This window comes from Rattus norvegicus, assembly GCF_036323735.1.
Source record: "Rattus norvegicus strain BN/NHsdMcwi chromosome 3 unlocalized genomic scaffold, GRCr8 chr3_unlocalized_1, whole genome shotgun sequence".
Classification (NCBI taxonomy): Eukaryota; Metazoa; Chordata; class Mammalia; order Rodentia; family Muridae; genus Rattus; species Rattus norvegicus.
In genome coordinates this window covers 2,138,835-2,210,923 of record NW_026947362.1, presented here as the reverse complement: position 1 = coordinate 2,210,923, position 72,089 = coordinate 2,138,835, and the positions used below count along the sequence as shown (strand labels likewise).

The 72,089-nt window shown below is 43.1% G+C and overlaps 1 pseudogene; it reads right to left on the bottom strand.

The window, feature by feature from the left end:
• Nucleotides 1-25,932: 25,932 nt before the first annotated feature.
• Nucleotides 25,933-35,764, bottom strand: LOC134484529 (Y-linked testis-specific protein 1-like; annotated as a pseudogene).
• Between the last annotated feature and the right edge of the window lie 36,325 nt (nt 35,765-72,089).

Sequence of the window (72,089 nt, the reverse complement as noted above, 5' to 3'; positions counted from 1 at the left end):
TTTAGACTATTATGTGAAGGGAGAACTTTCTTTTTCGTCCAATCTCTTTGGAGTAACATATGATTCTTTTATTATTATATTCATTTCTCCCTTTAGGTAGGGAAGTTTTCTCCTATAATTTTTGATGATATTTACTGGCCCTTTTATAAGGGAATCTTCGTTCTCTTTTATACCCATTATCCTTTGGTTTGATCTTCTCATTGTGTCCTGGATTTCCTGGTTGTTTTCCATTAGGAGCTCTTTGAGCTTTACATTTTCTTTGATGGTTGTGTAAATGTTTTCTACGGTATCTTCTGCCCCTGAGATTTTTATCTTTTATCTCTTGTATTCTCTTTCTGATGCTTCTGTCTATGACTTCTGATTTCTTCCCTAGGTTTTCCACCTCCAGGGTTGTCTCTCTTTGTGCTTTCTTTATTGCTGCTATTTCCACGTATTGATCCTAGAATTTTTAAATTCCTTCATCTGCTTGACTGCGTTTTCCTGTAATTCTTGAAGGAATTTTGTGTTCCCCTTTAAGGGCTTCTACTTATTTACCTGTGTTGTCCTGTATTTCTTGAAGAGTTTTATTTGTTTCCTACTCAATGTCCTCTATCATCATCATGAAAAATGATTTTGAATCTACATCTTGCTTTTTCAGGTTGTTGGGATATCCAATATTTGCTTTCTTGGCATAAGGGAGCTCTGATGATGCCAAGTAGTTTTGGTTTCTGTTGCTTAGGTTTCTGTGCTTGACTCTTGTCATCAGGTTTTCTCTGGTGTTTCATGGTCTTGCTGTCTCTGATGGTGGCTTCACCATCCTGTAAAACTCTTTGTCACTGTTCCTATAGACTTCTTTTCTCCCACCAAGATGTGGGTACAGAGATATGTAGGACCAGATCAACAATGGGTGCAGTCAGAAACAGGACATGTCCTGTCCCAGACTGCTCTTGTTTTCTGTGTCCTGAGGCCTCCAGCCTGGTTGCTTGGAGCAGAAGGGTTGGGCTCGCCTGTGTTCTCAGTTGTGTTACTTTTCCTGGACACTGGCTTCCATCTCCGGACACAGGTAGATACTGGAAGGATCCCCTCCCTTACTCTCCCAAGGTTCCTGTATCCATAGGGCTCTAAGCAGCTTCCTCTCAGCACATGAATGTGAGCAGAGGTAATGGTTTCCCCTACGTTCTCAGAATTGTCCGTGATTCTGGGAGTCCAGATTTCTCCCCCACCGAATTTGGGTACAGTGAGCTATTGTACTATGTCATCTCTGGGCACAGCCAGAAAAATGAAGCTTGTATCTTCTTGATAGTATCACCCTAATAAATGGAAATATCAGGATAGGCATTTCAAATATATGAAATATATATTGAGGGGGTTCTCATGGGGAGGTGGGAACAAATAGATACAAAATACACTTGAATAAGTGTGGTGTATTAAGATACATCCTGAATGGAATCTGTGGAGAAGAATGAGAGAGTCTGTATTATATAAAATGGATTATGAAATTGAGTGGAAAAATTCCTCTAATAAACATAATATAATTTTAAATTGAATCTTCTTCATCATTTATTTATATAACACATCTTCACTAGGCATCTAGAATTTCATCGATTATGATACATTAAGGATGCAAATAAGAAAAAAAATGAATCTTCCATAAACAGGCATTTTAGATTTTTTGTTGCAACTTAAGCAGAACCATGGATAATTCAGAGATCATAGGGGAAATCATTACCTCTGCTCCCTTAATGTAAAGGGAGAGAAAGAACTTACAGTGTTGTCAAGCATGTGCTCACAGGTACTTACTTATATAATGGATCTATGGTCTTTATTTTCAGTGAGCTTGGTTTTGGTGGGGGTAATCTGAGTTTAAATTTTGTAATTTCTTTCTGTGTTTTATAACTTCTTTTACTATATCATTTATCTTTCATAAAGATTTATATTTTATTCAGTTTGTTTATTTTATTTATATTTCTTTTCAGCATTTCTGCTGAGATTAGATCTCTCCAAAGTAAATGAACTAAAGAAACCAATTTTGATATTTTACTAACATACCAGATTACCGCAGACGATGTGGCTATTTGATTATAGGAGAGCACTAACTATGCTTCCTTTGGTATAGAATATGAAGATGAAACCAAAACACAAGTTAAATAATTCAAATAAGGTATTAGCTATAATGGTGAATTTTGTAATTGGATGGATTCACTATCATTATAATTAGACCTGATATGATGTAGAGAATTACAAAGAGCTAATATGTGACTATTTCAATAAAACACCTAATATACAGTGACTAATTTCAGTTTCATTGACATTTTGGTTGGGTCACAAGCCTTTAACAGCTGAGGTATTTTGTAGCCTCTCATGTGGAGTTCTCATGCACAATAAATGTATTTACTCTATAGTATGCAGCAGAGTTCGGAAAGCATATATAATATAATAAACACAAGAAAAATAAAATTTCATAGCCATAATCATAGAAAGATTATTTGTCCTCAACATTTATGCTTGCATGTCAGAACACGATTCAATGTGCAATTGTCTTAACACTCGTCCAGGCAAGCCACACATCCAGGGAGGGGCTGATGTGAGCTGATCCACACTGAGTTGTAGTGACCTAAATCTGAGCTGTTCTCGCCATACTGAATGTGTTACCTTTCATCCTCTGTGGGTGAGACGTTGTATGAACAACCCTAAGAAACCTATGCTCTCCTGTTCTGTCTGCAACTCATTAAGTCTCTCAGAAACCATGTTAGGAATCCCAGTGTGTTTCGTTAACATAACCTTTCTCTGCCTGAGGCATCTCATCTGTAAAATAAGAATAAAAAGCCTCTTTGTTTAACAAACACTTAATATTGCTGAGACCTCTGAGCTGTCCCAGGTGCTGAACACAGAGTACAGCCAGACACAGGTTCAGTGCTCATGAGATTTAAAAGCTGAGCTGGGAGAGATGCATAATTAATACGATCATATATTAATATAATAAAGAACTTGGTAGTGGAAAAGCTTGAAAGAAAGAAAAATAAAAGAAGTAAAGAACAGAGAATCAAAACAGAAGGTACAGATGTGCTTAGACTGGAATTCATGCCCACTGCAAAACAGGCAGGATGGCACAAGTTCACTTCCGAAATAAATAACTCTAAAGTTCCAATTCTGTGCTCAGAAGAAAACAAGTGCCTATTAAAGATAAAACTTTTAAAAAGTTTTGTTTTTTTCCCAGACAACATCTGGTGGACTTGCTAACCAACTGAACTAATTGAAGGAATGATAAATTGGTGCCACAAAGACAACATAGTAATTAAGAATGCAAACTGCTTTTACTGAAGATCTGAGTTTGGATTCAGGCTCCCGTGTCCTGTGACCCACAACCACTTGTTATTTCAGCTCCAGGGGATCTAACGCCCCCTGCTGGCTTTCTTGGACATCGTGTTCATATGTGTATACACACACACACACACACACACACACTCACACACACACACACACATACACGGACACACACAGAGATAATTAAAATTTAAAAAGAAGACTTTGAAAAAGAATGTTACAGAAGATTCATTTAAGGAGACGAAATAAAGTGTCAGAAATTGATATTCACACACAGAAATCAGTGCATGAGGGACAGGGTAATTAAAACAGGACTAAAATTAACATTTTCAGTCATGATTGCTCTGTAACATGAAATAATAGCAATATATGTTCACATCTGAAGTAAATATAAAATAGACAGCAAGCTAGAGCAGATGGGAAGGAGTAATTGGAAATATAAGATTCCATGGGCTACATATTAATACATATAAATTAATACAAATAAAGAAGTATTTAAGTAGAAGTGAATCTGGATTCTTTGACACATATTGTAAATACCAGGTGTGGTGGGAACACATACAACAAGTGCTTTAATTTTTTTAATACATCTCGATGCTGAGGACCAGGGATACCAGCACATCTGCTGACATCCTGCTACTAGAAAAAGAGTGCCCTCATCTTTAGTGCCCGTTCATGGGAAGGTGAAAAAAAAAAGCCGGGTTATGTCTACTGGGTTTGAAGAACATGTGGACTGTGACGAGTTGGTAGCCAGAGTGCCTGCAACATCTAAAAAACACAGTGCTGGAGAGAACAGTGAAAGATTCAAAGAAGATCACACTGTGCATGGGCCTCCTTCTGCTGACTCTTCTACTGACAAACTTGGACAGGTAATTCCCCACACATTCCAGGTTCACATAAACCTTCCTCTCTTGCCATAGAGATCTCAGATCTTCCACTTTTCCAGGAGTTTCTGGAACTATCCAAATGTTTCCAAGGATCTATGGGTCATTCCACATTTGCCCAGGTGTCCAAAGTCTTCCCACAGATCCTGAAAAGAAATCACACATTCTCCTCTTCCAGAAGGAGTGTCTTTTTTTATTCCATATTTATTAAATTGGGTATTTCTTATTCACATTTCAAATGTTATTCCCTTTCCTGGTGTCCAGGCTAACATCTCCCTAGCACCTCCCACTCCCCTTCTATAGGGGTGTTCCTCTCCTGATCCACCCCCACATTCTGCCCTTCCCATCAATCCCATTCACTGGGGAGTTCAGTCTCGGCAGGACCAGTGACTTCCCCTTCCACTGGTGCAGGACTCCCAGCTGCCGAGATGGTTCTTTTCTGCACATGTGCACACACGTGTGCTGATAAGCCCACAAATCCACAATTCCTCTGGGAGAACGTTGCCCTAGAGATATAACAGCCAGAATATAGGCATCGAGGCCCTGGCAGCCTGAGAGTCCTGCAGAGGCTGACAGTCTCCACTGCCCCTTCTGTGACAATCAGTGTTGAATGTCTGGGAATTCTGAAGTGGCTTTTGTTGTATCGACTGACTTATTAGCAGAAATGTGAGAGCATCAGTAAACCACACAGAGGTGGCTCATATCTCACAGGTGACAGGCGGGGCACTTGTGCTTGCCCAGATGCCCTTTTATGGTGTGGATGTGTTTCTCTCCCTCTCCAAGCAGGCTTCGGTGCAGGGAAATATCCCGTCATCTCTCTCTCCATAAAAGGATATTCAGCTCTGGTTTGAAAGTCAAACCAGCAGCCATGTGTGCTGTGGGACAGCAATGAGGACAGATTCTTTTTTTTTTTTTTTTGGTTCTTTTTTTCGGAGCTGGGGACCGAACCCAGGGCCTTGCGCTTCCTAGGCAAGCGCTCTACCACTGAGCTAAATCCCCAGCCCCACAGATTCTTTTACGTATGCAAATGTATTCCGTGTGATACTTTGGATTTATAATTTTAAGATTATTACCAGCAGGTAATGAAATTAAGATTTAAATATCGTGCTCCATTTAAATGGTTGTTAATCTTTTGGCTGGATCAGGAATCAGCACATTATTGCGTAAATACTAACCGGGCTGTGATGACATCCCGTAATTAGTTAGGGCTTGGGGGGCAAATAATATTTCCTTTGCTACCTGCCATTTTAGGTCAAGGCAACTTTGAGGCTTCAGGGAGGACGCTCTCAGTCTCAGAAGGGTTTCCATTAGAAGGAGGAGATGGTGGAAGCAGTACTCCCAGCTCCGGGTAAGAGTCTAATTCTAGACCTGGGTAATTAGATCAACAGTTAGATCTAACTGCAGACACACAATAGGATGCAGTTCAGGCTGATTAGCCACACAAAGCCATTAGGTGGATCAATGGAAAGTCAGCATTTCTCTTCCTGAGCAGAACAATCCACACTGGAGCTGTGCGTGGGTGGCTGCAGGCTCGAGTCTCTACAGGTGCTCTCTGAGCCACCTGCAGGTATAGGATGGTGTACAGTCTTTGTCCCAATCTTACAGTAAAGAGGTGCTCATCCTGTCTCCGGGCTAGAAGGAACTGAAGTTCAGAGATGTCTTTGTTCAGGTCCACACAGCAAAGGGCAGGGCAGAGAGAGATTCACTCTCGGTATGTCTGACGCTTTAAGACATCCTCAGAGACACTGCTGCAAATCTCCACCCCCAACCATTGATCCCAAAGCAAGAGTGACCATCAAGATATCTAAGACTTGACTTCCACTGTGCACGGAGAAAAACTTCTGAACGAGTTGAGGTCTCTTCTAGGGTGCACAAGGAAAACCTTCCTCCAGTCACTCCCACCAGCTCTGGGGTGGCCGGAGAGGGAGCAGGCAGGGTCCCCCCATGTTGACAGCTGCAAGGCTGTTTCAGGCTCTGTCCCCACCTTCCAGGTTTAGGGTGGGTTGGGGGTGGGGTTTTCAGAGCCCTGCCTGGACTATCTGAGTTTGAAGAACACATAGACGGGCTCCGGGCCACGTGAGCCCTCTAGCGCCAGTCAGAGGGAAGACATCTCCGTGAGATCTCACCTGGGAGACCTGCATCCACCTCTGACCTGGGCAGAGCCGTATCCCTCAATTTTTTTTTTTTACATTTTATTTTTTTTTATTAACTTGAGTATTTCTTATATACATTTCGAGTGTTATTCCCTTTCCCGGTATCCGGGCAAACATCCCCCTCCCCCCTCCCCTTCCTTATGGGTGTTCCCCTCCCAACCCTCCCCCCATTGCCGCCCTCCCCCCACCCGTCTAGTTCACTGGGGGTTCAGTCTTAGCAGGACCAAGGGCTTCCCCTTCCACTGGTGCTCTTACTAGGATATTCATTGCTACCTATGAGGTCAGAGTCCAGGGTCAGTATCCCTCCAATTTGAGAGGGCCACCTGCCCTTTGTAGGTCCGTGAGCGCCTAATAGGTCTATAGGAAGAGCATTTAGCTGCACAAGGTCTTGGATTGGGTCTTCAGCGCTACTTAAAGAACTAAACAGGGCATTTCGACCAACCCCTTTCTTTTTACATCAAAAACAGATAAATGGAGCCAAATTTCAGTTTCTACTTATGTATTTTATCTATCCATTTCCTCCTTTCTTTCTCTTTCTCTCTTTCTTTCTTTCTCTCTCTCTCTCTTTCTTTCTTTCTTTGTGTGTGTGAGAGTTATGTATGTGTATGTATGTGTTTGAATGTGTATTGTGCAGATATGTGTGTATGTGTGATATGATGTCATAGATTTTCATTGCTTTCTTATCAGATTCTCCGCAGCAAGGTCTTTCAGTCAAAATCAGACTCATTGATATGACGAGTTCTGCTTGACACTTTCCTCTCTGGATTCCCTAACTCTGCCTTCCCAGGCTTTAATTATAGGCAAACTCCACACCCACCCCCTCCGACCTCTCCCCCCATTCATGTGGGTTTCCAGTGGAGGGGAGCTGTACTAGGTCTCTGTGCTTCGATGGAAAGTGCTTTAGTTGTGGATCCATCTCCCTGGCTTCTGCAGTGTATGTCGGATGTTCATATTTGACTGAGCACGTGTTTTGAAATTTCAAAGGAAAGATACCTAAGCCATCTCAGGCCGGGGGGCCAAGGCTCTTGGTGCATTTGTAATGTAGGTGGCGATCCTCAGCCTCATCAGTGTCTCTGACGCTGAAATTGTAACCTTTTCTTTTTCTTTTTCTTTTTCCTTCTTCATTTTTTTATATCCGTGTCTATTCATTATACACACTGCTGGGTTGCATCAAGACAACTTCCTTTAATCATATCATGTGCTTTACCCTATCTGACCTTCCTGCTCACCCCATCCCCCACCCCCCTGCCTAGTCTCTTTCCTTCTCCAGGCCTTTGTCTGCCTTCGTGACATATGGACATATTTGTTTGTTTGTTTGTTTGTTTGTTTGTTTGTTTTTGGATCTGGTAAGAACCCATAAAGATTCTGTAAAGAATTTCAGGACTCACAAACGAGACAAAAATTACAGTATTTACTTCTTGGTGTCTGGTTGATTTTGCTTAATGCGGTGGTCTCCAGTTTTCCTACCAAAGACTTAATTCCATCCCTTTTGTGGCTGGATAAAATTCCATTGTGTATGTGTAGCAGGACTTATTCAATGGTCTACTGATGGATGCACAGGCAGATTCCACATCTTGGCTACTGAGAATAGTGCCACAGTAAGCATGGTGTGCAGGTGTCCTCTGATGTGTTGCCTCTGAGTCCTGTGGGCTCGGTGTCTAAATGCTCAGGCTGACTGCCATTCACCGAGAGGCTCTGAGTCTAAGCTGTGTGCTCTCCTTGGATGGTGGCTTTGCATGACATGACTGTGTGTGTGTGTGTGTGTGTGTGTGTGTGTGTGTGTGTGTGTGTGTGTGTTCGGTGAATGGCTGTGCACCCTTACGTTGGGACTCTTCATGGAGTTTATGAAGCTAGAGCTGTGTTGGTGAGCATTGGAGGTAGATGTTAACAGCACCCCATCCCTTTATCCCTCCTTACTCCTCTGCTTCCTTCTGCTCCTTTTCCCTTCCCCTTCTTCCTCCACTACCCCTTTCAAGACAGTGTCTCACTATATAGCCTAGGCTGGCCTCATGCTTGCAATGATTCCCCTGCCTCAGCCTTCCAAATACGAAGAAGTCCTTTCCTTGGAGGAAGAGAAAGACTTTCAGAGGTGCAGTTGTTGGTATGAGTTGCCAGGAGAGGAGTAGACACCAGACTGTCTGTCTTTGTAGAAGGAAACTAGGACCAAAGCAGGTAGAATTGGGGACAGTGAGGTTGGCCACTGTGCCCACTCCCTGTCCCCTGCACCTAGAACCAGAGCTCTGGCAAGTCATGTTTTCTAAGGCATCAAGTCATGTCAGTGATCAGATATAACATGACACAGGGATCCTTGGGAACATGTAAAGCAGAAATTATTACCTACAATTTCTAGTCTAGGAGAAGAAAGGGCACCCAGATTGCGTGTGTGTGTGTGTGTGTGTGTGTGTGTGTGTGTGTGTGTGTGTGTGAGTTCATGTGTTGGGTCATAGTAGGAAACAGGGTGGAAAGCTGGATTTCAAGATTCTCTGAAATATGAGTATTTTCCTGAGCTTCTGGATAGAGATATGGTTGTGTGGGTCTGTTTGGTATCTGACCATTTAAATAGAGAAGGGCTTACATTGGGAGGGCCCATCCGAAGCAAAATGGACAAATACCACATGGTTTCACTCATTTTGGGGGCCCTAAAATTCTAAAAAGACTCATTTCGCTCATAGGGAATGGGAGAAGAAGGTCTGGGTGAGGTAGGGGGTTGAATAGACCTTGCTGGATGCAGAGGAAGAGGTGCTGTTACTCTGTTAGCCAGCAGACTGGCCACGACAGCATCAAGTGAACAGGCAAACCATGTTGTCATCACTTGGGGGAACCATGGTGAATTAGGATGAAAAGCATCTCTCCAGTCCCAAGCCAGATTCCCCAGGGCCTCTGGGCCATCTCAGACACTGACTAACAAAGGCATCAATATCAGAGCTGAGAGATCCACATCTGAAACTAGTCACATTCCTCAGTTTCTTCTCTGGAAGAAAGAGATCAATTACAGTCAGGACCAGCTTAGGCACAGCCTAAGTTCCAGTTGCCTTTTCCAGCGCCACCACCACCCTTGTTAGTGAAGGTGATCTGGCACTGATGAGTGGGCTGCATTCTTGGGTTATGGATATTCTAATACAATCACTATAGGAGACATCTGTTGCCGGACATAGCATCGTAGGCATGGCCATGCCTGGTTGGTTTCTATCAATATCTTTCATGAATCACAGGCTTAAGTGGATGGAGGGGTGAAAGGGTTTGTGGCTGTGGGACCACTTCCCTACTGGGGACTTGGCAGGACTTGGTCTACCCTAGACTTTCTCCAGTATCCTCCCGTTATGTGCTTTCCAATTAAGGTGTTGACTCAGAGAGAGAATGGGTCCAGGTGGTGTCCTGGATACCGTGGCTCTGACATCACAGAAACATCATGTGATCAGGCTGAATTAACACACACTCGATGTTCTCATGCTCTTCTTCAAGCCAGTGGCCTCTGCACTGAGCCCCATGATTATTGATTAGTTTGTGAATGTAAGACTGAAAGGGGGTGGGGCTGCAGTATTGCCCTGTACATGGCAGCTGGATGTCTTCCTGTTGGCAGAGCCCACATCGGAATGACTGTGGCTCCAGACAGAGTACCCAGGGCTGAGAATTTAAATTATGATCCTTGAATCCCTAACGTAATGAGCCATCTCCCAGGCCCTGGTGTTTTATCTGATGAGTCTGCAAGTTGCATGTTTAATATGTAAGGAATGGGAACCATGAAGAATGGGAAAAAGAGAGTGTTTGCCTCCTCTGCCCACCCTCTCTGTTCCCAGGGAGGTTGTGGCAATGGCAGGCTGTCCTCATCTTCTCACTGAACTAGAATTCGTGGATGTTCTCAGGACCTTGGAGAGGGCCAGAGACGCTGTTTTGTTCTGCAGGATGTTTCTGACTCTTGAAGGTTCTGGATGAATTCCAGGTGAATGGATACCTTTACCTCACAGAGAGGGAAATCAAGAGGCTCGATTATTGCACCAGCATCTGTGGTCTATGGGACCCGTGGGGAGGGCTCTGTCCTTTGTCAGCATTGGTGGGGACACTGGATGCTGCAGTCAGAGCCTGAGCAGTTCCTGTCCCACTCAGAGACCTCCATTCAGGTAAACCTGGATCCCCTATTACACCACAGGGGGAAATCAGTGAGTTTATTACAGAGAGAAGGTGACTGTCACTGTTTCTGATTTGAACATGGGCATTTAGAGAGAGCTTTATACACAATTCTGTGGCTTTTCAGGCCCCATTGTTCAAAAGATATAATTTACAGCAAGGTTGAAGGACAAAGTGAAGTTTAAAAATTAGGCAAAATATAGTGATTGAATGTACTTGTTTTTATTTAAATATTTTTTTAGATTTATTTTGTTATTTTATATGTACTTGCACCTATGTGCGTGTGCTATATGCATACGGTAATCTTAGAGATCAGAAGAGGGTGTCTGATCCATTCGAACTGGACTTATGGATGGTTGTGAGCTGCCACGTGGGTGCTGGGAATGGAACTCGGGTCCTCTGCAAGAGCAGCCATTGCTCTTTAGGACAGACCCATCTCTCTAGCCTGTCACTTGTTTCTCTTCGGTGATTTTTGTTTGTAAATAAAGTTCCAAGATGGTTTTATAGTTACATCGTTTGGGTGTAGGGATGAGAGTGGATTAGTAACAGCGTGAAACCAGAGGCCATATACTTCCTGACCCTCAGTAAGGACAGTTTCAATTGTGTGTGCACGCGCGCACACACACACACACACACACACACACACACACACACACACACACACACATGCGTGCGCATGCATATTGTTGCAGATTCCCTTGGAGGCCAGAAGAGGACCTCAGGTTCCAAGAGCTGATTTACAGGCAGCTGTGAGCTGCTTAAGTGGATCCTAAGAACAGAATTTGGGTTCCCTGCGAGTTTGGAACATGCTCTTAACTGATGGGCTCTCTCTTCAGGCCCATGTGTTTCTCAGCCTCGACTGAGATATCTTTAGGAAAACGTGCACTATCTCTGCAGGTGGCCTTGGCTGGGTCAGTTGCGTTGATGTTTCTGATGCTCAGCCATCAGGAGAAAAAGGCTAAACCCCAGAATATAGCTTCTCTCCATTTTAGCGTCACCCTTAACTCTCCAGTTCCTCTATCCTGTCTTGTTCGAACCACAAGCACAATGCTGCTTCCTCCAGGACTCTGGAGGTGTGTTCTCGTCAGTTGAGCAAGGACGTGAGGCTATGAATAAAGGTCAGTGTGACTCAGTGCCTTTCGCTGTACTACGTATGAAATGTTTTGGCTGGAATTAGGGCTGGGGCTGGTTCATGTGTGTAAATTAGAGACAGCCTAAAAGTCTATTGATTTGAGCCTCTTTTATAACCTTAGAGGCTCTCTGGGGAGCACGTCACCCCACACCACCTTTACCCCTGAACGGATGGCTGAACCCAGGCTTTGGGGCCAAGATACTTCTGCAAGGTGTGAGACTGTGGAGTCAAACTGCTGTCGGGTCCTCAGCTTCCCAGCTTCTGTCACATGCAGCTCTTCAGCTTGACATCACAAACTGGGATGCTGGGAGCTCATTACCATGGGTGTCTTGGAAAGTTTGGGGGCAAGTTCTGCATTAATTAAGCCTCATTTGGATAATGACCACATGCTATTTATTTTCTTGGAGAGCTGCTCTGAGGGAAGCAGAGAGGCTTCTCCTACAGGAAGCCTGGTGGCCCGTGTGCAGGCCGCCCATCACTTGTGGGTGGGAGGGGGAGGCAAGGGTGCTATTTTAAACTCTCTGTTATTGAAGGAAACACCCAAAACTGGAACATTGTGGGGCGGGTTGTCAGCTGTTTCTGTGAGAAAAGGCCTGGGGTCAGCCAACATCTTCTCCAGTCCTTTCAATGCTGCTCTCTGCCGTGCATAGGAGATTGTCTAAAATCTGCCCATCACATCTACCCAAATCATGTGTCTTCTTCATCTGTTATGGGGCTGAGCAGAATGGTGGTGAACTTGGGATCATGTGGTCACCATAGTGGTCATGAGGGGAACTCCACAAAAAGAGAGGTGTTCTCACACCAAACACCCAGATCTGCCTGATCCTGACCTGGGTGCTTAAATAGGACGGGCATCTCTGCACCAAAAAGCAATGGTTCCTCTGTACATATGGATATTTAAACCTGATCAGGGCTCATGATCTAGTCTAGGTAAAACAAGCATCCTACGTGCCTTTTCTCTGTGATTTTTTTTTTTTTTGGTATTGGCTGCACAGAGTGACTTCATCTCTCATGTGGTACAGGAAAAAACGAGCCAGATTCCTCCATCTCTGTAATTACATCACATACCTTCATGCCTTTGGCTGCACCCAGCAATCTTCCTTCCCAGAACTACTTGCCCATCAGTCTAGGCCAGAGTTCAGAGCCATAAAAAAAGTACAGAAGGCTCATGCCTGATTCTGTTGAGTGTGGGGCTCAAGAACTCACACATGTGGGCACTTACGAGGTTGCACACTGGAGCTGCAAACACTTAACATTATGATATTGTAGAGGATGGGAGGGGCTGTGCACACATGCCAATTTCATACTTCAGGGAGATACAGGACTTCATGTTCTTGGGGTTTTGGAGCAACCCAGACCCAACGAATGTTTTTCACGCAAACATCATGAGTCTTTAAGCAAGACTTTATAACAAGGGTGCAGTTATCATATATATGAAGAGACCCTGTGGTGGTTTGAATATGCACTGACCAGGAAATGGCACTATTAGGATGTTGGCCTTCTTGGAGGAGGGGTCTCCCTGTGGGGGTGAGTTCTTGAAATCCTTCTCCCAGCCATGTGGGAGACAGTCTGCTCCTGGCTTCTTTTAGATGAAGAAGTAGAACTCTCAGCTCCTTCTCCAGCACCATGTCTGTCTGCACACTGCCATGCGCTCTGCCTTGTTGATCATGGACTGACCCTCGAAACCTGTAAGCCAGCTCCGATTACATGTTGTCCTTGGTCATGGTTTCTCTTCTCCACAGTGGAAACCTAACTAAGACCCCAGACTGGATAGTTCATGGGATTGCTCAAATGTCCTTGGCACCATCACTCTTTTATCTTCTGCAATGGCCCAACACAATCTCTCTCCAGTCCAGGGTGCTCCTGCAGTCTTGGTTCTCACAGGACTCCCCTATACAAGGCACTTTCCCTCAGAGTCTCCTAGTGTCTACAATACCACCAGCCATGGCATCCTCTTTATTGATAGGGTGAAGTCTATTCTCGAGGATGGGCACCAAGTCTCCCATGTGGTTTTGTAGAGTAGCAAAGCATCTCCAGGGACAGGGCACAGATTCTGGGGCTTAGAGAGACGACTCAGCCACGAAGAACACTTGTTACTCTTGCAGAGGAACCAGGTTCTATTCCCAGCATCCATATGAGGGCTCACAGTTGAACTGTTAGCCAGTTTCAGGAGATCTAATGCCCTCTCTTGGCCTCTTCAGACATCAGGCAGGCACGTGGTGCACACAGTTCCGTGTAGCCAGAACATTCACACATTCGATATTATAAACACATCTGATTTTTAAAAGGTATGAGATTTGGGTTATGGGCATGGGTGATGCTGAGCGTGGATCCCAACAGCTCTCTTTTAAGGGGAGGAGGGACACCAGGAGTTTGGAACCCGCTGTCTGTAGGTGAGGGAGCACCGTATGGTCATGTCAGTATAATGCCTCCTGGTTTGGAAGTGCTCATCTCAGGGCTCTGATGGTGCCCATGAGGCAGAGGTCTCAGCACTGAGCTTGGGAACAGTCAGCACTGGGGGAAGGCGGCAGGGGAATGACTATGTCTTTCTTCAATACAATGAAAGAGGGTCTTTTCCCCGTGTTTTCTGTCATCATAGAGTTCTAAAAACCCCCGTGGTCCAGATGAACTTAATTTGAAAGTCATTACAATGAAGATGGGGGGTGTGTGAGCTCACAGTTTATTAAGGAAAGATTTGAGAAGCCAAGAAAAAAGTGGCAGAGTTAATATTATAAACACGATTAATGAGCAGGGTGGCTGCAAAAATTCATAAAAGAAAATAACAACAAAACACGCAGGCCCTCCTCTCTGTTGGCCCGACAGGCTTCTGACAGTGTGTCCTGATTTGTTTGTGTTAAATGGTTGAGGCTCTAGGCTTGCCCACATGGCCGATGTTGTCTCTCATCTGAACTTGACAGGATAACTTTATGTTTTTGTGTAAACACATTCCTAATGAAATAATCGCTTTAGCTGATGTGGGCTCGGGTGTTTGCCAGCCAGTTAGGGATGAAGAGGCTTAATGTGTTTCTTCCTTAAAAACAAATAAAACAACAACGACAACAAAAGCAGCAGCAACAACACAACCCCAAAACATACAAACAAAAAACCAACAAGTTTGTATTTTTATTAAAACCACAACAACTTCATATTCACCAGGAAAGTAAACTGGAATTTCTGTTCTCTGGTGGGTACTTGTTCCTCTCTCTAGAGCACTATTGTATTAGGGTTTACAGAGAAACAGAAATGGCAGAATGAATACACATTGTCTTAGTGGGATTTCCATAGCTGTGCACAGACACCATAGGCAAGGTAACTCTATTTTATTTTAAGGCTTGTTTTATTTTAATGACTGATCATGTGAGGCCACAGTGAGGTCACTATGCACAGACGTGAAGGAAGCTTTATTTCTTGGTCTCTTCCTCCTTGGACAGAGTCTTGATGGTCTCCTCCTTCTTGGCCTGGAGGTGCTCCTCCCACGCGTTTTTGTGCTTCCTTGGTCTTAGACCTGCGAGCCTCAGCCTGGTCAGCCTGTAGCTTCTTGCGGGCCTCGTCTGCCTTCAGTTTGAGGATCTGCTCCATAAGAATCCACTGGTTTTTGGATACATTCCTTTTGACCTTCAGGTACAGGTTGTGATACATATGGCGGTCCATCTTCTTAGATTCCCAGTATCTGCTGAGAAGCTGGTGCAGGATCCTCATCCTTCTTATCCAGGTCACCCTCTCAGGCACCCAAGTGTTGGCAGTGCCCTTTCCCTTCCCTATGACCATATGCCTGCCCTTCAAGGTGTGTTTCTGGCAGCGAGTCTGAGGATGGACAGTTACAGGCTTCCAGATGATCAGGCCATCTTCAAACAGCTTCCTGATCAGCTGACGGGCGTTGGCATTGGCGAATTTATTGTTCTCATTGGGGTCCAACTGGACCTTCTTTTTAGCTCAGTGGAGGACACTAGAAGCAAGACTCTTCTGTAGCCTGAGCATGCTCATGGCTGCAGATGCAGCAGCCAAGGTAACTCTTATAAAGGATAAGATTCCATTGCAGCTGGCTTACAGTTTCATACTTTCAGTCCTTTGTCATCATGGCAGGAATCATGGGAGAATCCAGGCAGTTGGTGCTGGAGGAGCCCAAAGTTCTTGATGCACAGACAGCAGAAAGAGACTGTCTGTACCACTGAGCATAGTTTGAGTATATACAAATCTCAATGCAAAGCCACCACAGTGGCACACTTCCTCCAACAAAGTCACACCTACTCCAACAAGGCCACACCCACTCCAACAAGGCCACAACCACTCCAACAAGGCCACACCCACTCCAACAAGGCCACACCCACTCCAACAAGGCCACACCCAATCCAACAGGCCACACCCACTCCAAAAAGGCCACACCTACTCCAACAAGGCCACACCCACTCCAACAAGGCCACACCTACTCCAACAAGGCCACACTCATTCCAAAATTGCCACACCCACTCCAACAAGGCCACACCCACTCCAACAAGGCCACACCCACTCCAACAAAGCCACACCCACTCCAACAAGGCCACACCTACTCCAACAAGGCCACACCTACTCCAACAATGCAACAGCCACTCCAACAAGGTCACACCCTCTCCAATAAGGCCATACCTACTCCAACAAGGCCACAACTCCTAATAGTATCACTCCTCATGGGTCAAGCATTCAAACACATGAGTCTATGGCGGCCCACTCCTATTCACACCACCAAACACATCAAAAGGTAATTTGGCTTACAGGACACTGGATAATCTAAAAATGGCTGTCCCATACAAGGGTCCTGAGAACCCCATTGCCTGCTCAGTCTATGATGATTGATGGCTCAGCTATCTTAACCTGGTTCTGAATGCACGTGAGTTTCCTGGAGGCTTTGGTCTTCAGTCTACAATGAGATATCAGAGAAGGTGGTTCGAATATTAGCAAAGGAATGCAGCAGCCACAGGAGAGATGAACTTGCCAGTGAGAGTGGAGGCAGACAGACAAAATCAAAGCCTCCTTCTTTCACATTCTTAAATCTGGGTTGCCACCAGAAGGTCCCACCTACACATAGGGCAAATCCTCCTGATCAAATAACCCGATCAAGAAAATCCCTCACAAGAGTGCCCAGATGCGTGCATTTTAATTGAATTCAGAGCCACTCGAGTCAGCAACGAAGATTAGTGATCATGTCTGCCAACTCTCTCATACAATTTATTTTTCTTGTTTGCTTTATATTTTGGGCCCGAGATTAACCAAGCCGTGCCACTCATATTGCTTAGCCTTGAAGCATTCATCAGCATTCTGTTCTCACTAGAAATCAAGAAGCACATTGTATGTTCACCCCTCTCCTGGCTGATCCCTGCCTCACCCAGGAACCAGCCAGCTTGCTGTCACTCCAGTCTCAGAGACTGGATGGCTGATAATGAGGCTTCAAGTCCAAGATCAGAGTCCTGGCAAATTTACTGAAGCCTGCTACCTGGCTTGTAGATGGTGCGTTCTGCCTATATTTTCCTGGGCTGAGAAGGTCCAGCAACCTCTCTGGGGGTTCTTTTTAAACATAAGTGCACCAATAACACAGAGGAGGAGTCCATCTTTATGACTGAAGTCACACCCTCCAAAGTGCTGCTTCCCAATGATGTCATCTTTGGTGACATCTTCCTGGGGTGGGGTAGGGGAGACATTTAGATCACAGCAACCTCTTCCGATGGAGATGGCTCTCCTCCAGCTTGCACCGGCATCTTCAGGCTTCTGTGTGAAGGCAGCACAGGCAATGTAAGTCCCAATAATATCCCTGTTATGTCACCTTGGTCCTAATGTCCCCTGTACCATGACCCTCACCCAGTAACAGCTGCCCTTGTGTGCACCAGAGCGCCGCTTCCCTGATGTCAGGCACCTGGGATCTACCTCTATCTCCTTTTAAACTCATTTGTTAGCTAAAGGATATGGGTCAGCAGGTAAACTGCTTGCTGTACATGCATGGAGACCTGAGCTTGGATCCCCAGACCCAACTTACAAGTCTAAGGTGGTAGCATGCACTCTGACCCCAGAATCAGGGAGACAGAGACCTGGGGACCTCTGAAGTTCACTGGTCACCCCAAAGTCAATGTTTTACTTAGGGTTATACTGCTATGAATGGACACCAAAACCAAGGTAACTCTTATAAAGACAACATTTAATTGGGGTTGGCTTACAGGTTCAGAGGTTCAGTCCATTACCGTCAAGGTGGGAACATGGCAGCATCCAGGCAGGCATAATGCAGGAGGAGCTGAGAGTTCTACATCTTCATCTGAAGGCAGCTAGGAGAATACTGGCTTTCAGGTAGCTAGGATGAGGGTCTTAAAGCCCACACCCACAGTAAAACATTCACTCCAACAAGGCCACATCCACTCCAACAGGGCCATACCCTCTAAAGTTGCCTCTCCCTTGGCTGAACATACACGCACACACACACAGACACGCAGGGACACACACACACACACACACACACACACACACACACACACACGCAGGCACACAGGCATGCACGCACCCAAACCATCACAGGCATCAGTTCCCAGATCCCAGTGAGAAAATCCTACCTCAAAAACCAAGACAGGCACTGGGAAGATAGCTCAGCATGCAAGGGCACTTGCCACCAAGCCTGAGGATCTGAGTTCAATCCCCAAGACTCACCAGGTGGAAGATGGGACTGAATCCTACAACATGTCCCTTGGTTTCTACATATGTGTTGTAGCATGTATGTGTCTCCCTAGACTAAGAGAAACTATTTCAAAGAGGAATGACGCCCAAAATTGTCCTCTGACCTCTACATGCATGCACATACACAAGTCACGAGTGCACACACACACACACACACACACACACACACACACACACACACACCACTTTTCTTGGAGAATAGTCACATGTAGATGTTTTTCAAGATAATATTGGTCTTAGTGCAATTCTTGTTCTATTGTCCAAAGAGAGACACATCTCTATTAGGTCCAGGTATGCACAACGTTTCCCTTCTAACAAAATAGGAAACGGGAATGTTATGTTTCCCAATTTCAGGATGAAGATCAATGCATTCTGCTCTGTGACCTTGCACGTTCCTGCTTAACTTCAGAAGTGATAGCCAGATATTGCTGTCACCTGGTCAATTGGAAGTGCCAATATGACATTGGGGTGGGACAGGGATGAGAGACAATCTGGTCCTGGTCTACACACAAACCCACAGCTGTAGGGAGCCGTTCCCCACTTCATTTCACATAGTAGGGACAGCATCAGAGAGAAAAGGGCTTATGCCTCTTAAATAAGAAACAAGCTTATGCAGTTTCATAGGAAATAAACTGACACAACTTGGGTTTCTGTTGATTCTTGTCTTGAGTGATTGAAGACACAGTTTTCAGCTTTTCCTAATAGGCTCTGGGTTTCCTTTTAACATTCTCATCTCAATGCTCCAAATTCCCACTCTTTGTGTGTAAGGCCCTTATGGTGCTTGAATCACTCTGGTCAGGCCGTTGGTCCTAATAGTTCCTTAAGGTTTCTTTTTCAAACACATGGCTTGGGGTGAGGGAGACAGCTTGGGGTGGAGCCTGAGGAACTGGACACAAGGTAAAAACTAAGCATGGGTATAAGTTCTTGTAGCAAGATTTGGAGAATTCCTGGGATTTACTGCCAGCTCTTCTGACCTATACTGATGAGATTCAGGCCACAGAGAGACACTGGGTCAAAAACAAGGTAAATTGGTCCTCTGGCCTGCATGTCACACACATGAGCACATACACACATACCACATATGCATATATGCATACACACAAATGATAAAATATGTTATTAAACATCCATGCATGTAACGAATTTTCCTCAGAAAACCCCCAGAGCACTTTCTTTAAAGAGGAGATAGTTGGAAAAACAGATGCAAGGGAAAAGAATTTGTAATGGAAACGAGTCTGACACCCCTTCATTATATGGGGATTCATGTAGACTTAGATTTTTTTCAAACCTACTTTAATAAGGGTTCTCAAATGCTTAGAGCCCCCTTCTAGCCCACTGTCCAATGGTAGGGGAGAAAAGATGATAAATAGGGCAAATGGATGTGGACCTGTTTAGAAGTAGTTCTTTGGGGCAAATCCCATCTGAGCTGTCAGGACACCTGCAGTCCAGTCCCGTAGTGTCAGGATTCCAATAGTCCAGTTGGAAAAAAATGTCACCAAACACAAGTCAGCACTGGTAGCACAATCTACCGAAACAGTCAGGCCTCCACCTAACTGGCACTAGTCAGCAGGAGTGACCAGAACCAGCTGGAACACCAGCAGCTCTTTCCACACCTCAATAAATTGAAGGTCAGTGAGAATCGAGACCAAGGAGGGATTGCAGGTAGACAATGCAAGCACCTCATCAGTGTCTACTGAGTCATACTCGTAATCTCTCCCTGAAAAGACCTCCGGAGAGGACCTTTCCCTCAGGATGAGACCCCCAAGCGCCCAATGACTGAGCCGAGGCCACTCGGATTCAATCAGCAAGAGGGTTTATTGGAAAACACAGGTACCTGCGGGCACACAGTCTCTTCGGAGGACTTGTGCGCCCAGCAGCTCCAGCATGGGGCTTTTATAGGGTTTGGGGAAGCAGAAGCGGGCATACAGAAGCAGATGCATAGTTACGGGGATTGGTGGATTTAAACGAGGCATATAGACATGTTCACATATGATTGGTTATTTCACAAGATGAGGTAATAAGGTATAGCTACACACATTGGCAGGTTTGAATCATATTCGAATGAGGTTGTAACATGGTAAGAGTACGTGCGGGCTGGGACGTCCTGAATGTCGGGGGGGGGGGGCTAGGGACTTATCCCTTCCTGCCAGATCCGGTACTCCTAGTCTGTTCTGTATTCCTTTCCTTTTATGGTCTGTTAGTTTTAACGGTGACTCGGCCCTAGGTATCTGGGCGTGCCTGGGCTCGTTCAAGCCTGTTGCAACTCTGAGTTAAGACTCATGGGGTGGGTCTTTCACTCCCAATATCACGTGACTCGCCTTAACGAAACCCCACATGAGTCTGCATCACAGGACACCCAGAAATTTCCACTTCAGACACCAGAGTGTGAGGAACGAGAGAGAGACTGAGACATATGGAACAAACAAGGATATCCCCTTGAATTGTAACATGTTCCCAAATGACTGGTAAGGGAAGGTACCTCTTTGCTGAGCTGCTAAATTCCATTTAAATCACAGTGGCCTCCAACTGGCCTGTTTCCTAAAATTGTCTCTGTTGTTACCTGATACACACACCATATACTTTGTGGCTGATGATGGACCTTCATTCAATAGCTCTAGCTGTCCTTTTGCTACTTTGTAGGTTCTCCTTTCTTTCACATTCAACCCCCTAACACTAGACAGGAGAGAAAAGAGGAGAGAGGGAAAGGGGTTCTATCACCATTAGACGACCTCCTGTTGATTAGGGGCATCGAGTTCCTTGGGGGGAAGTTTGATCTTCATTGACAGGATGTTTAGTTTCTTCTTTGGGCAAGACTGTTTAACAAATTGAAATCAACAGCAGCCCACCTCTGGGGCTCTAGCATTTATATGTTCTCTGAAAAGTCTCCAGTATCCCAAATGTTACACACGTGCAAAATCTATCTGCTGCTGGCAAAATCAAGCCACTGCTAGAGCACGAGGCAAATCATAGTCAGCCACTGTTGACAATCGGAAGCAACACCATGCCCCACAGCTTGGATTAAAACAAAAACATACTCATAATATTTCTATGTTTTTAAATACACCAAAATTCTCACTGCAAATAGCCAGTTTCATTTGGATATTAGTATAACTGACTTACTATCCTTTAATCCACGGAGGGCATCCTGATTACTTTGAATCAGTCATGCTAGCTTTGTTCTGTGCATGTCACTGGTGTTGAGGTGCATCAGAAGACTCACTGAGACACACCAAAAATCTTCTGACCAACGATTTTTTTCTGCCTGTCAAAAGTAGGGAGCTATCCAAGACAGTTTCATCTCTCTTCCTCTTCCTCCCATCCAGGGTTGGAGTTCTGCTGTGGAGGAGTGTGATGTGGTCTCTGGGGATGCAGCCGCCATCTTGTGACTACATTACAGCCAATCACTGAGGGCAGTAAGATGAGAAAGATGGATGAGCCAAGAGTCCTGTGGGATGGCTGGGCTGGTGAACTGATGCTGTGTGTGCTTTGGTGTATCTTCCCAAGTCAATCACACCCTTGGGATTAAGGGATACTGATTGGTTTTATATTACTGTGACCAGACACATTCCCAGCAGATATATTTATTGTGTTTGCCTTCTCAGGCCAGAATTACTGCCAGCCTCATTTGAACTCATCTTCTGTCCTACTGGAACCCCACTTTGCCAGCCCCTCCCCAGGCCCTCCTTAGCAATTAGCAACCACACACTCAAATAAGGGCCAATGTCCCAGGAGGTGGATGTGATACAACAATTAAAACACACTCACCAGGAAGGACAATGGAATATTATTTATAATGTTTCTGCCCAAAAAATAGTGAAGTCAATATAATTTTAAAGTTACATTCTTTTATCTCTCTCTCTCCCCATTAAATGTTTGATAATTTTCTGCCAAATATCTGACCTTTCTCAGGACCACACAACACAGATGATATCCACCCCTGCCTTCTTCATGATTACTGTGGGTGTTAAGTTATACTTCATGGACTAAAGGTATTTCCTTTTTGTGTGGAGTATAAGGCAGATGAGGTTTCTTCCAGAAACTTCACATTTTACAAATGCAAAATGCCGCCCTATTAAGAAACAATGCAAAATCCTTCATAGCTCAAGTGGCTTCCTGTCTTCTGATTAGAAATTTAAACCACATCGCATTGTCATGGAAGGAACGTGTGCCTTACAGAGAGACTGTGGTCTGACAGAGGAATGGCTTTCAAAGATTCTGAGGTGGGGTTCTCGGGCTAAGGAGCTGGCTTAGCCAGTAAAGTGTTTGCCATGAAAGTATGAGGGTCTGAGTTCGACCCTAGAACCCACGTTAAAAAATAAAAGTCAGACATGGTGGCCTGGAATCCTGGTACCAGAGAGGTGGACAGATGAATCCCCGATGTTCTCTGGTCCACCAGCTCGACTGGTATGTTTGGGGTGTAAGTGTGAGACTTTATTGCAAGAAAACAAAGCAAGGCAGGGTGGACCTGTCTCAGTTACTTCTCTTTGCTCTGAGGAAATACTGTGTGAACTATTTCAGGGATTGACTTCAGCTTGATCAGTGCCCATCAGGAAGAAAGTGAGCGCAGGAACTCAAGGCAGAGACTTGAAGGCAGCAGCTGAAGCAGAGGCCGTGGAGGAACAACCGCTTACTGGCTTGTTGCTCATTGCTTGGTCAACATGCTTTCTTCTGTAACCAGGACCGCCCACCCAGAGGTGGCGCCATCCACAGTGGGCCTCCACAGACCAATCATTATTCCAAAAGTTGCCTCACAGATCTGTCCACAGGCAAATGCAATGAAGGCAAATCCTCAGCTGAGGTCCCCTGTAGTAGTAGTAGTAGTAGTAGTAGTAGTAGTAGTAGTAGTAATAATAATAATAATAATAATAATAATAATAATAATAATAATAATAAATCCCAAACCGGGGTTACTCACCTCAATGGTTTCTGTTCCCGAATGAAAGAAACATGCCCCAGCATCTATGTCTAAAGCAGCCCATAGCTGGGCAGCTGACTACCCTCCATGCTGTTAGAATCCACCTCCCAGCAATAACTCCAAGTTACTATTTACTAATTGCTATGCTTCATCTTGGCTCTTCTTGAATCCAAGGTGCAGCCCTCTGGGCCATGATCTATTAGCCCTTTTATACAGCAGCTCTGCCCTTCTGCATGTTATTTCCCTTCCATGGCAGCCTATGTCTCCCCTCCTCCACACTCCCCTAAAGCATGGGGACCTCTCTGTCCTGCTTGCTCGAGGACCCAAGTCCGGGAATCCCATCTCTCTCTCTCTCTCTCTCTCTCTCTCTCTCTCTCTCTCTCTCTCTCTCTCTCTCTCTCTCTCTCCTTCCCAGCTATCAGGCAGCTAGCATCTTTATTCACCAATCAGAATTAACTGCGGGCAGGTTCCCAGAAGCTACACGCAGACTTTCTCCTGCAAACTAATCTGGGGAACCCAATTAGTATTAGAAAAGAAGGAGCTACAATCTCCTCTTCCCAGGTGTGTCAACTCGGCCACTGAAGGGAGTTGAGCCAGAGACTGAGGAAGACAGCTAAGGTTGTCCTCTGACCTCCCGTGCTTATGCTTATGCAACCACACACACACGTATGTGTTCATTTATTTAATTCCAGAGCAGGATATTGGCATGGACGGCAGGGAGAGTGGATCTGGGGACAAGTAGATAAAAGAGAAACAGGTATTTGTAATCACCACAGAGATCTCCCTTCTTTCCTCTCAGAACAAAGGAGACAACAGCCAGAGTGTCCTCTGCCTGACTCTGTAGGGGCTTCTCAAGGGCAAACCCCAAACCTGCAGCGTTTCTCCCCAAGTCTTTGTTCCATGATGCCACAGTGTGCATTAAGTGGAAAACAAAAACAAAAACAAAACAACAAAACTCCCCCAAATAGGGATAAAGTACCAAGAAAGATTAAAACCATCTTGTTTAACAAGAGACACCTGCTTATTCCTGTTTGAGAAATGGTGTTTCTCCAAATGATAGGATTTTCTAGAATTATTATTAAACAAAATAGAAATAGAGCAGAAAGGACGAGAAAGAGACAAGAAGCGGTTGCTGGTCCTCAGTGGAAACACTAGGTAAAATCAGGCAAATTTTAATTCTGGGAAAGCTCAGGATTGACCATGCGGGCTGTGTGATATTTCATGGTTTCTCGTGAACTCATCTGAATTTTGGTTTTGCATACGTTCACTGAGGCACCCTTCTGTCTTGGAACTGTGTGGTGTTTTGCATGCCCAGGGTGCCCTTCATTCCTCAGACAGATACACTCAGGATTCTGTCAGGTGCTAAGCACAGGTTGGTGATAATCCCACATGGTCCTCTCTTTGGTGACCCTGAGAGAGAATGGGTCAGGGGTCAGCTAATAATGCAGACCCTTTCATGCAAGCGACAGCTTTATAATGTTTTATTTATTAAGAAATGGTAATTTACTTCAATTGATTAGTTAGTTAATTAATTAATTAATTAGTCTGTGTGTGTGTGTGAGTGTGCCACTGCACGTATGTGGACCTCAGGTCCTCAGACCTGGCAGCAAGTGCCTTGACCTGCTGAGCATCTCACCAGCCTGGAGCAAAATGCTGACCAAAGGAGGCAGTGAGCCTTGAATGAAATGTTTTCTTTTTCTTTTCTTTTTTTTTTTTCGGAGCTGGGGAGCGAACCCAGGACCTTGCGCTTGCTAGGCAAGCGCTCTAACACTGAGCCAAATCCCCAACCCCAGGTGTTTTCTTTTTAATCTCTTTTATTATTGTCTGAAAATTTATATAGATGCATGTAAGCCATGTTTGTTCAAATCCAGCCCTCCATTCCCTCCCTTCCAATTCCCTTGTTGCAATATCTGTGTTACAGGAAATGTCTAGAGAAGTGTGGGTTTTTGGAAGCCCTGGGTCAGTTCTGAGCTGCTCACATCGGCCCTTCATGGAGACCTGGTGATTAGCAGGACCATTAGACACTTAGTGGGTGGGAAATGCCCCACTATTTCCATTTTAAATGTCTAACTAGTCCCGGTGGGAGGCAGATTCTTATCACTTCAGAAAAGCCTTCAGTCCCCTTGACCCCTGTCCCCAGCCCAGTGCCAAACCTAGAGGGCTCTTGTGTTTGGTAAGGATTGTCCTGGTGTGCTCTGGGATTTCTGCATTTGCTCGAGGACTCTGGGTGTTGGTGTGACTCAGACAGCACAGGGCTCCTGGCTTCTCTGGATTTCCATGAGAGAACTCCAGTCCTTCTGCAGACTTGATTGACAGGGTTCGGTACTGCTATTGGCGTTCCCATTAGGGGCTACTCTGGCTCTTTACCCTCTCACTGGAGTCTGGCCTCCAAGGTTTGCCCTTCAGACTCTTTGTCTTTACTTCAGGGAGGGAGCAGAGAGCAGGTCTTAGCACAAAGATGCTGTGCTTCTGAGTCGAGGGAGACTGTGAATGTGGGACAACTGCAGCTTTGTCTGATGTTTGATGTCTGGATTTGCCTTCCCTGAGATTTTTGCCCACCCACCCATCCCTGCTACTTCCTTTCTTAGCACTTCCTTCCTGTCCTCCATCCTTCCCCACTTCTTTTCCATGGGGAAGACCATTGCTTCATAACATCTTATTATTAGACATCACAGAGGCAAAGACATTGGACCTTGTAGTCACATGACTTCACACAGGAGACAAAGATACTCAACATAACAGGCGGAAGAGGTGGGTCCCTGCTTCCCTCAGGTGCAACCCTCCCTTTCTCGGATAGTTTGAATGTGGAATGCTCCTCAGAGACTGTAAACGCAGAAACACAGCTCTCACCTTAAGGGACTAAGGGTGATTTATCCCGGAGCCATGTAGAGTGTTCATTGTCCAGGGTCACAAATTTAGGTCACCCCTTATCCCAGTGTGGATGCAGTTTCACGAAGTTTCATAGTTTTACAGAACAAAGAAAGTTATAATGCAAGGCAAATGCAAAATACGTTGGTGGGCACACACGCAAGGCAGTTAAAGCAAATTGTGGGGATCTTTTCTATGTCCCCACGATGCTATCTGATGACATTCTTAGCTTTTGGATTGGTGGTTTCTAGGGGTTTACTAAGTTAATAGATTACGAATTTTTTTTAAATCTATGATATATATTAGTTTTGACATAGAGGTAGGCAAAGAATTCTGGGAGCTAAAACTATCAGGTAAGTAGTCTCTGGATCAGCGACATCCCAACATCTCACCACTGCAGCTCTAACCAGCCAGTCAGCTTTTGCAGACAGCTTCTTCCTAGAAATTCTCATTTAAAGGGCACACATGTTTAAACAGTCGGACCTCAGGTGCTGGCACCTTTTGTGAAGGGATTGAGGAACATCTTGGACACGGGGACAAGCTGGCAGCCGTAGAGATACACACCATGGCAGCAGGATGGCAGGCAGGCAGGCCTGGCTGGAGTAGTTCCTGAAAGCTCACATCCTGCTCCCCAGATGAGAGAGAGAGAGAGAGAGAGAGAGAGAGAGAGAGAGGGAGAGGGAGAGGGACAGGGACAGGGAGAGGGGAAGGGAGAGGGAGGGAGAGAGAGAGAGGGAGGGAGAGGGAGAGGGGAGAGGGAGAGGGAGGGAGGGAGGGAGGGAGGGAGGGAGGGAGGGAGAGGGAGAGAAGCCTCCTTGGCTTTTGAAATCTCAAGGCCCCCACCTCCCATTGACACATCTCTTTTAACAAAAACACAACTCCCAATCCTTTCTAAACAATCCACAAACAGGAATCCAAACACATTCAAATATTTGAACCTCTGAGGGTCACACTTATTCAAAATCCTAAAGTATGTTTTTTTTTTCTTTTAAAAGAAATCAAGTAATGAGTGTCCATCCCATTTGGTAGTATATTTTATCATTACATTCATTTCTCAGAGGTTAGGGTTATTTGCATAACAAGTTTCCAATCAAGCCATCACTCTCCCATAAGCCAAAGGCGTCATACCTCCCCCCTTTCTACTTGATTATCCACATAGGGGTTACGGAAACATATCCCTTCATCCTGATTTAGTTCAAAGCATGGGGAGCTATTGATGTGCAATTAATTGCTATTCATAATGGGATAAAACAGAAGCCAACATGATTGAGTCTATTGTTGCTGGGAGCTGAAGATTTCCCTTCCATTTAATAAAACGTGATAAATATGATTTTAACACAAGCCTAGAAACCCCAACAAAGCCTTTAGTTTATATTTGTTTCAGTATTTCCAGATCATTCTCTGTGATACACACAAACCTAGAGGAGGAGAACTGTGTGGAGTCACTGACACACACTCAACAAAGGATTCATTTGCACAATAAGGAGATATATCATGTCCTCTGAGAGTTGGCCCCAGGACTCCCAATGATCTAAAAGTCCTCAGGTTCCTTGGATAAAACGACACTGCATTTGCATATAACCTCTGCAAGCCTCTCGTATACTCTAGTCATATTTATATGTGTGTGTGTGTGCGCGTGTGTTCATAGAGACATGTAAGTGCAGAGGCTGGGGGAGGGTAGAGCGTGTTCTCCTCCTTCACTCCCTACTGTATTCCCTTGTGACAGTGTCCCCTGCTGAACCTGAGGTGAGGCTCACTGTCAGGAAGCCCCGGTCATCCTCCTGTTCCCATACCAAGCCCTGGTGTTTGCATGTGTGACCACACACTTGGCTTTACACCTCTGCCTCTCCCCAGACCCTCCTACATTTTAAATAATCTCTGAATTACTTTTGTACTTAATGAAATGAAATCATGAGGGGCTGTTATTCAGGAGATGACAAGAAAAATGGTTTGTATGTGTTCAGTACAGATATGGTATTTTAAAAACCACTTTTATTAGTTCCTTGAGAACTTTGTAAATTATATATTGATAGAATTTACTTCTCACGTCTCTTCCTAACTCCTCCCAGATCCATCCCCACCTAATCCCTTCTCCCAACTTCAAGCTCTCTTTCTCCCCTCTGTAATAACCCACTCAAGTCATTTATGCTGCCCATAAATTCATGGGCATTGGGCAAGCCCCTGGAGCCTGGCCAGCTTATCACCAGCTATATCTGTGTAGAAAACTGACTCTCCCTTTCCTGTCAGCTAGGGCTGAGGGATAGTGGTCCTGTCGTGTATAGAAGACACTGCTTTCTTCTGGTTCTCGCTGACATCTGTATCTTATATTTCCACTACCTCTTCTTTGAGGGTTCCTAAGACTCAACTCCTTCCCTTTTTGCCTCTCTCTGTGAGTCTGTGTATATGCGTGTTTGTCTATATATGTCCCATTTTACATTCAAGCACACACATGGTGGGGTGTCTTTACAATTGACTGCTGATGGTATCTCACCCCAGACAAAATGCTGCAATGCAGACATGGTGTAGCTCAGTCCCAGAAAGAAATAGGTGATGTTGAGAAACCTACCCAGCTGTTTCTAGTGTGAGGTGAAGGTTAGACCTTTGACACAACCTTCTGGCCCTACCCTATTGGTTTAAGATACACATTGTCCCAGTACAATGTTCAAAGGTGGGACTGTGAAAGGCGATTGGACCCTGTGGGCTCTACTCAATGAGTTCATCTGTTGATGGATGTGTATGAAGGTGGCGGGAAACTAGGATATTGGAAATTAAGGGACTTGGTCATTTGGAACATATCTTGGAGGGTGTTTTTTTGTCCTTGGTCTCTTCCTGTGTTGATGCTTCTTGGATGACAGTGAGGTTAGCAGTTGAGCTCTACCGTGCCCCTTTCATGGTCATGTGACCATGGACCGAAACCTATGAAACCATGAACCAAAATAAGTTTGTTTACTATGTGAGTTGCTAGGCAATGTGCAAGAGTGATGAATGGGATTAACATGAAAGTGGCCAAAAGTGATGCTGACCACACAAGGTCAGGTCCGGATTTGATGTAGGAGGACACATGACTTAACCCTTTAAACTCTTTGTCTGGAGGCTGCACGCTAAGAGAAGACCCAATGTTTCCCAAGTGGTTTTATCCAGACGATTCTGCCAATGTATCTGTCTTCTTAGCAAATCAAGAACCTCCTGCTTCCCGCTCTGGTCCTTCTCCTGACTTCACTTCTGTGTTTTTAATAGACTGTGATATCGTATGAACTAGTGGGAAATGAGTATTAAAAAAGCGAAGGAAGCCATAAATTTTGCTGTAAAATCATTAAATTACACACTTAAAATAAATGGATTTTTAAGTATGTAAATTATACTTCAATAAGGCTGCAGAAAAGGCTTGGCCAACTGTGATGCTTGTCATGTGATTTGCTATTTGTCATAGTTCCTGTGACTTTGATCTTAATAGTAGTGTGTTTTATTACAGATGACTCAGACACCAGGGTAACCATGCAGGGAGAACACTCCGTTCCGTCAGGGAAAAAAAAATCAAGTCAAATTCATTGACTTTCTTGATGAGGGTTTTTCTGGTCACAGCTGATTTGGCTGGAAGTTGGACAGCTTTTGGCTGAGAGCAAAGATGGAGAGAGCACAATGTTTACGGGGATAACTGAAGGTTGTGCTCACAAAAGGGGCTGAGTTACACGGAGTGCAATTGCAGAAACTCCAGCGGATGATGGAGCTGAGGCCTAGGACCCTTGCAAGACGGCCATTATACGTTTTGTGCTGTCACTGCCGAGTGTGAGATAAGACTAGATGAAGTGGAAAAATTTTGGTTTCTTTGGAAACTCACTTGTGTCACAGGATGTTTTTCCGGAAGCTATGTTAGGAGAGGATGTTTTGCTGAAGCAGACACATGAGAAGGCATGTGATATTTAGCTGGAGCACAGGCTTGAAGGTGGACAGGATGTTTATGGAGAACATAAATGTAATCCCACAGAGACGGAGAGGACATCTTTACATTGCTACACCTTGCAATATTTCGATGGTCTTTGCTGGTCTTCGTTCCGTAATCAGAAGTGCACAAAAGAACCTGTGCTATTCGGGCTGCTTCTGGCTGCTTCTGCTGCTTCTTGTTGGTTTGTTAGAGCCTTGTGGTCTCTGCAAGATCAAGGCACTGCTACTGATTCGTGTTTTGCATTTGCTATTGGATCGTACTGCACCATGAAGATTGAAGTTACCCCAAAGAATTACTTCTAAATAGGTCCACAACTCTCTCCCTTTTCCTATCAACTTTCTCTCTCTGCTACCTCTGGTTGGTGGGCTAGAAGATTTAAGAACCCTAAATAAAGCAGGTTTTGAAAAAAATCTAAGCCTACAGATAGATTCATGTGGTTTGAGAAATGGCTATGTCTCCCGCTGAGAGGAGATGATATGTAGGTTGTGACTTTTTGGTTCTGTGGTCTACTGTGACCCATGAAATGGCTAGTGACTGACAGTCTCCCAGTAAGTGCAGCACACAGTAAAATGCTTTTGTTTGGTGCTGGGAGCTGTAGAATGTATTCATTTCTTGTCCTATATCCTCGAGTATTCATGTTGGTGACAGTAGTTACTCTTCAGTTCTGCCATACAGGGAAGTGGGTCTGTACACTGAGAGAAGAGAGTGGTTGGTGGTGAGGATGTAACATGGAGTAAGAGAAACATTATGGTTCTGGGTCTCTCCCTCTTTTTTTCCCCCAATTTGACAATCTGGAGTCAACTGAGAAGAGAGAACAATTCAAGAACTGCCTCCATTAGATTAGTCTTTGGGCAAGTCTATGGAACATTTTCTTGATTAATGATTGTTGTGGGAGGGCCCACCATTGTGGGCAAGTTCATCAGTAGTCATGTGTAAAAAGAATAGCCTTCTAGGCTGTAAGAAATAGTAATGGAGCAGCCATGGGGGAGTGTGGCGGTTTGAATAAGAAAGGTTGCCCCAGTCATATATTTGAATATTTAATTAACAGGGAATGACAGTATTTTCCAGGATTAGAAGGATTAAGAGGTGGGCCTCATTGGAGGTAGTGGGGGTGTCGACAATGGTGGCGTTTGAGTTTTCTAGAGCCCCATGCTTTGCCAGAGTTTCTCTCTCTCTCTCTCTTTCTCTCTCTCTCTTTCCCTCACACCTTCCCTCCCTCCCTCCCTCTCCCTCCCTCCCTCCCTCTCTCTCTCTTTCTCTCTCTCTGTCCCTCTTTCTCTCTCTGTCTCTCTTTCTCTCTGTCTCTCTCTCCTTCCCTCCCTCCCTCCCTTCCTCTCTCTCCCCCTCCCTCTCTCTCTTTCTCTCTCTCTTTCTCTCTCTCTGTCTCTGTCTCTCTTTCTCTCTCTCTGTCTCTCTCTGTCTCTGTCTCTTTATCTCTCTCTGTCTCTCTCTCTGTCTCTGTCTGTCTCTCTCTCTGTCTCTCTCTCTGTCTCTCTCTCTGTCTCTCTTTCTGTCTCTCTCTGTCTCTCCTTCTCTCTCTGTCTCTCCTTCTCTCTCTCTCTCTGTCTGTCTCTCTGTCTCTCTGTCTCTGTCTCTCTCTGTCTCTCTGTCTCTCTGTCTCTCTCTCTGTCTCTCTCTGTCTCTCTCTCTCTCTCTCTCTCTCTCTCTCTCTCTCTCTGCTTACAGAGCAGTAGCTCTCTATTGCTCCCGTGTTACGCTCCCTGCCATGATGATGGACCAGACGTCTGAAACTGTAAGTTATCCTCCAATTACATGCTTTCATTATAGTAGTTCCTTGACCATGGTGTCTCTTCACAGCAACAGAACAATGACTGAGATAGGGAGCAGGACAACAAGCAGAGCTCCTTGTTACCGCTTCAAGCTCCCGTTCTGGTTTCCCTCACTGATGGTCTGTAACCTGTAAGGTAATAACCCTTTCCTCCCCAAGTTAGTTTTGATCATGACATTCATCAGGACGAGAAGGAAGCAAACTAGAAAGTCACAGGTCAGTACATGAGCAAGTCTTACCTTTAAATTAAAACAAAGCATCTATACTTCTCTATTTGTGGTTATGAGGTAAGTGTCTGTGGCTCTACTAGACACACTGTTTCTATAAGAAATTGTCTTACTTGGGGTTCCTATTGTTGTAAGGAAACATCGTGAACAAAGAGCAAGTTAGGGAGGAAATGGTTTATTCAGCTTACACTTCTACATTGCTGCTCATCACCAAAGGAAGTTGGGACAGGAACTCAAACAGGACAGGATCCTGGAGGCAGAAACTGAGGCAGAGGCTATGGAATGGCACTGCTTATCGTCTTGCTCCTCATGTCTTGCTCCTCATGTCTTGCTGAGCTTGCTTTCTTATAGAACCCAGGACCACCACCCTAGGAATGTTGCCGCTCACAGTGGGCCGGGCCCTCCCCCACCTATCACTAAGAAAATGCCCTCCAGCTGGATCTTATGGACGCATGTTGTCAACTGAGGCGCCCTCTTCTCTGACGACTCTAGCTTGTGTCCAGTTGGCATAAAATCAGGGCGGTGGTTAGCATGTGATTGTCCCATGGGAAGTGTGTAGGAGGTGTGGCCTTGTGGGAGTAGGTGTGGCCTTGTTAGAGGCAGCATATCACTGTGGGGGTGATATGCTTCTTCTCCAATACCATGTCTGTCTAGACGCTTCCATGCTTCCTGCCTTGATGAAAATAGACTGAACTTCTGAACCTGAAAGCCTGTCCTAATTAAATGTTGTCACTTGGGGTTGGGGATTTAACTCAGTGGTAGAGCGCTTGCTTAGGAAGGGCAAGGCCCTGGGTTCGGTCCCCAGCTCCAAAAAAAAAAAAATCCCCAAAAAAATGTTGTCCCTTATAAGTTGCCTTGGTCATGGTGTTTTTCACAGCAATGAAACCGTCAGACAACCAGCCAGTATAAAAACCCCCAAATAGCAGAATTAGTCAATGATAGAAAGTATTTTCAAGTCCTGCAGTGAGAAATTTATTCTTGAGAGAAGAAACAGCAATGAATGAGTCCATGATAAGGTTGTCTCCAAAGAAACTCTTGGAGTGTAGATGTGGCTCAGAGAGACCCCATGGGGTGCACAGAGGCTTCTCAGGAGGAGAGAGCAACATGGTCAGGAACTGCAAAGTATTTTAATGTCACGGCAAATGGCATAGGAAAGAGCTCAGCACCTCTGCACTGGAGGCACCATCAAGAGTTTTCTGAGGATAAGCTTACATGTGAGTAAAAGACGGGAACTTCCTGGGGCTAGATAGGGTAACAGGGCCCACAGGTGTGTAGGAAGCCATCCAGTCGAAGGAGAGCCAGGCAAGACAAGCCAGTGCAGGAGTTCTTTGTGGTCATCTAGGGGAATTGAGAAGAGACCTCAAAAAATATTACAGGATGCAACAGAGTCTAACGTGCTCAGGGAAGCTAAACACAGGATCCACGTAACACCTGACAGAAGCTCATGGCATCCTCATCTTCCCTTTTAAATTACTTTTTACTGATCATACAAAATAATGGGCTTTATGATACTTTCAGGAATCGATAGATATAAATATAAACTTAGTTTGGCATTCACTACTCTTGAGTTATCCTCGTTAAAATGTCCTCCGGGGAAGCCTCCCCCTCACATCCACCTTCTGTAGTGATGGTTGGCTGTTCTTTAAGGAAACAAAGAGACCAATATGGATGAGGCCCAAGTTCAACTCATTCTAGACCCTTTCTGTTCTTCCTGGTCTCCTGCTTCACTTTATGAGAACTCCATATTGGAATTCCTTCGTCCCTCAGTGTCCTCTACTCCCTCATGAGTTCTTTAGTCTTTCTTCCACATCCCCATCAATTTGATCTTTCTAACCCTCATCCTGGTCTCTTCTCTGCATGTGAAGGTTGCATGTATTTAAAAAGATGACTTTAGGGGCCTGGAGAGATGACCAATGGATCAAGAGCTCGTCTGCTTTGAAAGAGGACGTGGATTTGTTCTTTGAACTCATGTCCAATGGCCACCAACCACCTTTAATTCCAGCTCCAGGGGACCTGACTATTCTTGTCTCTGTGGTCTCCTGTGTTCATGCCCTGCCCCCACCCACATAATTCAAAATAATACATCTTCAGATGAGAAACAGGTTTCATTATGTTTCGTTAGTCAAACAATCCCCGACCTTCTCTGATTCTCAATCGGCTTGGATCAGTTTATTGGGTTTCCCCTTGAGTTCCAAGACCACCTCCCTGTTCCCTGCCCCTCTTTCCCCAACAGTCTGTTTCTCCATCAAACTTCACCTCAGAGAGTCTATCTATTTCTGATCCCTCTCCACTGTTTCTTAAACATCCATCTTTTTTTTCCGTGCCATCCCTGCTCCTCTAAGCCTCATCTCCAGTTCTTTTCTCTCCCTAAAGACCAGACCAGCTCAGTCCTGTTTGTTTTAGCCTACGTGACATTAGACTTGCTGTTCACAGCCTTGACCTTTCCGGCTTCCTCTCCATGTTCCATCCACCAAAGTCCGTCTCCTCCACCAAAGTGTTCACATACAACACGTCACATCGCACATCTTAATTTTTAGAGCAAAAACAAATTCCACTGGAAAAGATACTGGGGTTGTCAAAGGCCCTTGTGTATCTAAAACACATAAAAACATTTTCCCCCAATCCTATAAATTACAGATCTATGTCCCCCACACTTTGTGAATTTCACCTTAACCAATCTTTTCCACCAGATTATAGACTTAGATGTGGACATTGCCAACAAACTTGATGAAGTACATGGAAGACTTGGCTAGAACTTGGTAAATGACGTTGCCAATCTTTTTGGACCCGTAACTTCTGGTGTACTGCACACATTGACCTGTTAAGATCTCGCTGTCAACGTCTGACTTCACCTCTGCTGGAGGAGTCTCTGGAATGATACAGAAGTTACCTTCTCTGTAATCATCCAGGAGCTGGTAGATGTATAGGACTGGATCTTTCTCGTAGGTGATGGAAAACCAGTCCTTCATGATCGGCACATGGGCTAGGACCACCCCACTCCAGTTGTCCTTAGAGCCATGTTTGCCCTCAAATTTATGCTCCACAGCTCGGCCAACCATGGCACTTGCGGGATGGGCGTCTTTCACTTGAGGAAACACTACTTTGTGAGGCAAGATCTTAAGCTTTAAAATCCTCTCATCGCTGTGAAATGCCAGGCCATAGACACAGTCAATTCCGTCATACTTGACCAGATAGAGAGAGGGATTTGTTGGCACTTGATCTAGAACGATGGCCTTCCATTGGGTGAGAGGCTCATCACCTTCCTTCCATCAATGGGAAATTGTGCAGCCCACCTTATTCCCCAGGGTCTTGGGAGAAGGCCACCTCCTCCTCTGCTTCTGGTTGGATGGTGTGCTCATCCTCCTCAGAGACATCCTCTTCTTCATATCTGTAGACCTAGTGTGGTAGGCCACAGCATCCTGGTAAACTGTCTTGTTTCTCGATCGTTCTGTGCTCAGGCTTCATACTTGCCCATGGCCTGAGTTTGAAGAGCTTGCCTTCTTAAAGCAGACAAAATGCTGTTCCCTCTATCATATGAATTCCTGAAAGATCAATGGGGGTGGGGAGGGGAGGGCACTGGACCAAGGCTCTGGTTTAAGAGAACTTTGGAGCAGGTGAGGAAGGCCATGATATTCAGGTTTGAGAATCTGAATCTAATTCTGTCGTAATCAGAAGTTCATAGGAGGGCTGGGCAATGGTGGAGCACACCTTTAATTCCAGCACTCAAAAGGCAGAGGGAGGAGGACCTCTGTGAGATCAAGGTCAGCCTGGTCTACAGAGTTAGTTCCAGGATAGCCAAAGCTACCCACAGGAAAACACTGTCTCAAAAATCAAAATCAAAATTTCAAAGGGAAATGAAAAAATGGTTCTCTACAGCTCAGAATAACATATTCAGTCACATTTCTTCAGCCCGTGGCACTTTGCCTCTGCTGAGGAACCTCTCCTTGAATGGCTAGGTAAGTGTGGTATTAAGTTTCCTTGTCCACCACTTTAAGCAAGCAGAACAGAGATGGGATAGCAAAGGATCCAGAAGGGTGGCCACACCCCTCTTCTACCCTCTAACTATGAACTATGTGGCAACATCTACAAGTATCTGCCCAGAGACATAGCACACCAGTCTACTGGCTCTCTGTACTGTGCATCCAGACTCAGCCCCAGGTTTATTCCATGAAGCTGTTGCATCCTCAACCGCATCAGGGGACTTTTGTCTAGGCAACAACAGCCAATTAGAAATAGTATCTCATGGGGTTGGATTTTACCTCAGTGGTAGAGCACTTGCCTAGCATGTACAAGGCCCTGGGTTTGGTCCTCAGCTCCAAAAGAAAACAACAACAACAACAACAACAACAACAACATCTAAAAGAAATATTATCTCCTAAAATGCACAGGCACAGAGAGGAGCTTTGGCATTTTAGTAGGATTATGAATTAGATATTGTTAGCAAAGTATAATAAACTCTTAGACTGACTAGCCTAGACCAGCCGCCGAGCTCTCAAACGTGGAAGACATCAGAACATACGGTTACTCGCTGTACGAGGGAAAACTTTTAGCTTTCTGGGCTACAAGGGTCCCAGTTATCTTCATAAACGTATTTACCGAAAGAAAATGTCCTAGTCGTCCAGATTCTGTCTTCGGAAACCGGTCAGGCACCAAAAGCCTGTTGAACAATTGGGGGGTTCAGGAGCTGAACTTTCTTTCACACACCACTGGGAAGATAGTGAACCCACCTTCAAGGGAGTCTAGCGCCCCAAGTGGAAAAGAAGCGCAACCTCCGCCCTTCTCTCTGTGACATCATCCAGGCTCTGCTTACGTCATAGAAGCGCTCTCAGGCCACTTCCTTCCCTAGTAACGCTTAGAAACTTCCAGCATCTAGGTTTTAGCTTCTCATGTAGCCTCGTGGAGACCCAAAATAAAGTCCCCACCTAAATATTTTTGATAACTGGAGTCACAATCTCCCCATGTAGCTCTTTGCATGCATTTTTTTTTCCTGAAATGGTCTTTGGATTCTGAGTCACCAACATCCTTGGTGGTTATTTTCCCAGCTCCTATCTTTCCTGTGGTTATCTTTAAGCCATTCTCCGTATCAGAAATATTGGTAGCCTTTCTCTCTGAGGCAGCCCACTGGATAGCACACCAAAATTAGCTTTATCAAAACCCACAATTAGAGGAGGGCCATTTTTATTCACACAAAGCTGGAATTTGCCAGGATTAAATACCTTGCATTGAAGTCAAGGGCAATCATGAATTATGGATTCTTTGCAAAGAGGGAGTAAAAATTAGCTCCTGGACCTTCTTCCAAAGTAGGGATAAACTGATGACAAACCCGATATCGACCAGTCATATATTAAATGTCTTTAAATTTTACCAGCACTTCTGGATACACGGAATTCATTAGATCAAATGCAGCAAAACAGGATGAAATAGATGACGTAATTTTGTTTTTGAAATATGGGTAGACATTATACTGGATGCAGGTAAGTGTGGAATTTACCTGTAAATTACAGGGCACTTTAATTGTTTCTGTCACATAGTTCTTCAGATCTTCAAAAGGATTCTTTTCAGAATCCTCCCCTGTCCCCACCACACTCTGACCCTCCCTTCCCTCTTCCAAGTAATCCCTTCCACTTTAACATTATAATGTTTTAAATGTACTTAGAGCTTAACAACTTATGCAAGCTTTTAAAAATCTGTCCACTTTTCTAAGTGCACCGTCTTCTTTGTCTCCCTTCTATCGTAGTTTTAAGCATATTTTCCTTCACACTTTGAGTTTTCCTCTCTCTCTGCTCTTATGACTCCTCTGCCATTATGTGACTGTTGTCCACTATGTGGCTGACAACAATGTGGGGTTAACTCAAATGACATGATTTTCCCCCTTTTCTCCCCTTCATCTTCCTTCTCTAGGCACCTGCTGAGATTTACAGACTTGGGGATTTTTTTAAGCCTGGAAAGCAGACACACACACACACACACACACACACACACACACACACACAGAAACACTCATACATATACAAACACACAAACACACACATACATACACACACAAACACACACACATGCACACACAAACACACACAAACATACACATATACACACACAAACACACATATACAGAGAGACAGAGAGACAGAAACAGAGAGAGAGATACAGAGAGACCGAGAGCCCATGAGAAAACGTGTAATATCATCTTTCTAAGAAAAATAAACAGAGACAACTTTCAAAAAAGTGAAGAACAAGTAGGCAACAAGAAGAATAATCTCGTCAAAGCCGTCAACTTGAGGAGGAAAGAGTTTGTCTCACTCTATCTTCTAGGTTCCTGTCTGTTACTGAGTGACATTGGGGCAGGAACTCAGACAGGACTCTAGAGGCAGGAAAGGAAGCAGAGACAACTTAGAAATGCTGGGTATTGGATTGCTATCCATGACTTACTCAGCTTTCTCTACTTCTCATACAACCCAGGGCCACATTCATAGTGGATGACACTCCCCATAGTGGGATAGACCCTTCCACATCAACCATCAAAAAAAATAAAATTCCTTACAGATGTGGCCAAAGGCCAATCTGATGGAGGCGATTCTTCAGCTGAGGCTCCCTCTTCCCAGGTTGAGTCAAACTGCTAATAAAAACTAACCAGGACCCTGCACATCCATTCTGATTGCCACACTGTGTGCAATAGACAAGCCATTGGAATAACCTTAGCTGTTGATCACTGGATGAAAGGCTTAAAAAATGGGATATACATTGATGTGATTTTCATCCGTGTATAAGAGGAACTGGTTTTGTTCTCAGAAAAATAGATGGAGTGTAAAATACAATGTGTTAAGTAAAACAAGCCAGACTCAGACGATTGCAAAATTTAGATTTTAATAAGGGATATTAAGTGAAAGGGGGCATTTAGGAAGAGGAAGGGGAGCAGCAGGGTGAGTGTGTGTGTGTGTGTGTGTGTGTGTGTGTGTGTGTGTGTGTGTGTGTGTGCAGGTGGAAATGGAGGTGAGTGTTGAGGATGAAGATGGCTAATGTACAGTATAAACCTGTAGAAGGGTCACAAGCAAGCTCACTGACTTGCACATTAAAAGCACATCGATATAAAAGAACTGAGTCTAAAACAAAGTTTTGATTAAATTGGGGGTTTATAGTTTAGAGATACCGTAAAGTTTATTCATATTTTCCTTCCCACAGGTGGCTCTTGCTGTTTTGAGCTTGATACTGATGACAGGATATGACAATGAGCTTTGGTGTCTGTACCTCATCAATCACCTGGAATTCACGTCATTCAGTGAGTCTACCATGGGGAAGGAGGGAGTTAGAGATCTTAAGGGTACAGGACGTGGGAAGAATAATGCCCTCCCCCACTATATATATCCAAATATTCACCCTCATCTCTGGTTTGAATTTGTTCGCCCAAAAGTAATTTTCTGAAGATGAATCTCCAGTGGGAATGTAGTTGTGAAGAATTGATTAGGTCAAGAGGGATGCAACCTACAAATAAAGATCCATTAATGATGCTATTGTGGAAAAAGGTTAAATTATGAAAGGGAGTTTGGCTCCCTCTCTTGTCTTGGTAGCCCATTGGATCCCTTCTGTGGTGATTACATCCCACAAGAACTCCTTCCTCTGCAGATGGTCTCTTCATCTTGGATTTACAGGCTTCTGAATCAGAATCATACAGAATCTGTGTCATTATAGACTAGCCAATCAGTGCCATTCTGTTTGTCCATACAAGCGTGAACATGCATCAGAATTGTGAGCAGCCGGGTCATACGGGAAAGTGAAGCTGGCAGAGAGGACTAGGTGGTTAGTGCTGACTGAAGACAAGATGGGTTCGGGGTTAGCGTGTGTGCTCTTCATGAAAGAAACAGCAGAGAGGAAGAGTGTAGATTGGAAAGGTGCAGCTTGGGAGGGACTCAGACATCTACTGTTGGCCTTTTGGGGACAAGGAGCCATTAGGGAAGGGGAAGATCGCCAGGGATAGCTTCAGCCACTGCTTTTGTCTAGCAGAACCCTTTTTAGAATCCTCATCTTCGATGATGTAAAAGAAAACTGCCTGGAGTCAGTTGATCCATTAGTAACCATCAAGAGTGTGTCCACTATTCCAGAGGGACCCAAGAAAAAGCCTGTTCTTGGAAGATACTTTGCCTTCCAGAGATGGAGACTCCTCCCCAGCAACACTGGGCAACGCATCTACGTCTGTAAGTGCATCCCACTAAGTCCAGATCAGTGGTCCTTAACACTTGGATTGAGAGCCCTTTGGGAGCTCAAATGGCCCTGGCACAGGAGTCACATATCATATATCCTGTACATCAGACATTTACATTGCAATTCATAACTATAGCAAAATTAAAGTTATGAAGTAGCAATGAAATAATTTTACAGTTGGTGGAGCTGTATGAAAAGGTTACGTTAGGAAGGTTGAGAACCACTCTTCCTGACCCCTCTAAGACATGCCTGTAGGTATGGACTGGAGGTATAATCCCTTTTATTCAATCAGGCAAATCCAGAAAAACCAAAACACCACCAAAAGCTTATGAAGGATAAACAGCCACTGCACCCACAGTGTCAGGACTGCTGACATCTTAGACAAACGATGTCAAAATGGAAATCACGTCACACCATGACCATCCCCCTAAATGAAAAGCAAAGGAGAAAAAACAGTTTTCTGGTGGTGGCACCAAGAGAAAACCATTGTCAGAATTGTCAGCAAGGATTTTAAAGCCAGGATTCAAGCGTCGTCAATGAGAAACTTCCAAAACAAAAGGATACACATCATCTTGGTGATGTAATAGAAGAAACAAAAGAAAATCGAATAGGAACTCACTGAATTAAAGCAAACACTAAGAGTAGGAATTAAAGGCATGTCTGGGCAAGATGAACAATGAAGTGGAGTTTAGAGCAGGCAGAAGGGGCTGGGGAGACGGCTCACTGGTTAGGAACACTGGTTGCTCTTGCAGAGGATCAGGGTTCAGATGATCTGATGGACTCTTTGGTCAAAACACACACACACACACACACATACACATACACAAACACAAACACACACACCCACTCACATACACACACACACATCCACAAACACACACACATCCACTCACATACACACACATATACACACACAAACACACACAAACACACACACACTCACATACACACACACATACACACACAAACACAAACACACACAAACACACACACTCTCCTAAACACACACACACACACACACATACACACACACAAACACAAACACACACACTCACATAAACACACACGCACATACACACACACAAACACACACACACACACACACACACACCATAGAGATAAATTTAAAAAAAAATTAAAAAAAAGAAGGAGCCAGGTATGCCCCTTTAATCCCAGCACTCAGAAGCAAGATGATCTCTGTGAGTTCAAGGCCGACCTGGTTTATACAGTGAGTTTCAGGCCGGCCCTACCTACATAATGAAACCCAGTGTCAAAATAAAACAGAAAAGAGTGTTCTATTTATTTCTGATAATGTAAGCAACAGAGAAACTATTTCTACAGAGAAAGAACTTATTGTTGAGAGAATCAGTGGGCTGGAAGGAGACCCCAATTCTCTGTGTCACTAACTCCATCACGGCCTCAGCAGGAAGCAAGAATGGGTACAGCTAAAAGGAAGCAGGGCGATCATGAGTAAAGCTGTGGACACGGATCAGCCCATCAGCAACAGAAGCAGGCGGAAAACCAGCTTGGATGAGATGGCGTCACCAGCCAATGTCTCTGACTGACAGTACCTAGTAGCACCAGGTTGTTCTTTTCCTTCAAGTACCCTGGACTTTTCAGACACTCAGAAACCACAGAACAAAGTGTGGCAAATGCCTAAGAAAGGATGTCCTGTGGGACATATTTTTTTATACAGGTTTCATGTAGCCCAGGCTGTCCTCAAACACACTATGCACCCGAGGATGATTTTGAACTCCTGGTTCTCCTCCTGGTAATGGGACTATGGGCATGGACCACCACACCAGGCTGATGAGGTACTGTAGGTGGAGCCCAGAGCTGTGTGAGACCCAAGTGAGCACTCTGTCCACTGAGCTGCATCTCCAGCCCCTCGGGATGTGTTCTGCTAATACAACAAAACTAAAATAGACGTCTTCAATGAGAGACAACAGGAGTCTCCCATTCCAGAAACAATAAATCACACATTCACAAATAATACAGATGTCAAGAAATAATGAAAATATGTAACAGTAAGAACAAAAGAAGAAGATAGGAAACATACTATCAAAATGTGTGAGACAGAACTATGACGGTGCTAAGTGGAAACTTTATTTACAACACTAATTCTTAGATTAGAAACAAAGCCCAGCAACCTAAATTTTTATCTACACTAGAAAATAAGAAAATTAATTCAATGAAAAAATAATTGTTAAAATGAACCCCAAAACACAAAACACTAAAAATAAGAAATTAACAAAAAAAAGCTATTGAAACACAATTAGTTTTTTTTAAAGCAAAGAATTTTATTTTTATGTCTCAATTAGACCTAGATAGAAAAATATAAGATCCATTCTGTTTGGCGATTTAAAAAAAAGAAAGAAATTGCCGTGTTTTAGAGTTTATGCAGAACATTGAACCTGGTACCACAGACAAAAATTTAAAACAAAAATTATTCATCGTTTAAACACTTTTTAATGACAGTGTTTATACTCACCTTACCTCTCCTATAATCTGTTTCATATCAGACAAGATTTCCAGGGTTGCCATATGGAGATTATGCAGTGTTGAAATGGAAGCACAGCATTGTATTCCCAACACAGACTGTGGTTGAGAACATCATTGTTTTTATCACGAGGAAACTAGCACAAGATCCAAGCCCAGTCTCCCGAGGCGTTGTCCCATCTCTGAGCCATTTCCTCGGACAGCACTTCCCATGGTTCATATTTTTCTTCAAAAATCGAAACAGACTTGTTTGCTGAACTGTTTGGTTTGCCGTGCTGCTTGGGGATCCTGGACCATCAGACATGATGAAACTTCTCGCCCACACCCCCAAACTACAGTGCTGGTATCAGTGTAGAGGAAATAGGAGAGACAGAAACGAAAAAGGAAAAAAAAAAACCTGTTGTTTTTTGGAGAAGAGTCATGTAAGTAGGCCAAACTGACTTTGGACATTCTATGTAGCCCAGGTTGACCTTGGATTTACTATGTAGCCCAGGATGGCCATGGACTTACTCTGTAGCCCAGGCTGGCCTTGGATTTACGATGTAGCCAATGCTGTCTTTTGACTTACTATCTAGTCCATGCTTGATTTGAACTTGTGATCTTTGCGAGTATAGAGAATATAGCAATGCACTACCACAATCATCTTGGTATCTGTTAGTATGAGTGACTCAGCTGTGGCCCCTCATTCTCCTGGCTCCCTCAATATCAACAACAGCATCCACAATCACCCACTAGGATAATTCCATCCTTTAACTCATCTGTTAAGGTAAGACTTTACAGAATAGATAGTCAGCAGGGTCCTCCTCCTTATTAGAACACATTTGTGTGGAGGTATTTGAGTGATTGTTTGAGTGAGCCAGTCATACTTTAACCTGATTCTGATATTATTACCAAGACAGAAAAAAAAGAAAAAGAAAAAAAATAAGAAAACAAAAGTAGAGAAGATGGGTCCAACACTTGGACTTGAAACTTAGCAGTTGAGGAGATGGCTCAAAGGTCTCAGTTAAATGATAGATAGGCTTTGTCGCCAACATAGACTCCCAGTCCTGGGAGGTAGAGATAGGGCAGATCCCCAGAGCAAGATAGCTGTCAAGACTAGTCATATTGGTGAACTCTGTGTTTGACTGAGAAATGCTGCTTCAATGAATAAGGTAGAAGAGAAAATGGATTAGTCCCTACATTATACCAGGTACGTGCATGTATTTACACATACACACACACACACACACACACACACACACACACACAGAGTAACAAAACAAAACCTTGGACATACATTGCCTCCAGTGTAGTAGCACATAGTAGGAGATGGGGATCTAAATAAGTGTTCCTTTCCACCCCCACAAAGACCAACATACTTATGAACACTCAGCCCTGGATCTGTACAATCTGCTGAGGACTCCCGGATGTTTAGTTTAGTCTCCTCGCTCTGTAACATATTCTGTTATTCTGTTTCAGGAATCCTCAGCTGGGACCCGGCAGACTTGAGCCTCACTCCCAGTCTTGCATCCAAGACAACTTTCAGTTGTCATGAACTGATCCTTGGAATTCCCTGCCAAGGTACCCTGACTTGCATTTCTCACGAGTCCATGCCATGAAGCCAGAGAATGTGCGGCTGTCTTACTCTCCCCTTTATTAGCTTAGAGTATTGGGAAATTGGTTCGAAATTTAAAACTCAATTCCCTCATGTATAAGTGAGCAGGCGAACAATTCCAGTTCATCAGATCTACATTACGAGTGAGTTAGAAAAAAACATTAAAACGATTAATGCCAATGTGTTTTATGAATGATAAGCAGTATTATTTGTATGATTTGTAATATTGGAAATTATTGTACCAGGAACATAACAGTTTTCATTATCTATGCACAGATGCTGCGAGGAAAGCATCTAGGATGCAGAAATGCTTCCTTTTTTGCTTTATTTCCAAGAAGCATTTCTTTCTGCTCCAATTATTTTTTTAACTTACATTCCACTCCATCTCCACTTAGGTGATTAAGTTAGAACAGGGTTATGTGAGAGGGGTTATAAAACCTTGTGTTATAGATTATATCTACAAGATCAACTGTTGAGTTCAAATGGAGGCAGCCTCTATGGATAAGCCTTGTTCTCCCTGAAGCTATTGATTTCTTTTCTTTTTTTTTTATTTTCATTGTTTTCTTGTGATGGCTAGTCTTGGAAGAAAGAACCTCGGTTGAGGAGCTTCCTCCATCAGATTGTCCTTGACTATGTCTAGGATGGCATTTCCTTGACTGTTAACTGTTATTGGAGAGCCTGGACTACTGTGCGCAGCACCGCCCTATGCAGGTGTGTCTCTGTAAAGGTAGTTGAATGAAGCTTAGAAGCAAGTCAGTGAGCAGTCTCTGTAGTTCTTGTTTCACAATCCTGTCTTGGTTTTCCTTGATGATGGGCTGGAACAGAGAAGATGATATAAAGTTTTCCCTTCCCAAGCTGGCTGTGATGAGTGTATTTATCAAAGCAAAAGAAAACCAAAATTAAGCAAAAATCACTGTGCCAGTTGTGTGATGTCTTCCAGTAAGTTGCTGACCAGTGAGATCCCAAAAGCTTTCACAACTTTACAGGTTGGTCATTGTTCTTCGTAGCCCTCCAGAACTTGATGGTAAGACCCTATTGCTGAGGACACTGAATCCTTTTGGTCACAGGTCACAGAAGGGTCAATCTCAAGTTGAGGTGGAAGCATCCTCTATAATGGGAAGCCTTCATGGTTCAAGAAAGTGCTATGTAGGCTTCCAGGGGAGAAAATCATCTACAAACTTACTTGGGAGAGAACCACTCAAGCTAAAATGTCAGGCAAGATGTGCCTGTAATGTGTTAGTGGCATCACAGTCACTGGAGTAACCAGTGGCTTTCCAATCGGATACAAGGCATATTGCACATGAGAGAATACACACCAGCTTTTGTAAACTGGTCAAGAACCTATGGTTAGGGTGATATAGGTCCTATGAAAGAACCTAATGCTAAATAAATTGGCAAACTTCCTTCCAAACATCCATATTTGTATCTATAGATCAGGGTTGCACTCAGCTCTCATCAGAGAAGAAGCCTCTGACTACCATGGGCAGAGACGTACAGCTGGACAAAGTGCTGGGAATCAGTGGTGTTGGACTGTTCAGGTGGAAACAGGACAGCTAAGTCTTCTCCTCCACAGCTCAGAGAACATCATGAAAGAGTGGGTGGAAGGAATATAAGAACCAGAAGATGGGGAAGTGGACAGCAAAAGGATATCTTTTAGATTGGATCTAGTCATTGAACTCTTAAATTGATGGTGGCTATGGTCATGGGCCCAAGACTGGGCCCCTCAACACTTCATTACAGATGGGAGAGGCCATGAAGACCCTCCCCTCCCTTGGCAATCAACATTTACTGGAGGAGGGTTCTATCCTGCAGGCTTAGATTTTTCAAGACCTACTTTAGTAAGAGTTTTTAAACCCTTTAAACTTCCTCTAGCCCACCACCCACCAGAGTAAGTGGAAAGGAAAGGACAATACGGCAAACAAAGGACGACGTGGACCTGCTTAGAAATAGTTCTCTGGGGCGATTTCAATCTTCATCATCAGAATATCAGTTCAGTTGACATGAATCAGCAGAGGTAGGTCGATCTACTTGCAAACACCATTCACGAATCACCAAGGACATTTCAACCCAGAAGAAATTGCTGAGTTCTACCAATTGGCCTGGGTTCGAGGAGGCAGCGAGAAGCCACCGCATTGTCTCCACAAGAAGTTCTCTGGGGCTTTTCTCTCTACAAAACCATGACAAACAATGGTCAGTGAGGAAGGAAAGGTGAACCAATGCCACAGCATGGTCAATGAAGACCAGTGTCATCAAAGTCCATTGAGCATCAGCGAAGAGTGTCAAGGCAAGCCAATGCCGTGGTGTTGCCCACTATTGTCCAAGGTTATACTCGTACCCTTTCTAAACATCACATGCCCTTTTCCCCGGCAGCTACCAGAAACACCATGTGTTTGTTCTCAGTAAAACATCCTCCCCTAACACAGTTTCCAGAGCAACATCCATGACACAGTTGAGTCTCCAAAGAAACCAGAAATTTCTGCTTCACTCCCTTCTTCATTCCTGTACCTGTAGAAAAGTTGTTCTGTCGAATTCCTCTGTTCTCATGTAATTAATTAAACTTAGGGATTACACGCAGAAGGGAGACATGAAATAGGAGGGGGGACTTATTCAGAAAAATCGGTGCCGATTGGAGAGGGAATGGCGTGAGAGAAGGGGTTCACCGACGGGATGACGGAGGATGATGAGGGAGGAAGCAAGGGAGACCTGAAGGAGGGGATGGGAGAATGAGGGAGGGGGATGAGGGAGGGGAATTGGGAAGGGAAATACAGAAAGAAAAGGTCTAAAACTCATTATATAAGTATATGAAATTGTTAAACAAAAACATCAAAATCATCATTTTTAAAAAAAAGTTTAATGTTTCTCTTTATAGAGGGTCAATCATTACAACTTAGGGCTTATTTTGTTGTATCAATTTTGTCTTTAAGGTTTTTTAGTTCCTTGGAGCAAATTGTCAGACGTGAAGTTTTAGTTCGACTCAGTGCCGTCCAGGGTTCTGTGTGACTGAAAAATCAAGTCAATAAACACTTTGTATTAATCGTCAAAATCCCAGTGAGTTCTCTCCAGTAATTTTCCTTTTATCACACTCCACCCACAGCCCTTCTCAAAATGCTGGCTGAATTAAGTAGCTGCCACTGAATGGGACACAAGTTCAAACCAGTGGAAGTGGGAAAAAGGAACTAAAAGCAAACAAAGAAACAAACAGCGAAACTTCTTCCCTCTGCATCTTGGATTCCATTTTATGGTTTTGGAGAGTCTACTACACTGAACAAAATGAAAGAGTAGAGTCTGAGGTGGTGTTTAACTTAGTGAAGAAAGGCAGGCATAGCTGCAAATGGGGGGAGGCGGGGTAGGCTGACAGGGCGGTTCCTCTCTTGATGATGTATGTAAACACCAAAGCTGAGAATGAAGAGAACCTCCAAGTGAAAACGGCGATGCCAAAATTTATGAACACAAGAGCGTTTGTATCACACTGACTGAACATTCATACAAATAAATCACACCGCACGACTAGTATGCATGTTCACACACATCAAGTGGTGCTGTGTTTGGGGGGTTGTATAAACAATGATTGTGTGTGACTGGAGAGGTGACTTCGTAGTTGAGAACCGTTACTGCTCTTGCAGAGGACCTGAGTTCAGACCCTGGCACCAACATGGTGGCTCACCAGCATTGATCACTCTTGTTCAGTTCTGTGCCCTGCTCCTGTCTTTGTATATTTTGGATATTACCCACTATCAGATATAGGATTGGTAAAAATGTTTTCCCAATCTGTTGGTTGTAGTTTTGTCCTAATGACAGTGTCTTTTGCCTTACAGAACGTTGCTGTTTCATGAGGTCCTATTTGTCAATTCTTGATCTTAGAGCATAAGTCATGTGTGTTTTGTTCAGGAAATTTTCTCCAGTGCCCATGTGTTCAAGACTCTTTCCGAACTTTTCTTCTATCCGTTTCAGTGTTTCTGGTTTGATGTGTAGGTCCTTGATTCACTTGTACTTAAGCTTTGTACATGGTCATAAAAATGGGATAATTTGCATTCATCTACATGCTGACTTCCTGTTGAACCAGCACTATTTTTGGAAAATGCTATGTTTCTTCATTTGGATGGTATTATCTCCCTTGCCAAATATCAAATGATAGGTGTGTGGGTTCATTTCGGGGTCTTCAATTCTATTCCACTGGTCTATCCATCTGTCTCTGTATGAATGCCATGCAGTTTTTATCACTATTGCTCTGTAATTCTGCTTGAGTTCAGGGGTGATGATTCCCCCAGAAGTTCTTTTATTGTTGAGGATACTTTTAGCTATCCTGGCTTATTCTTATTCCAAATGAATTTGCAAATTGCTCTTTCTATCTCTACTAAATAAGTGAGTCGTAATTTTGATGGACATTGCATTGAATATGTAGATTGCTTTTGGCAAAATGTTCATCTTTAGTATATTAATCCTGTCAATCCATGAGCTTGGAAGCTCTTTCTATCTTCTGAGATCTTCCTCAAGTTCTTTCTTCAGATACTTGATCTTCTTGTCATACAGATCATGGTTAATCTCACAACAAGATATTTTATATTATGTGGGACTATTGTGAAGTGTGTGGTTTCATTATTTTCTTTCTCACCCTGTTTATCCATTGAGGAGAGGGAAGCTCCTGGTGTGTTTGAGTTAATTTTATACCCTGACACTTTGCTGAAGTTATTTATCAGGTTAAGTAATTCTCTGGTGGAACTTTTGGGGTCACTTAAGTATATACTATCATATCATCTGCAAATAGTGATATTTTGATATCTTTCCTTCCAATTTGTATCCCTTTGTCCCCCTTTTACTGTCTGGTTTCTCTGGCTATGATATAGAGTCCTGTTTTGAATAAGTAGGGAGAGAGTTGGGCAGCCTTGTCTCGTCCCTGATTTTAGTGGGATTGCTTCAAGTTACTCTCCATTAAGTTTGATGTTAGCTACAGGTTTGCTGCATATTTCTTACACTATGTTTTGATATGAGCTTTCAATTTGTGATTTTTCCAGGACTTTTATCCACAAGGGTTGTTGAATTTTGTCAAATGCTTTCTCACCATCTAATGAAATGACCTTGTGCTCCTTATCTTTGAGATTGTTTACATGATGGATTACATTTATGAATTTTCCTATATTAAACCATCCTTCCATCCCTGGGTTCAAGTCTACTTGATCACGATGGATGATTTTTTGGTGTGTTCTTAGATTCGGTTTGCAAAAATTTTATTGATTATTTTTTATCAATATTCATAAGGAAAATTGGTCAACGTTCTCTTTCTGTGCTGAGTCTTTGTGTGGGTTAGGTATAAGAGTAATTGTGGATTCATATAAGGAATGCGCTAGTGCTCCGTCTCTCCAATTTTGTGGAATAGTCTGGACAATATTAGTATGAGGTCTTCTAAGAAGGTCTGATAGAATTCTGCACTGAACGCATCTCGACCTGGACTCTGTTTGGGATACTTTTAATATCAGCTTTTATTTCTTTAGGAGTTATCGGGTTGTTTAAATAGTTTATTTGTTCCTGATTTAACTTTGCTACCTGTTATCTGTCTACAAAATTTTCCATTTCCTCCAGATTTTGCAGTTTTGTTGAATATAGGCTTTTATAGTACAAGCTGATGATTTTTTTTTAATTTCTTCAGATTCTGTTGTTATGTCTCACTTTTCATTTCTGATTTTTGTAATTTGGATACTGTCTCTTTGACCTCTGGTTAGTTTGGCTAAGGGTTTATCTATCTTATTGTTTTTCTCGAAGAAACAGCTCCTGGTTTTGTTGGTTCTTTGTATTGTCCTTTTCATTTCTACTTCGTTGATTTCAGCTTTGAGTTTGATAATTTCCTGCATTCTACCCCCCTTGTGTTTACTTAGTTCTTTTTGTTCTAGAGCTTTTACATGTGCTATCAAGCTCCTGACATATGCTCTCTCCTGTTTCTTTTTGCAAGCACTCAGAGCTATAAGTTTTCCTCTTAGCTGTGCTTCCTTGTGTCACATATGTTTGGGAATGTTGTGTCTTCATTTTCATTAAGTTCTAAGAAGTCTTTAATTTCTTTATTTCTTCCTTCACCAATTTGTCATGGAGTAAAGCATTTTTCAACTTCCATGTATATGAGGGCTTTCTGTCATTATTGTTATTGTTGAAGACCAGTCTTAGTGTGTGGTGATCTGAGAGAATACATGGGATTATTTCTATCTTCCTGTATCTGTTAAGGTCTGTTGAGGGATCGATTATGTGGTCAATTTTGAAGAAGGTTCCGAGATCATGAGAAGAATGTATATCCTTATTTTTTAGAATGGAAGGTTCTATAAATGTCTGCTAAATCCATTTGGTTCATAACTTCTCTTACGTTCTCTACATCTCTGTTTAATTTCTGTTTCCAATATCTCTCCAGTGATGAGGGTGGGGTGTTGAAATCTCCTACTATTATCATGTCAGGTGCAATGTGTGCTTTTAGCTTTAGTAAGGTTTCTTTTATGAAACCTCAGGATTTCTCGTGAATCATTTTTATTGCACAAATTCAAATGTAATTATAACATTCTGGTTCTTGAGTTGATATTCTGGAAATTTAACTGGGAGAGGCGAGGCCTCACTCTCTAACTAGAGAGCTACATATACAAATACAGAACCTACTAATGAAAACAAAGTTGCTTTAAAAATATTTCAAATTTAGAAAAGTATTCATTTTCTGTTTTGTCTGTGGGAAGGTTGTTTACTTGTTTTTTTGTTTGTTTTAATATGGAGAAATATTTACAGTACATCAAAATAAGTGTGAAATGAATCACAATAGAATCCTCTTCATTCCAGCAATTTTTCTACAAGAGCAGAGTCCACTGAGTGGTCAAGTATGTACAAAAGACTTCCTGCTTCCTAATTGTCAGAGCTTTAAGACTGTCCTATGTTCTCTACACTTAGATTTTTATAAGTTTTTCATGAATGGGTCAGATCTAATCTAATAGATATAATAAGCTAATATACCTGACTATGTCGTCTGCTCCTATGAGAAAACTTTGTATTGTTTTGCTTTTTTGTTGTTGTTGTTTGGGGAGCTGTGTTTTTCATTATCCCCAATAGAAAATTAATCTAGTGATCAATTAGTGAATAGAAACAAAAATCATGTGTTGTGATGAGAAAATCCCCAAAATAGAGTTTACACAAAGGTAAATCTAAAATGTTTGTGGGTAGACATGCACTCATGCTGATGTCCCATGTACCTGACAGGCATTCAACACCAGATCAACTTAAGTGATTTGGGAAGTTAACTTAATTCAAACAGAAGAAAACTCATAGGGAATACATTTTTTTCTTAGCTGCATTTAAAAGTGACCAAATGGTGAAAAGTTGATGTAAAGGAATAGTGTTACCCTGCATTGTTGTTTATACTAACATTTTAATTCATGTACAATCTCCATGTCCTCTTTCTCTATTGTGTTTCTCTGTGTCTGTGTTTCTTCATGAATATATAAGCAGACATGTGTATGTTGCATACGTGTGAGTGTGTGTGCATATGTGTGTGTATGTGTGTTTGTCTTATATGGTATTTGTAAACATAGGTAACATGTTTATTTATAATTTGGAAATACTGAAAATCACATTTGATTTGTGGATCAACCATGTGGTGATCTACTCAAATACGTCTGACATTTCATTACATCAAGTGAATAGAGACAGAGCCTAACAGGCTGGTGATATCTCCTATTCTACACTTGTCAGGAAAAAGTGATGTATTTTTGGAAAGAAATCCCAAACTTCAGAAAATGCATATACAACCAACAAAACAGGAGACGACATCTCCTTTGAAGGGAAAAGTTATCAGACTGGGTGAAAAATGAGTTTGCCTCATTCCAATATTTGAGGGACATGAGACTGAACTTCAGAAGTTATAATGGGAAGGGACAGACAGAATCCCCAAGGATCCAAAGTAAGCTAAACCCTGGAGCTTCTCATTACACGAGAGCTCAGAGATTGGTGAGGATGGTGAACATAATGATAAGAACTTTGCAGTCCATACTCAGTCTCCACATAAGGCTACAATGTGAGCAAGATGAGAAGGAGTCACCACCACAGAGCTAACAGCTACTTTAGCAGTCACAGTGTGAAAAACAGAGTGTAACTATAGAGAGAAGAGAAGGACGATATTTGAAAACAGACAAGGCTGTGCTGGAACTGAACAGTTTTCCATGTAAGTAACCAAACAAGCACACAGCAGGTGCCATATGCAAAAGTGAGCAAAGAGGAATTAACTGTGTAGATACTATGTGTACAGAAATACAGGTTGTTTGGTGGAATTCTAAGATGTTGAGATGAAAGAATAGGAAGGAATTTCTATCAAGCCAGGCACCATGTCTTGCTCTTAGAATACTCACATTCAAGAGACTGAGGGAGAGAAATTAGGAAGTTCAGCTTAGCCTGGACTACATATCCAGACAATACATCTTTTATTTTTTTCTTTATTTAAATCAACAGTCTGATTGATAGAATATCATGAACAATATTAGGAAAACAGACATTTAATGCCTATGCAGTGATACTCCTGCTAAGAAAACATGCTCTATAAAGAGACAGTAATTATTAAGTTACAGATACCAGCTGTCATATTGAAGGTTGTGGCATGAAGGGGTCTGATGTTGTTTGGTTGATCCTTCTTCACTTTCATGGCTCAGTGTACACATCTTAAAATTCTTCTCTGACGACCTCGTTACTGTGCAGACATCGAGATGTGCCTTGCCTTTAAGTCTATGTATTAAAACCAGTAATCATTTATTTATCAAACGATTATTTGGTTTTACTTTATCTTCAAAAATGATGAGTCTTGAGGAAATGATACCTTTACTCTGTGGGTTTGAATATTCATAATAGCAATCAGAGAATAATTGGGCCCAAACACACACACACAGGGTGGTTGGAGAGACTATGCCTGTGTCATCAGGAAAGCATAGGGATGAGTGGATTGATCAGGTTTTCTGTATAACATTGATAACTAGTTAATGATAAGAACGTAAAAAATCGAGATACAGTCAAGGTTTTCTTTTCCTTAATTTTAATGATTGCTTATACAGCATGTGAAACTGAACTTAAACCCAAGGTAAACCTTATGCCTGAGCTTCATTAGTGCCAGGACTACATGTTTCCACCTTCTATTGTAAGTATTTGGACACTTGGCTCAATGCTTAGCACACTTTGAAAAATCCCCTGGTGTTAAGAGAGAAAGTATTAGCTAAGAAATTATGTGAGAAAAAATCTTTTCTAAGCTTTGATTTTTGTGACTGCAGACAAAGACTTTGACTCTGATGTAACTGAGCCTCTAAAATACTAAAATATCAATATCTCTCATCTGCAAGAATCCTACTAATGGCTTACTGCTCTGTGTTTCTGGAGATGAGTGTCAATTGTGTCAATTGCTCTTTGTGGCAGGAAAAGGGCTTGTCTGCCAAATGCTTTGCAATTGCCAAGAACTGTGAGGTCCCTGGAGAATGCTCCCTCTGTTCACCCTCATTCTGCTCTCATGGCCTTTGCTATCTGCACCTGTCCATCTCTACACACCCCCATGTACTTCTTTCTGGGGAACTTATGTATCCTGGAAATTGGTCACACTGGCTTTGTCATACCCAAGATATGGAGAGCCGTGTAGGTGAGATCTGAGGAATCTCTCAGGAGGGATGTACCCCACAGATGTTGTTCTTCACACTTTTTGGTATAACTGACTGTTTCCTATTGGCAGTCATGGCCTTTGGCCACCGTATGGCCCCACTTCACTATGCAACCCAAATGAGTCGTGAGGTATGCGCCCATTTGGCAATTGTTTCATGGGGAATAGGTTGCCTTGTAGGGTTGGGACAAAACTACTTGAGGCCTAAATCTAACCACCCACAAGGAGTTGATAAATTCTTGGTCAACTTCCATACCACAGCGACATCCTTGCTGAACCCCATCATCTATTGCTTAAGGAACCAAGAAGTCAAGGCAGCACTGAGAACAACTCTGGGTCAGAAGAAAGTTCTGATAATAAATAGGTAATTAAGGATCCCAAAGTGCTCTTTCAAAAAGGTGCAAAGTCTGTGAAAGAAAGAAAAAAAAAACCACTGTGCTCCTTCTTGCTGTCTTGAAACAAACTTAAGAAACATAACTTTATTTTAGTGTATTCCCTTTATACACCACCATGTTTAATTGCAAACAATTGTAAAGTTTGCTTGATACTAAATTATTTGAGTAGATCAGTCCAGTACTTAAACGTTTTCATTTGGACAGAGTTTAACCCACATGCTAATGTCTCAGGGGCCTTGAAAATTATCTGTGTCCATTCTTAGCTATTTGGAAATCTTCCAGAAATTGTTTGTAAATGATCTCAGCTCGTTCTGCTACAATTCCATATCCCTCAGTACATGTAAATTCATTGCATTGGACTGGAATTGCTAAGTAGTTCTCAGGACAGTGATTTTTTAGCCTCTGCTTTGTGTACCATTTGGTCAGTTCTGGGCACCCAGGGCCTATGATTTTGGAAGAGGAGTAGTCTTTACTCCACTTTTTGATTTCTAATAGCGCTGTTTAAACAAATTTCAGCCAGGTGATTTTCAACACCAATATCATAGTTACAGATAAACACACACACACACACACACACACACACACACACGAACAAACACACACACAAGCACACACACACAAGCACACACACACACATGCAAACACACACACACACATACACATGCATGAATGCACACATTATACAGGAATTGAAGTGGGTTTACAAGTGACAGAATACAAATATAAAAGTCAGCTAGTGTCAGATAATTAGATTCCGTTTGCTATTCAACAAGAAAATAAAATAACAAAATTAGAATCTTGAGTCTTTATGACTATAGTGAAACAAAAATAAAATTCCATTTTAATGTGCTGAAAATATGGAAGACATTAAAAAAATTACCATGACACTAAAACTACAGTAATGTTTTAGGCATGAGTTACCCAAAGAGAAAGACAATAATTACATAATCCTCTGACTTATGGTTCTGAGTCTACTTACATATAGTAAGGACCATTCAGGTCAAAATGTTGGTAAAAAAATGACCGAGATGCTGAATACAAATACTAAAGTTTTGAAGAGACACACAGTCTTTCCTTAGGCTTTAAGTAATTCTCCTATAACTTCTATTACTTTAAAAGAAAATACAAAAGAAAAATACATTAAAATATTTTATTTTATTTTTTTTTTATTTTTTATTTTTTTTTTTATTAACTTGAGTATTTCTTATATACATTTCGAGTGTTATTCCCTTTCCCAGTTTCCGGGCAAACATCCCCCTCCCCCCTCCCCTTCCTTATGGGTGTTCCCCTCCCAACCCTCCCCCCATTGCCGCCCTCCCCCCATAGACTAGTTCACTGTGGGTTCAGTCTTAGCAGGACCCAGGGCTTCCCCTTCCACTGGTGCTCTTACTAGGATATTCATTGCTACCTATGGGGTCAGAGTCCAGGGTCAGTCCATGTATAGTCTTTAGGTAGTGGCTTAGTCCCTGGAAGCTCTGGTTGCTTGGCATTGTTGTACTTTTGGGGTCTCGAGCCCCTTCAAGCTCTTCCAGTTCTTTCTCTGATTCCTTCAATAGGGGACCTATTCTCAGTTCAGTGGTTTGCTGCTGGCATTCGCCTCTATATTTGCTGTATTCTGGCTGTGTCTCTCAGGAGCGATCTACATCCGGCTCCTGTCGGTCTGCACTTCTTTGCTTCATCCATCTTGTCTAATTGGGTGGCTGTATATGTATGGGCCACATGTGGGGCAGGCTCTGAATGGGTGTTCCTTCAGTCTCTGTTTTAATCTTTGCCTCTCCCTTCCCTGCCAAGGGTATTCTTTTTCCTCATTTAAAGAAGGAGTGAAGCATTCACATTTTGATCATCCGTCTTGAGTTTCGTTTGTTCTAGGGATCTAGGGTAATTCAAGCATTTGGGCTAATAGCCACTTATCAATGAGTGCATACCATGTATGTCTTTCTGTGATTGGGTTAGCTCACTCAGGATGATATTTTCCAGTTCCAACCATTTGCCTACGAATTTCATAAACTCGTTGTTTTTGATAGCTGAGTAATATTCCATTGTGTAGATGTACCACATTTTCTGTATCCATTCCTCTGTTGAAGGGCATCTGGGTTCTTTCCAGCTTCTGGCTATTATAAATAAGGCTGCAATGAACATAGTGGAGCACGTGTCTCTTTTATATGTTGAGGCATCTTTTGGGTATATGCCCAAGAGAGGTATAGCTGGATCCTCAGGCAGTTCAATGTCCAATTTTCTGAGGAACCTCCAGACTGATTTCCAGAATGGTTTTACCAGTCTGCAATCCCACCAACAATGGAGGAGTGTTCCTCTTTCTCCACATCCTCGCCAGCATCTGCTGTCACCTGAGTTTTTGATCTTAGCCAATCGCACTGGTGTGAGGTGAAATCTCAGGGTTGTTTTGATTTGCATTTCCCTTATGACTAAAGATGTTGAACATTTCTTTAGGTGTTTCTCAGCCATTCGGCATTCCTCAGCTGTGAATTCTTTGTTTAGCTCTGAACCCCATTTTTTAATAGGGTTATTTGTTTCCCTGCGGTCTAACTTCTTGAGTTCTTTGTATATTTTGGAAATAAGGCCTCTATCTGTTGTAGGATTGGTAAAGATCTTTTCCCAATCTGTTGGTTGCCGTTTTGTCCTAACCACAGTGTCCTTTGCCTTACAGAAGCTTTGCAGTTTTATGAGATCCCATTTGTCGATTCTTGATCTTAGAGCATAAGCCATTGGTGTTTTGTTCAGGAAATTTTTTCCAGTGCCCATGTGTTCCAGATGCTTCCCTAGTTTTTCTTCTATTAGTTTGAGTGTGTCTGGTTTGATGTGGAGGTCCTTGATCCACTTCGACTTAAGCTTTGTACAGGGTGATAAGCATGGATCGATCTGCATTCTTCTACATGTTGCCCTCCAGTTGAACCAGCACCATTTGCTGAAAATGCTATCTTTTTTCCATTGGATGGTTTTGGCTCCTTTGTCAAAAATCAAGTGACCATAGGTGTGTGGGTTCATTTCTGGGTCTTCAATTCTATTCCATTGGTCTATCTGTCTGTCTCTGTACCAATACCATGCAGTTTTTATCACTATTGCTCTGTAATACTGCTTGAGTTCAGGGATAGTGATTCCCCCTGAAGTCCTTTTATTGTTGAGGATAGCTTTAGCTATCCTGGGTTTTTTGTTATTCCAGATGAATTTGCAAATTGTTCTGTCTAACTCTTTGAAGAATTGGATTGGTATTTTGATGGGGATTGCATTGAATCTGTAGATTGCTTTTGGTAAAATGGCCATTTTTACCATATTAATCCTGCCAATCCATGAGCATGGGAGATCTTTCCATCTTCTGAGGTCTTCTTCAATTTCTTTCCTCAGTGTCTTGAAGTTCTTATTGTACAGATCTTTTACTTGCTTGGTTAAAGTCACACCGAGGTATTTTATATTATTTGGGTCTATTATGAATGGTGTCGTTTCCCTAATTTCTTTCTCGGCTTGTTTCTCTTTTGTATAGAGGAAGGCAACTGATTTATTTGAGTTAATTTTATACCCAGCCACTTTTCTGAAGTTGTTTATCAGCTTTAGTAGTTCTCTGGTGGAACTTTTGGGATCACTTAAATATACTATCATGTCATCTGCAAATAGTGATATTTTGACCTCTTCTTTTCCGATCTGTATCCCTTTGATCTCCTTTTGTTGTCTGATTGCTCTGGCTAGAACTTCAAGAACTCTATTGAATAAGTAGGGAGAGAGTGGGCAGCCTTGTCTAGTCCCTGATTTTAGTGGGATTGCTTCAAGTTTCTCTCCATTTAGTTTAATGTTAGCAACTGGTTTGCTGTATATGGCTTTTACTATGTTTAGGTATGGGCCTTGAATTCCTATTCTTTCCAGGACTTTTATCATGAAGGGGTGTTGAATTTTGTCAAATGCTTTCTCAGCATCTAATGAAATGATCATGTGGTTCTGTTCTTTCAGTTTGTTTATATGATGGATCACGTTGATGGTTTTCCGTATATTAAACCATCCCTGCATGCCTGGGATGAAGCCTACTTGATCATGGTGGATGATTGTTTTGATGTGCTCTTGAATTCGGTTTGCCAGAATTTTATTGAGTATTTTTGCGTCGATATTCATAAGGGAAATTGGTCTGAAGTTCTCTTTCTTTGTTGTGTCTTTGTGTGGTTTAGGTATAAGAGTAATTGTAGATTCGTAGAAGGAATTCGGTAGGGCTCCATCTGTTTCAATTTTGTGGAATAGTTTGGATAATATTGGTATGAGGTCTTCTATGAAGGTTTGATAGAATTCTGCACTAAACCCGTCTGGACCTGGGCTCTTTTTGGTTGGGAGACCTTTAATGACTGCTTCTATTTCCTTAGGAGTTATGGGGTTGTTTAACTGGTTTATCTGTTCCTGATTTAACTTCGATACCTGGTATCTGTCTAGGAAATTGTCCATTTCCTGAAGATTTTCAAATTTTGTTGAATATAGGTTTTTATAGTAAGATCTGATGATTTTTTGAATTTCCTCCGAATCTGTAGTTATGTCTCCCTTTTCATTTCTGATTTTGTTAATTTGGACACACTCTCTGTGTCCTCTCGTTAGTCTGGCTAAGGGTTTATCTATCTTGTTGATTTTCTCAAAGAACCAACTTTTGGTTCTGTTGATTCTTTCTATGGTCCTTTTTGTTTCTACTTGGTTGATTTCAGCTCTGAGTTTGATTATTTCCTGCCTTCTACTCCTCCTGGGTGTATTTGCTTCTTTTTATTCTAGAGCTTTTAGGTGTGCTGTCAAGCTGCTGACATATGCTCTTTCCTGTTTCTTTCTGCAGGCACTCAGCGCTATGAGTTTTCCTCTTAGCACAGCTTTCATTGTGTCCCATAAGTTTGAGTATGTTGTATCTTCATTTTCATTAAATTCTAAAAAGCTTTTAATTTCTTTCTTTATTTCTTCCTTGACCAGGTTATCATTGAGTAGAGCATTGTTCAATTTCCACGTATATGTGGGCATTCTTCCCTTATTGTTATTGAAGACCAGTTTTAGGCCGTGGTGGTCCGATAGCACGCATGGGATTATTTCTATCTTTCTGTACCTGTTGAGGCCCGTTTTTTGACCAATTATATGGTCAATTTTGGAGAAAGTACCATGAGGAGCTGAGAAGAAGGTATATCCTTTTGCTTTAGGATAGAATGTTCTATAAATATCCGTTAAGTCCATTTGGCTCATGACTTCTCTTAGTCTGTCTACATCACTGTTTAATTTGTGTTTCCATGATCTGTCCATTGATGAGAGTGGGGTGTTGAAATCTCCCACTATTATTGTGTGAGGTGCAATGTGTGTTTTGAGCTTTAGTAAGGTTTCTTTTACATATGTAGGTGCCCTTGTATTTGGGGCATAGATATTTAGGATTGAGAGTTCATCTTGGTTGATTTTTCCTTTGATGAATATGAAGTGTCCTTCCTTATCTTTTTTGATGACTTTTAGTTGGAAATTGATTTTATTTGATATTAGAATGGCTACTCCAGCTTGCTTCTTCTGACCATTTGCTTGGAAAGTTGTTTTCCAGCCTTTCACTCTGAGGTAGTGTCTGTCTTTGTCTCTGAGGTGTGTTTCCTGTAGGCAGCAGAATGCAGGGTCCTCGTTGCGTATCCAGTTTGTTAATCTATGTCTTTTTATTGGGGAGTTGAGGCCATTGATATTGAGAGATATTAAGGAATAGTGATTATTGCTTCCCGTTATATTCATATTTGATGTGAGGTTATGTTTGTGTGCTTTCATTCTCTTTGTTTTGTTGCCAAGACGATTAGTTTCTTGCTTCTTCTAGGGTATAGCTTGCCTCCTTATGTTGGGCTTTACCATTTATTATCCTTTGTAGTGCTGGATTTGTAGAAAGATATTGTGTAAATTTGGTTTTGTCATGGAATATCTTGGTTTCTCCATCAATGTTAATTGAGAGTTTTGCTGGATACAGTAATCTGGGCTGGCATTTGTGTTCTCTTAGGGTCTGTATAACATCAGTCCAGGATCTTCTGGCCTTCATAGTTTCTGGCGAGAAGTCTGGTGTGATTCTGATAGGTCTCCCTTTATATGTTACTTGACCTTTTTCCCTTACTGCTTTTAATATTCTTTCTTTATTTTGTGCGTTTGGTGTTTTGACAATTATGTGACGGGAGGTGTTTCTTTTCTGGTCCAATCTATTTGGAGTTCTGTAGGCTTCCTGTATGTCTATGGGTATCTCTTTTTTTAGGTTAGGGAAGTTTTCTTCTATGATTTTGTTGAAGATATTTACTGGTCCTTTGAGCTGGGAGTCTTCACTCTCTTCTATACCTATTATCCTTAGGTTTGATCTTCTCATTGAGTCCTGGATTTCCTGTATGTTTTGGACCAGTAGCTTTTTCTGCTTTACATTATCTTTGACAGTTGAGTCAATGATTTCTATGGAATCTTCTGCTCCTGAGATTCTCTCTTCCATCTCTTGTATTCTGTTGGTGAAGCTTGTATCTACAGCTCCTTGTCTCTTCTTTTGGTTTTCTATATCCAGGGTTGTTTCCATGTGTTCTTTCTTGATTGCTTCTATTTCCATTTTTAATTCCTTCAACTGTTTGATTGTGTTTTCCTGGAATTCTTTCAGGGATTTTTGCGATTCCTCTCTGTAGGCTTTTACTTGTTTATTAATGTTTTCCTGTGCTTCCCTAAGTGTGTTCAGGTCTTTCCTGAAGTCCTCCAGCATCATGATCAAATATGATTTTGAAACTAGATCTTGCTTTTCTGGTGTGTTTGGATATTCCATGTTTGTTTTGGTGGGAGAATTGGGCTCCGATGATGGCATGTAGTCTTGGTTTCTGTTGCTTGGGTTCCTGCGCTTGCCTCTCGCCATCAGATTATCTCTAGTGTTACTTTGTTCTGCTACTTCTGACAGTGGCTAGACTGTCCTATAAGCCTGTGTGTCAGGAGTGCTGTATACCTGTTTTCCTCTCTTTCAGTCAGTTATGGGGACAGAGTGTTCTGCTTTCGGGCGTGTAGTTTTTCCTCTCTACAGGTCTTCAGCTGTTCCTGTGGGCCTGTGTCTTGAGTTCACCAGGCAGCTTTCTTGCAGCAGAAAATTTGGTCTTACCTGTGGTCCCGAGGCTCAGGTTTGCTCGTGGGGTGCTGTTCAGGGGCTCTCTGCAGCGGCAGCAACCAGGAAGACCTGTGCCGCTCCTTCCGGGAGCTTCAGTGCACCAGGGTTCCAGATGGTCTTTGGCTTTTTCCTCTGGCGTCCGAGATGTGTGTGCAGGGAGCAGTCTCTTCTGGTTTCCCAGGCCTGTCTGCCTCTCTGAAGGTTTAGCTCTCCCTCCCACGGGATTTGGGTGCAGAGAACTGTTTATCCGGTCTGTTTCCTTCAGGGTCCGGCGGTGTCTCCGGCAGGGGTCCTGCCGCTCCTGGGCCCTCCCCCACGGGAGCCCAGAGGCCTTATACAGTTTCCTCTTGGGCCAGGGATGTGGGCAGGGGTGAGCAGTGTTGGTGGTCTCTTCCGCTCTGCAGCCTCAGGAGTGCCCACCTGACCAGGCGGTTGGGTCTCTCTCTCACCGGGTCTGGGAGCAGAGAGCTGCTGCGGGCCGGGATCCGCGGGTGTGGGACTTCCGGTAAACACAGAACGTGCCCGGTTCTAGAGAAATTCTGCTTCCGTGTGTCCCAAGCTCACCAGGCAGCTTTCTTGCAGCAGAAAATTTGGTCTTACCTGTGGTCCCGAGGCTCAAGTTCGCTCGTGGGGTGCTGCCCAGGGGCTCTCTGCAGCGGCAGCAAACAGGAAGACCTGTGCCGCCCCTTCCGGGAGCTTCAGTGCACCAGGGTTCCAGATGGTCTTTGGCTTTTTCCTCTGGCGTCCGAGATGTGTGTGCAGGGAGCAGTCTCTTCTGGTTTCCCAGGCCTGTCTGCCTCTCTGAAGGTTTAGCTCTCCCTCCCACGGGATTTGGGTGCAGAGAACTGTTTATCCGGTCTGTTTCCTTCAGGGTCCGGCGGTGTCTGTGGCAGGGGTCCTGCCGCTCCTGGGCCCTCCCCCATGGGAGCCCAGAGGTCTTATACAGTTTCCTCTTGGGCCAGGGATGTGGGCAGGGGTGAGCAGTGTTGGTGGTCTCTTCCGCTCTGCAGCCTCAGGAGTGCCCACCTGACCAGGCGGTTGGGTCTCTCTCTCACCGGGTCTGGGAGCAGAGAGCTGCTGCGGGCCGGGATCCGCGGGTGTGGGACTTCCGGTAAACACAGAACGTGCCCGGTTCTAGAGAAATTCTGCTTCCGTGTGTCCCAAGCTCACCAGGCAGCTTTCTTGCAGCAGAAAATTTGGTCTTACCTGTGGTCCCGAGTCTCAAGTTCGCTCGTGGGGTGCTGCCCAGGGGCTCTCTGCAGCGGCAGCAACCAGGAAGACCTGTGCCGCCCCTTCCGGGAGCTTCAGTGCACCAGGGTTCCAGATGGTCTTTGGCTTTTTCCTCTGGCGTCCGAGATGTGTGTGCAGGGAGCAGTCTCTTCTGGTTTCCCAGGCCTGTCTGCCTCTCTGAAGGTTTAGCTCTCCCTCCCAAAATATTTTAACTATGAAAGGAAAATAATTTAAATAATTTCATTGCTCTGTAATTGGGTGTTGTTAAGATGACAGGCGTCCTCCTAATGCTTAAGTGCGATAAGCAAAGCAAGAAACACTTTTTGGTATCTGTGTCAAGTACGTATAATCTCAATCTAAAAGAGAAAAACCACTGGGCAAATCCAAATTCAGAGACATTACAGCAAAGTAATTATTAATCTTTAAAGGTGTGGTCACAGAATATAAAAATAGTAATGAGTTATCACAGAATAGAATGACTTAAGACATGCAATAACTAAATGTCAACTGGATTTCTGGATTGGACACGGGCATAGAAAGTGTACAGTTCTAGAAATATTGTTGTTATTCTTTGGTCAACCTACTGTGTAACTTGTAACATATTTTTTTCAATTTTCTGATTTTTGAGAATTAGACATTAGATTGATTAAAGTATATAAAATTCAGGAATTAGGTTACGATATAAAACCATATGTTTTCCTATCAATTAAATCTGATTTTCTTGTATAGTTTGAATTCTGCTTTATTTTTTCTGTTTATTCATTTTATTAATTTATTTCTGTCTCAAATGCTGTCCTCCTTCCTGTTTTCCCCCACAGAGATCCTTACCCCAAACACCATCCCTTTCTGATTTCTTCTTTCAAAAAGACAAAACAACAGTATTTATAAGGCGTAATAGTAGCTATAATTGATAATAGCTGTTCATTTGGTCACTCATTTGAAAGTCTACAACATTGAAAGTGCAGACATCAGGAAATAGCTTCAAAAATGATCTTCAAAAACTAAATATTCTCCAGTTACCAGCAGTCAGCTATCAGCTTGACAAAACTGGAGGAATCCAAGAACAAAATTATCCTTGTAATGTACGTAGAGAAAATTGATTAGACAAGAAGGAAAACAGATAGCAACCTTCCTGGATTCAACACAGGAGGGCCTACGTTCCTGTAGTGTATTCTGCATGAGTTTATAGAGTTTATGGGCTAATATCTGGAAATGAACTCCTACAAAAACCAACAACAAACTAACCACAAACTGCAAGATTTATAAAAGCCAAACAAATATGTGGAAAGTATTATTTTCAGCTCTATATGAGAATATTAATGTTTATTAATTTGCATATTAATAAAATTTTAATTTCATTACTGTAAATTTTTATTACAATTTTTCTAAATAAATAGATTTTAAGTGACACATGTGATCAATAACTTTTAGTGCCTTTGATTGCACTATAGATCAATAAAGTGTTTATTTGACTGTGATCATCACTATGAATATTCACGAAAATCAAATTATGTCAACCAGGGACTGCTCTTCTGTTTTTATACTTTTTGTTGTACATATGTAAGAGTTTTACCTGCTTGTTCACGTGTGCAACACATTCAAGCCTAGTGTCCAGGAGGTTGAAGAGGGTGTGAGATTCCGTGATGCTGAAATTACAGCCACTTGTGAGCTGTCACTCGGGAGCTGGGGATCGGCCCCGGGTCCTCTGGAAGAACAGATAATGCTATTAAATACCGAATCATTTCTTCATCTTCAGCAAACGCCATTTTTTGTAAATATATTGCCTAAGCTGTCCTGTCTTCTGCATAGACCACTGTTTTCTCAAATGTGATAATTTAATATTAAACACACACCCACCAGCTTCTTACCTTCATATATATATATATATATATATATATATATATATATATATATATGTATATATATATAGACAAACATACACACACAGAGACACATGCATAACAGCTCTTACCTACAAGTTTACTTACACACACACACACATGCTTCTTACCTTCAAATTCACTTAGTTACACACACACACACACACACACACACACACACACACCTGCTTCTTACCTTCAAGTAGACTTAGTTATTTTCATAGTTATTTATTTATGCACTTTACATGCTGCACACTGCCCCCCTCCAGTTCACCCCTCTCACAATCCTTCCCCCAGCTCTTTCTCCTCTGAGCAGGAGGGGACCCCACGGGTATCTCCTCACCTTGCATAACCAGTCTCTGTGATCACACCCTCTGCTACTGAGGCCAGACACAGCAGTCTAGTTGGATGGGGTGGGGAGGTAGAGGTCATATCCAGAAAGAGGCAGAGAGCTGGGGTAAGAGATGCCCATGAATCATGGGTGTTTCCTTAGCTGAGACTCACAGCCTCAGTGATATGGACCTGAAGAAGCCGTCTCCTGGAGCCGAGAGCAACCCAAATGGAATGATAGAGACACCAACTTTAGACCCAAAATTTATTCTGACCACAGGAAATGCAGGGGCCGTGCATAGAGCAGAGAGTGAGGAATGATCAACCAATGGTTAGTGCAGATTGAGACCCACCCCATGGCTGAGCACCGATCCCTGACACTATTAATGACGCTCTGTTATGCTTGCAGACAGGAGTCTATCATGGCTTCCCTCTGAGAGACTCCACCAAGCCGCTCACTCAGACAGAAGCAGAAACCCACTATCCAAACCATGGGTGGAGCTTGGGGACTCTGATGGAAGAACAGAATGAAAAGGATTATGGCTTCTAAGGGCATAGGCCCTCCACAGGCTTTGTCTTCATGTGGGTGTCGAACAACTAGAATTGGGCTTTCCCAAAACATGTTGTCTGTAGATGGGGCATCTGTGTCTTTAAAATTCATTTATTTATTTACTCACTTTATATCCCAATATCAGTCTCCATCTTCAAGGTACGACAACACCCGTGGTTGGGGGAACCCATAAAAAGACAAAGCTACACATTTCCTACCTATGTCCTGGGGGCTCAGGTTCAGTCCACGTTCACTCTCTGGTTGGTGGTTCAGTCTTTGGCAAACCCCGAGTATCCCTGTGAGTTGACTCTATTGGTCTTCCTGTGGAGTCCCTCATATCATCTGGGCCTCGATTCTTCACCTGTTTTTGTTTTTTTGTTTTTTTTCAAAAGACTACCGAAGCTCCAGCTAATGTTTGGTGGTGAATATTTACACTTGTTTCTCTCAGCTGTAGGGTGGAGTCACTCAGAGGACAGTTATGCTAGGAATCTGTCTTCAAGCAGGTTAGAGTATCTTTAATAGTGTCAGGGATCAGATTGCCCCTGGGGTAGGTCTCCATCTGCACTAACCATTGGTTGGACGATCCTTCTGTGTCTGCTCTATCTTTGCCTCTGAAGGTCTTGTAGGCTGTGTTCATGTTGGATTGAAGGTTTTGTGGGTGGGTTTTTTCCTTCTCACATCACTGGGAGTCATGAGTGGCTACAGAAGTGGACAATTAAGGATCTTTATCCCCACTGCTAGAGTCACCCCAATAGACACCCTGGGGATTCGCCTTTCCCAGGTCTCTGGCACTTTCTAGAGATGCGCACCCCACACTTGTGATTTCCATCCCCTTTTCCCTGCATTCACTATACCTAATTCCTCCAAACCCACTCTACCTAATTCCTCCTACCCACTCCCTTCTCTACCTTCCCTCCCATTCAGTTTCCTCCCTCCCTCCATCCTCCTCAATATATATTCTGCTAAATGTATTTTAAAGTCAATATTTAGGAAAAAACACTGAGTAAGTATAGGAAGTATCCCATAAGTAATTGTGATGGATGTTTAGGATGAACATATTAAATTTTATAGAGGCCAAAATTACTACATATATTGTTAGAAGAGACACTGTCTTCATTACATTCAACATGAAGGAAAACCATTTATATATTCTTTTAAGTTATACAAGAGAATCTATTAAATGAGTTACACACATCACACAACTTTATCACTTTGAAAGCTCTCTTTATTGCAAATATTTACACAAAGAAAAGTACAAAGGTTTAAACTCATGTGAGTGTACTTTGTTGTAAAGTTAAAGTTTATATATACAGGTTGATGACAACAGTCATCTCAGATTCACAGGGATAAATACATCAGGGAGTCATCTATTACCTTATCTGTCTCTTTCCTTTATTCCTGATGAAGACTCATCTCACTTGCAGCCCTTACTGTGAGGGAAGGATCAGAAAATTCCTCAGAGTCTACAAACCAGAATCCATCTATAGAAAAGAAGAAAGACAACATCTCCATATAGTACACGCAATAGAAACTTTCTTGTAGATCTTGAAACAAATCCACATCCTAGGATATTACCACATATAGGAAACGGTAGCTGTAGGAAGCTTTCTCAGGGGATTTTAAACTTCTGCACCTAAGACCAAAACTGCCTCCGGGAACATGAAAATTTATTCCTTTGGTAAGAAAGTCAGTCTGTCTCTTGACAGTCGTGTTGTCTGTCCATCACTGGAGCGACGGCCATGCTTTATGAATGTGTACAGATAAACACATACCAGTTTTCACGCCTTCAAAGAATTTGAAGAAGAACCTGAAAGAGAATATATAATATTTTAGAGATGAAATACGGGAATTTAAATTAGCCAGCACACACATGTTGTTAAAATTTTCTGCCTACTTTTATTTAATAATTTTGACTATTCCTGGTATGAATGAAAAGATGGTTATGTAATGTCTACCAATTCCCAAAGCCTGAAACATTGTGAAAAACTGTCTTATGTCTCCATAACTTGGTCTTTGGTCACCAACCTTTTCATTGCTTGTCTAAATTCTGTCTCTCAAATAGATCAGAGGACTACGTGAGGGTGTCAATCTCCTGTAGAAGACCAAGGAACTTTCTGTACTTGCATGTATTTGCTCTTGAGAACATGTAAATAAAAATTTCAGTTTCAAGAACCAAAACATGGCCGTACAATGGGACCCACATGAACCAAAATCTTCCTGCCATCAGTGAATATTAGCACACTGGTAACAGCGCAAAAATAATATAATGGAATAATCTTGGAATAATAATAATATATGATGATGATGATAATAGTAATAATAATAATAATAATAATAATAATAATAATAATAATAATAATAATAATAATGGAATAATCCCCTCAAGGGATCACAGACTAAGGAAAGTAAATGTTGAGATGTGTTTTTCAAGGTTTATTGTATCCATGAAAGCAATTTTCACAAGGACTGACTCCTCATACATGAAAATCACTCAACCTGTCATGACTTCACAGAGAGAGTTGAGATCCAGGGTGGTCTTTTCTTAGGACAAGAGAAAGATTTGCCAACCTTCCAAAAGAAAAGCAATCCAGACACTCTGTGTGTGAGGACGGTTAGCTTATGCATGATTAACACACATACACACAAACATGCACACACACACATGCACACACCCACACACACACATACACACCCATACACACACATATGCACACAGACACACACAGATACACAGAAACACACACAAACAGACCTAGACAGTTAGACAAACAGACATACACACAGAGAGACAAAGACAGAGAGACACAGACAAACACGCAGACACAGACACACATACACAAACACACAGACACACACGTATATACACACACAGACACACAGACGATAACCTATATACAGATACACATAAACACATACAGACACACACAGAGACACACTCACACACACATACACACACATATACACAAACACAGACACACAGACGATAACCTATATACAGATACACATAAACACATACAGACACACACAGAGACACACTCACACACACACATACACACACATATACACAAACACAGACACGCAGACGATAACCAATATACAGATACACACAGACACAGACAGAGACACACACACACGCACACATGCACACAAACATACACAGACACACACACATAGAAAAAGACACACACAGAGAGACACAGACAGACAGACACACACACAGAGACACACAGACAGAGACACACACATACACACATATACATACACACAGAGAGACACACACAGACACACACACATACAAACATTCACACACATAAAAATACACACACAGAGACACACATAGAGACACACTCATACACACATACACACACACATAAACACACAGAGACACACACACACATACAAACACTCACACACATAAAAATACACACAGAGACACACACAGACACACACACACACACACACACACACACACATCTCTGATGTATGCTGCCTCGAGTTTCCAGGTGCAAAAGGATGAAGAGGGACCAGGAACTAGTCGGTCAACAGAATCTTGTTCTGCCTGCAAGTGTGTTGGGGTTTGCTCCAAGGATTTCCGTGTCCCAGCTCTGTTAGAAGGTGTTCAGGGACACGCTATGGTTGTGTGCATATATTTTACTCAGGGTGAACGAGGGCTACACAAACCTTGGAGAGCGGGAAGGGGTTTTCGGGTGCATTTACGTCGATGGAGGCTTAAGGTATCAGGAAGGCTTCATTTGCTATATCTTTATAATCTCTGTCCCAGCATCGGTCTGCTGTTCAGGGATCTCAATGTGACCTCCTCAGACACCGACTCCACTGAGTGTGCCCCATCCCCACCCTGAGGTCCCACTTGCTCGATTTCAAAGGATTGAAGGTTCGGACTCTGCGTTCTCTGTCAGATTAAATCCTCTGGAGTTTGCCCTCTAGACACCATGAGTTAACCAGCGCATCCATCGAGTTTCTGCATTAACCCGTGTGTCCCCTAATTCTGGCCGGTTCTCTCTGCACCGCGCTCTCCCTCCATCGACCCCACCGACCTTCTGCTCCTGTCCTCAGTCGCCTTCACTCACCCTCAGAATCTGTTCCAGTTTTCCTTTGAGAGAGGTCGATGCTTTCCCCCTCATGGGCCTTCTCCTTTCCTGTGTCCTCTCTGCATGTGTGGATCGTAGATAGAATAAGATTTATCTCACAGCCGATACCATCCATAGGTAAACGCCGCCATGTTTGCGTCTCTAGGTCTCAGCTCCCTCTCGGGCTGATTTTTTTTTTTCTAGTTTCATCTATTTTCCCTGAAGCTTCATGATATCATGCCCCCATCCCTATGATATCATTCCCCCAAACCCATGATGTCATGCCCCACACCCATGATGTCATGCCCCATCCCCCTGATGCCATGCCCCACACCCATGATGTCACGCCACAGTCCCCGTGATGTCACGCCTGCGCCCCTTGCTAGAATGGTTGTATCTATTCACCAGGTAACATTCTGAATGCGGCCCTGTCACCACACCCCTCCAGGCTCCCACCATTTACAGTCCCTCCTCCTATCCTCCCCCCTTCTTCTCTGAGAGAGTGGAGGACCCCTCTGGGTGCACCCTCTCCCCTGGCACATCAAGTCTCTGCAGGACGAGATTCATCGTCTCCCACCAGGTCCTGAAAACGCAGCCGGGTAGGAGAACAGGATCCTCAGACAGGCGATGGGTTAGTGACCCCACGTGAAGACCATTGTGCTCCTCTGCCTCTCTCAGTCCTTCCCTCTGCTCCTCAGTGAGACTCACTGAGCTCCATCCGATATTTGTCCGTGTGTCTGTGCTTCTGTGTCAGTCTGCTGCTCGGTGGAGCTTGCAGAGGACAATAACGCTACCCTCCCGTCCACAAACATGAGAAAGGACCATGAATAATGTCAGGGTTTGCCGTCTGCCCATAGGATAAGTCTCACATCCGGTCACGTATCCTTTGGCCATTCCCTCTTTTCCTCTTCCATCTCTGTCCCTGTGTCTCTTATAGAAAAGGCAATTTCTGGGTCAAAATTTTGGGTGTGGGTTTGTGTCCTTATCCTTCCACCTGGGGTCCTCCGTGGATACAGAAAGTGGCCATTTCAGTCTCCGTATCCCCACTGCACCGAGTCTCATCTAAAGTCACCCTCATGGACGCAGGGCAGCCTCACCCATCGCAGACTGCAGGATAATCATAGAGATAGCGCCCACCCTGGACAGTCACTGATTCAGTCTTTTCTCCTGCCCTCTGTCCCTCTTGCCCGTCTCTCCCAAGAAATGATTCTCACACCCCATTTCCCTTCCCATCCCCTCAGCCACCCAATCCTTCCCTTCCATCTGCCTCCTCTCATTAGTTTATTCCTCCTCCTGGGTGAAATTCAAGCATTTTTCTTGGGTCTATCTTCATGTTTATCCTCTTGGGTTCCATAGATCGTAGTGTGTGAATTCTGTACTTTATGGCTAATACCCTCTTTTAAGTGAGTATGTTCATGTTATTTTGGGTCTCAGTTACCTCATTCAGGACAATACTTTCTCATTCCATATACTTGACCGCATCTTCACAATGTCCTTATTTTTCATAGCTGTGTAGTATTCCATTGTGTAAATGAACCACATTGTCTGTAGCCATTGTTTGGTTGACGGGCATCTGGCTTAATTCTATTTTCTGTTCATTATGAAGAAATCCACTAGGAACATGATGGAGCATATGTCCTTGCGGTGTGGCAGGTCTTTTCAGATATAAGATCAGGTGTGGTATAGCTGGGTCTTTAGGAAGAATATTTCCCATTTTCTCAGAATCCACTGGATAGATATACAAAGCATATACGGATTTGATCTTCCCCCAGCAAATGTTATTTGTATCCTGATATTTATCTGCTTTGTCAAAGGAGGTTTCCCCCCGACTAGCCCTCTATCATGGACTCAGGTGATCGCATATGAACCTTCTTCCCATTTTAAGTGGTCAGTAAATGCTAGAGCCTATTACTGAGAGCCAGAGGGGAAAGTTGTACCTGGAGGTTTGACGGTGGGGTTAGGTAGAGAGTCAGAAGAGGGTAAGAGGGGAAGGGAGAGGGCTGAAGAAAAAGAGGAGGAAGGAATGATGGAAACAATCCATATGGCCTGGAGAAAGCACATGTAGCAAGGGGTTTATGGTTGGGGAATAAGTTATGATAGCGTTAGATCTACCCAATACACGTTTATAGATTATAATTATAATAACCAGATTCTGTGTTTTCTTTATGGGCTCATTGGGTTTGGAAATTCCAACAAGCTTCCCTCAACAGTATTTCTGGATCAAATTTTCTGTTAGTAGAGATCTCCCCTTGTAGAGGTTCTAACCATTGCTCCATAGTCCAGTAACACAGCTGTTTCTTCCTCAGTCATGACTCTTGTGTTTTCTATGGTCATCTGTGTCTTCAGTGATCCAGGCCCAGTGTTCCTTTTTCTCGAGGTCTTCAATGCTCTCACCCAGAGGAGTTTCAGGTTTCTCAACTCGTTCCATCTAGTTGACCGCAGCTTCACAATGTCCTTATTTTTCATAGCTGCATAGTATTCCACTTCAAATATTTCCTGATAACAGTGAACCGTCGGGAGCAGACTAAAATTTCCCAAGAAAACATTAAACAT